The sequence below is a fragment of the Anguilla anguilla genome, chromosome 15 (genome assembly GCF_013347855.1).
Source record: "Anguilla anguilla isolate fAngAng1 chromosome 15, fAngAng1.pri, whole genome shotgun sequence".
Lineage (NCBI taxonomy): Eukaryota > Metazoa > Chordata > Actinopteri > Anguilliformes > Anguillidae > Anguilla > Anguilla anguilla.
In genome coordinates, this window is record NC_049215.1 from 18,452,897 (window position 1) to 18,524,985 (window position 72,089).

General features: G+C 38.9%; 2 protein-coding genes across 7 annotated transcripts; one reads left to right on the forward strand and one right to left on the reverse strand.

The window, feature by feature from the left end:
* The first annotated feature begins 2,183 nt into the window (after positions 1-2,183).
* Positions 2,184-13,096, forward strand: sts (steroid sulfatase (microsomal), isozyme S). 3 transcript variants are annotated; one of them, XM_035393908.1, is made up of 10 exons: positions 2,184-2,276; positions 3,109-3,260; positions 4,214-4,335; positions 5,178-5,300; positions 6,059-6,473; positions 6,884-7,020; positions 8,717-8,854; positions 9,297-9,456; positions 10,433-10,554; positions 10,811-13,096. In XM_035393908.1, the coding sequence occupies exons 2-10, from the start codon at positions 3,112-3,114 to the stop codon at positions 11,170-11,172; spliced, it is 1,728 nt and encodes a 575-aa protein (XP_035249799.1). In that variant the 5' UTR covers positions 2,184-2,276; positions 3,109-3,111; the 3' UTR covers positions 11,173-13,096. The 3 variants fall into 3 exon arrangements, with proteins under 3 accessions (XP_035249799.1, XP_035249801.1, XP_035249800.1); XM_035393910.1 differs by having other exon boundaries at positions 2,218-2,238; XM_035393909.1 differs by lacking the exon at positions 2,184-2,276 and adding an exon at positions 2,315-2,517.
* Positions 13,097-15,943: 2,847 nt separating this feature from the next.
* On the reverse strand, positions 15,944-28,961 carry pnpla4 (patatin-like phospholipase domain containing 4). 4 transcript variants are annotated; one of them, XM_035393913.1, is made up of 8 exons: positions 28,823-28,961; positions 28,340-28,374; positions 27,518-27,706; positions 27,028-27,122; positions 24,332-24,467; positions 22,202-22,267; positions 20,408-20,560; positions 15,944-19,935 (listed from the first exon to the last, which is right to left on the reverse strand). In XM_035393913.1, exons 3-8 carry the CDS (start codon positions 27,695-27,697, stop codon positions 19,804-19,806), a joined length of 762 nt encoding a protein of 253 aa, XP_035249804.1. In that variant the 5' UTR covers positions 27,698-27,706; positions 28,340-28,374; positions 28,823-28,961; the 3' UTR covers positions 15,944-19,803. The 4 variants fall into 4 exon arrangements, with proteins under 4 accessions (XP_035249804.1, XP_035249806.1, XP_035249805.1 ...); XM_035393915.1 differs by having other exon boundaries at positions 15,944-18,958; positions 19,840-19,935; positions 28,340-28,961; XM_035393914.1 differs by lacking the exon at positions 28,340-28,374.
* Positions 28,962-72,089: the final 43,128 nt, after the last annotated feature.

The window sequence follows — 72,089 nt, forward strand, 5'->3', positions numbered from 1 at the left end:
GAGACAATTACATCAAAGCAAATGTTCTTTCAACAGTTTTTTAATGTGGCATTTCACTGTGGATACATTTAACCATGTGCTACACATGGTAAAGGCACACATCATGGTCTTCAATCAAAACCTTGATAAGGAGAATCAGGTGTCTACGTGCAGGGCTAAAACGGCCTTTTTTAAAGATTGGACACCCCCTACATTAAAGTAACTGTCACAATCCCCCCCCTGTTTCAGTCATTGGTCAGGTTGTGAATCGGAAGGAATGATATAAAAAGAAGACTAACGAGAATTATAGAGGTCAGAGATAACGTAAAACAAATGAACACAATTGGAAAACAGCAGACTATCTATTTATTGTTTGCCAAAAAATGCGTTAATATCAAAACAAATGCTTCAGACGTAGATGTTTAATCACACTTCCTATTAGTCACAAATTTAGGCTTTCGTCTCATATCGTATCTAGGATGAAATATCTTAATTACCCGCCAGAGGGCACTCTTCCATCATTCACCGCTTTAATTTTGGAATGCGATGAAGTGGCTGTTCCCTTCCAGCGAAAATATTCATCAGCGCAGCCCTTAAAAATACCAGCAGCCTACATACGCGATATCTGAACGAAACTGTTATAATACACAAAATAATAAAATCTTTTTAGAAACACAAACATATGTCAGATTAAAATGCAATGATTAAACGCGGTATAATACACAGCAAATAAACAGTTTGTCAATTTCAAAGAAAAACGTTTCCCGTCTCCACTCCGAAATACATGTTTACCGGTCGACAGGTTATGTGCGTTATTTTGAGTCATAAATAGAAATATGCTCATCTCGTCGAGTGCAAAAGAGACATAGGAATTCTAATTTCAACTGCATTAACACGCGGAATCAATAGCAGGACAGCAAAGTAGGCTACTGCACACAAAACGAGGTAAATATTCTCGTTTCGCGAACCTGCGGTCCTTCAACTATCAGCATTCATTCAGAGAGCGCACTTCCACGGTAGCCTGTGCCCTCAATTTCAATGGCCCAATGCACTTTGACAGAGCGGTACAAGCGTTTCCTACAGAGGCGCAAAAAAAAAAAAAAAAAATACGTGGAACATTAAGTTTGCATGCACTGTGCTGTAAGCCTACTACCTACTACGTACATGCACAATGCGAAAATTCGCCTTCCAGCACCTTAATCTGAATCACGTTACATCATGAAACCTATGCACTTGTTGTACGTCGCTCTGGATAAGAGCGTCTGCTAAATGCCTATAATGTAATGTGTGAAAGAGCTCAATCATTCACATTACATTACATTACAACACCTTTTCAGTAACAAGATCAGGCCTAGTATCCAACTTAAAAGCCGTGAACCATCAACTACAGCGAGTACTGGCTTCAGATCAGAGAGTTCAGGGGTGCACACCAAGGGTCGATCCGTTTCAGAATTTTGTGCCAACTTCTCTTCTTAATTATTCAATTAGCTCAATCATATCTTGATCTGAAAATTGCATAAGCACCAGCTACAGCTGCACACAGCAAGCGTATCCTAAAGAGTTTACTGTGCTCAAGTCCAGGAATTAACCCGCCTAGTTTAGAGCTGTCAAAAAACTAAAACTAAGGTAATTGGCCAGAACACACTCAAACTCGGTTAACTGTAGGAACGCTTATTAGGTCAGTAAACTGAAGTAGAGCTCGGGTATCATATCCCGGAAAGTTTCAGATTCATTTCATTCTGATATTGACGTCTGTATCTTGCGTCATGCGGTGAAGGGTCGTTGCGTTGCTTTGAAGACATTCATTTACGCTACCGACAACTTCCCGTAGTCTAGCTCCTCTAAAAATGTTTTAAAAGCCCTCGCATCGGTCACATCAGTCCTGTGCATATCGAAGAAAAGGTACAATGTACGCTTATTGGCATCTCACAAATACACAACCAGTTATTTATTTTTTTGTATGGGATAATTCAATATTAATTTGTTCTCTTCTCCGCTGACAGTCCTAGTCGAATGGCCAAAGTAGAAAAACGTTACTGACACTAATTCACAAATTATGCAATATCCAGGAGTATTTGCAAATATTTGGTCGGGAATAAGTTACAAAGTAGGCTAATGATTACTTAATTTAATAACCGAGCCAATCTCGAACTGCAAGATATTTCTACCGCTGCGCTGTAACGCTATTGGACTGCTGCAGCCCAGTTGTGATCACATGGCATCTTCCATGAACATACTTCCTGGTTTCTCTAACTAGAGGTGAATAGTTCAGAAATGTTTCGAGTGTTATAGTACAGGTAAGTACAATTGTCTCCTGCTGTTTTTCAGCACTGCAATGGTGCTTATTGTCAGTCATTTCGTCTTTTAAACAAATTGTTAAGCGATATGCTGTAGCTGAGCTATAATCTACAAAGATGAGGCGTGGATGGAGTTATAGCAAAAGATTACTGTAAAATCCTTAACATATACGTTCTTTTTCTTTGGAATTTTAAATGGTCAGCTAATTTTTAATAGACAATGACAAACATTTGAGTCCAGGTGAGGTTGTGCATATGACTTTCCACTTGTAGCCTACGCAACTTCTTAGTTGCATTTAACGTTAGTGAAGTACACTATTGGCTAGCTTAAGTCGGCTATTCCAATGTCACTCAACTAATATACTACAAGAGATCAAATGGTTTACTTAGATGGATGTAAATACCTTTGGAATTTGTAGCCGTTGTGATGCTGGTTCGTTTTCTACTTCTATGAGGTGTCAACCATCTTTAGACATTTCGATCTGTGTTTCAAAGCCTGTTATTAGATCATACTCTGCAAAGACGTTTTCAATCTACAGGAACATTGCATCTTGTACATGCTATCAGTCTCATTGACACTTCTTTGCATGTGCACACAGGTGAGCTTAGTTTGGATAGTAGCCTCAGTGGGGGTTTAGAAAGAGAAGAGCTTGCGCTGTTTCCCTGTAATTACACCGAAATGACAATCATATAGCCTAAACCTTTGCAGACCGATTTTGGTTCATCTTTTGTCAGATATGATTATGACCCTAATTTAAGATCCAATAGTTTATTTAATTCATGCCTACTGGACTTCTCATAACTTGCCGGGCATCTCATTGTGTTTTTTCAGAAAATGAAGTGTGCATGGATCCTGCTGCTGGGTCAGATATTTGTGGGGGCTTGGAGTTTATCCAGAGAGGGAAAAGGGCCCAACTTTGTTCTCATGATGGTGGATGACCTGGGAATTGGAGACTTAGGATGCTATGGGAACACAACTCTAAAGTTTGTACTTAAGAGATCTTATCCTGACAGATCTGTGTAATCGGTGGCCATGGCAATGTTAGAGTCTTGCTTATACACAAGACCTTTGGTATTGGCATAGTTTGTGCTGAGGGAACTGGGAGAATATGAAGTAACCCATTCTCTATAGCTCTCTAACCTCTATAGAGGTTTTGAAAGTAGGGTCCTGAGACACTCAAGGGTTTAAGGAGCCACAGAATGTCCTCAGTGAAATGCAAATGCATTTTGCCACTAGATTTATAAAAGATTTCTATATTTGTCATTCTATATTTTAATTTAAGATGAAATAGACATTGATTGGTTTGGAAATCATGGGTAATGTGATTTTTTATTTTTATTTTTTTTTTTAAAACACACATTTTACCGAATAGCTACATGTATAATACATTTCCAAGATATAACTAATTCAAGACAAAAACAATGTCATAAGTTAAAAGCTGACCATGCTAAAAAACAAAACAAAAAAAAGCAGGGTATTTCAAATAATTTCATACCTAACTTTTATTTATGGACAATAACTTTATTCATATTATGAAAGGCATTTGGTGATACTGCCCTTAGAGTACTAAACAGATTTAGGCCAGACACCGCATTGTCAGTAACAGATGACATGCTGTTAGGAAGCAGCTGGAGGCCATTGTGCTCATTCATAAGTGTGATGGAACGTTGAAGTCAAAATCTTCATCAAAATACTGCAGAGCATGCACATATTTTAAGAAAATGCTGAAAATGTAATCGCATTTAACATACTGTAGAAGCCATGTGCAAGCACAGCATCATACTTTCGTGCAATGGTGTGCTAAATAGCCACTGCATTGCAGCTTGTGGTGGGTGTAACATAAGTGGTGTCAAACACTGAGGTAGTGGTACTCTGCCACAGGGTGGTAATGTAGGGAACACTTGGTGTAGGTAAGTGGGATTACGTGTGTCTGTAGGACACCTAACATTGACCGGTTGGCCCAGGAGGGGGTGAAGCTGACCCAGCACATCGCCGCTGCACCCCTGTGTACCCCGAGCAGAGCAGCCTTCCTTACCGGGCGCTATGCTATCAGATCAGGTACGATAACACAGAGCGACAAAATGTACTGCTTGTTTCTATTTGAAAAGCTACCATACATTACAGTACATTTATTTGGCAGACACTTTTATCCATACTGAAGGTCATCGGAACAATTACAAAACACAGGTTCGATAAGGTACAATACTCATTATGTAACAGTTATTCATAGCCATGAAAACAAAGTCTAGCTCACACAATACGCATAGCATACCGTATGTGATATTGGAATCTGAAGGCAGCCCAAGCTTGTTTATATGGATAACACACGCACACTTTAGGTTGCCTGTCAAATAGAATTGAATGCAATGAAAACAGAGCACTTTACAGTAGAACCCAGAGATACTGTCACACTGAGAATGGAGGTAGTTTTGAACTGAAATATTTATAGCTTTGAAAATGGTCAGAATGGACCACTACTTTGTTTTGGACTCATTACTTAACTTCATATTAATGGGCTAGTCTCATTTTGTAGTTGTAAACCTTAGTTTTAGTACCCTAATCAGCCAGTAATCAAACCAATCCCTGGTAGTGATAAGGGTCTCATCAGAACTTTCACTAGGCTATTATTTTTATTTATTTATTTATTTATTTATTCATTTATTTTTATTTAAATTTTTTATTTTTTTCTGAATGGTCTCATTTTACTCAGCTTTGACCAGTTGTCTTTTGCCTCTTGTGCAAATTGTAATTTTATTCTGGTCTTTCATTACAGCAAACACCATTGACTTTTCTGCATTGTTCTCTTTAATGGTTGTGCTAAGACATGCTTCATTGCCAGATTTTGATGGCACAGGTTTTTATTTTGGGAAGGTTTTTAAATCGTGACTGATTTCCTGCAGGCATGGCCAGCCATGGTACTGTGGGCGTGTACATCGTGTCGGCTGCATCCGGGGGTCTCCCGACGCAGGAAGTTACATTCGCTCAACTTGCGAACCAGCAAGGCTATGCCACATCCCTCATAGGTACATAACATTCTTTAAATTAGGTCTGTTAGTTCTGTCATTCAACTGATGCATGCACTGGCCTTCTTCATACTGTGTGGTCTGTTCTTGGTCTGTTTTCTTGCTGTTGCATGAGCACAACAGAAATTTATGGACTCTAGTGTAATGAATGGATCCAACTATGGTGTAGAGTATGGTGTGTACCTGACTAGTATTTTCTATGAGGCTGAGTAGGCGAGACCTCCATTTTTATTAATTCATGTGTAAAATTTGTCCTGAGACTTGTTTTTTGCTCTACAATATTCTGAAATTCAGTTTGCTGTGCTCTGCTAATCAACTACTGTACCAGTGCAGGTTTTGATCATTCTGTACATTATGAGGAGTGGAGGCTGAGCTCACAAAGTTAGGAAAAAAATAGCAAAAAAACAAAGTGGTAGTACAAGGTCGTAGGCTAACCTCTGATCAACGAAATAGGAAATATTGCTCCTGTCCGTAAGGACTTTTCATAATCAATAAGTCAGTAAGTACATAAAGCATCCTATACATTGGCAGTAGATGGTTTAGCTTTTGGTTTATCTGTTATTGCCATTGATTTCTCGATATGAGCAATATCCCTTTAGCAAGAGCCGTATTTACTTTGCGAGCATAGGATTATGTTTTAGTGGCAGTTAACACGGGCAAATAGTATTTTCTCCTGAGAGTGTTGAAGAGGTGAGAACATATTCAGTGTTTTTGAAATTCAGTGATAAATTTGAAGTCCAGTTTGCTCTCAACCGTAGGCAAGTGGCACCTGGGCCTGAACTGTGAACGAAGCGATGACTTCTGCCACCATCCCAACCACCATGGCTTTGACCACTTCTACGGCATCACCGTCACCAACCTGCGGGACTGCCAGCCCGGCCACGGCTCCGTCCTGTACCAGGTCTCCCAGCACATCCCCTATGGTAGCATTGCAGTCGCCGCGGCGACCGCAGCCATCCTGCATGCCCTGGGGGTCATTTCGGTGACTCGGAAGATGCTGCTGTACTTGCCCCTGCTTGCAGCTGTGTCCCTGGCTCTCTTTGCTGTTGTTGTTTTCATGTTCCCGTATGTAAACTGCTTCCTAATGAGGAACCAGGAGATTGTGGAGCAGCCCTTTTTATCTGAAAACCTAACCCAAAGGATGACTCGCGAAGCCGTACAGTTTTTGCAGAGGTTTGCTTTTTAAGTCTTTTTTTACAAGTGATCTAACACTGGAGCAGATAATCAGTGAAATAACATTACTGATATTCTTAGTCGATTTCAAGATTACTACGAAATCCACACACCATCTGTTTCAGAAAGTTGGTGTGTGGTCTGTCTTTTGTGGAACAGACTGACATTCTCTGTTATTTTAATACATGATTAATTATAATACGCTGCCACTTTCGTTATTTTTACCTTGAAATTCAGGTAAACTGAATGAAAATATCCAGCAGTCATTCTGCATTTGGCATATAAAATCTAATTTGAGGATCATTTTTAAACTTCCCATGAACTGTTTCGTTGCTTTGGTATTATTAGCCAAAGCTTTGGTTGGAATAAAACTCCTTTACTTATCAGATGAATGGAATTTAATTCCTCAGGAACTCGGAGAGACCATTCCTGCTGTTCTTCTCCTTCGTCCAAGTGCACACGGCACTCTTTGCATCTGCAGACTTCCGGGGCAGGAGCCGACATGGTCTCTATGGCGACGCGGTGGAGGAAGTGGACTGGAGTGTGGGTATGTGCTATGACCATGCGCACACTGACTGGCTCACCATTCAGCTTCATGTTTGCTCTGGTGCTAAGCTTGGACTTCACTCACATTTATAATAGCATTTTTCTCCTAGAAGATACAATGGGCCTCATTCACAAAACCTTTCTTAAGTTCTTCTTACTTTTGTTCTTAATAAAAGTTCCTATGAAAAACCAATATGAGATTCATGGAACATGCACGGACCTTCGATTTTGTGCGTATTCCAGGTGTATCAGTGGATGAATGCCAATATGTTTACATTCATCTGCAAATGTATCTGCGCACCGTGTATGTGCGGTCCCTAAAGACACTCTCTCTCTCCAAGGCATGATTAGCCAAAAGCAACAAATTCACCATTGGTAAGTGTTGGGTTTGGCTACGCATTTTTCGGTCTTTATATATCATAAGCGTCATAAATCACCTTTATCAATAAACAAAATTAATTACACATTCCCAATTTTATCTGTCGTTGTCCTCTACCTGCCGACTGTGGGCAGGATCCTGCAGGGTGATGGACAATCGCACCAGCTGCACTAAAGTGCACTCCTCAGATTCAATGGCTGGGCTGAGCTGGGGGACTAGTGGTGGCGGCTGGCAGAGTATGCTTCAGTGGAGAGTGTATACTCGGCTTTGCTGTCATGCATTGACCAAGGACAGTGCAGCAACAAGACTGGCTTACAAGTGCAGCTCGACTTTCCAAAATGGGGAAAAAAAAAGATCAGGGTAAAGAGTTGGTTAAAAGCGCTTCTTTTGAAGCACAAATATAGTTTGTCTGAGGCAGTGGTCCTCAGCTCGGTCCCTGGAGACTCATGTGTATGCTAGCTTTTGTTCCAACTACAATTGCTGTCCCAGAATTTTAACAAGCTTAATTTTTCAAAGTTATGCTTTTTATGTTTTGAGAGATTAATTTCCCTCTTATGCCACATTGTCACAAATTGAATAAAAGTCCCGTATTTACTTTGTGCTATTTTGCAGATGATTGCGTAAAGAGAGGTTTTTTTAAGAAAGCAATTCAATTAAAGACTGAGGTGAATCAATGGGTTCCTACTTGATGACAAGGCAGGCACATGGATACTAAAACCATTTGGTCGATCATTAAGAATTCAAAGACAGAGCAACTGACAATGAGCTAAGCCTGCATTGTTACGTTTTAAGATTTAAAAAATATTAAAGAATGAAACGTGTTCAATTGACTGGAACAAAAGCTGGCATGCACAGGGGTTCCCCGGGCCCAGTTTGAGAACCTCTGTTCTGAGGGGTCTGATCCCAGTATAACGTTAGGAAAAGTCATCACTTCTAAGTGATCATACTCTAAATTGTGATTTTTTTCTCACCCAATAAATGTATTTGACCACTGGAAACATGGGTGTGCTTTAATAGCCTCTTAGTCACATACTGGACATGAGCATCTCTTATTTTGTAAAGACCTATGCTAAATATTTTGTATCTACCCCTAACATGCTGGCATTTATTTATTTTGAAAAAAAAAAATTATTTCTATAAACAAGCTGCACATTGTGGTAGAGATTTTTACAGAGTCAGTGTTTCAGAACTGAGGAATTTTTATGATACAAGCTAATCCCCCTGCCTGTTATCATCTCCGAAAATGCTGTGTGGTCATATACTTGACTCTGTTGGTTTGGGTTTTTCGGCCTTCTCCACTTGGCTGCTCTGTCCTCAGGAAAGCTGATGGAGACCTTGGACTCTCTGGGCCTCAGTGAGAACACTGTGGTCTACCTAACCTCTGATCACGGAGCACACCTGGAGGAGATCTCCATCAAAGGGGAAGTGCACAGGGGCTGGAACGGCATCTACAGAGGTAGTCAGTGCACATTGCTACTTAATGTTTGAGTGAAAGTTCATCTGCCACCACTAGAAAAAAATACTCTAATTCTAATACTCTACATTTAATTTTCCCTTTGCCTGTTTTATGACGTCTGTAGTTAACACCGTGAGTTGTCATACCAGAATCTTGCACGTACAGTGAATTTTGGAAGGGTGTATGTTTGTGGGCCATCATGAGTACTGAATAGATTTTGGCAACCATACAGTGTATAGTTTATATATGGTTGCCAAAAATAGATAGGATATATGCTTTCTCAAGGAGGTTATGCAGTAGTCACCACTCTGAAATCTGAAGTTAAATGTTTGTTTCACTGTTTCTGTACACATTGGATTATTTGAAGACCACGTTTAGAGTGTAGAATAAACACATCACCCACATGGCAGCATTTTAAATCTTTAATCTTGTCTCTACACAGCAGGGAAATCCACCAACTGGGAGGGAGGGATTAGGGTTCCAGGAATCCTTCGATGGAGTGGTGTGTTACCTGGTAACAAGAGCATCGATGAACCCACTAGCAATATGGACATATTCCCTACTGTTGCAAAGTTGTCAGGAGCAGTAATACCTGAAGACAGGTGTGCTTTGTTACAGCAAATATGCTGGTCTGCTTTGTTTAAAATGATGCAATTAGAAGCCTAAAATTCAGACACATTGTCTGTTCTTTGCTTCTTGTGTTCTGCATCTGGGGGTGGGGGTGGGGTCGGGGTCGGTGGGGGGTTGTGCTAGCAGGTCCTCAGCAAGTCTCTCAGTCTAGCGTTATTGATCCCCTTCTATTGTAAAGCACAGTAAAAGAAGTCAGATTAATTCCTGCCTACTCTGATATCTTGGGGAAAGGCATGAAACGTTACTGCTGATATCAGAGCCTGCTGATAAGCCAGGCAGGACAGGGAGCATGTTGCATTTAAATTTGTCTATTTAAGTTTTATGGTATTGTTTTGAAAAGAGGCTACAGTTAGTCCCCTAGCCTGTTAGCTTAATTTATCTCTCTACACAACTATAAAACAGATTCTTGCTAGCTAACAAGCTATCCTAATCACAGCTATTCTCAGTGCTCTCTTTGAACATCTAATATGATGAGTACATTTCAATTACAAAGTCTGCTCACTTATCTTTGTATAATAAAAATACAGCAAGCACTTTAATGTAGAATAGTAATGTCAATTGGTCCAATGGTTTAAACTCATTTTCTATTTGGCAATATCCTGGTTTCCTCATTTTCTATTTGAAAAAAATATATAATGAATGTAACTTGAACTTTAAGGCCAAAAGGCAAGCAAGGTGCCTCCCTTGGGTTTACTCGACCATAAAGGACCACCGTCAGATGTGAAGCTTTAAACGGTCCGTAAACGTTATGATTATTTAGTAATGCAGAATGAGACTGCATTACTGAATAACCATACAGACCTGAAGTGGTCATACCTTTATGCAGCATCGCTTCAGTATATATCCTTCTGTATAAGTGGATGTAAATGCTATGTAAAAAGTTGTCGAAGTCGCACTGGATAAGAGTGTCTGCTAAATGCCTGTGATGTAATGTAATGTCATTTTTAGGGAGATTGACGGGCATGACCTCATGCCCCTCCTGCTGGGAGAAGTTGAGCGTTCTGAGCACGAGTTTCTCTTCCACTACTGCAACGCCTATCTGAACGCTGTGAGGTGGCGACCTCCAAACAGTGAGTCATTTATCCTTGCCTGCCATGCCAAAAAAAATAAATCAGTCTCTTAATCTCTATTTGTTTGGTGTGCACTTATTTAATGGTTATATACAAAGGGCAAAATTCTTTTAATTTGTTTGGAAAAATAATGAACAACATTTAAAAAAACTTTTAAAAATGACAGCAATAAAGCTTACACTGTGTATTTATCACTTTTCTTGAACATGAAAATTCCACTTCAGTATTCTAAAGTATTATGATCTCTTTTGCGTAGGTACTTCCATATGGAAGGCCTTTTTCTTCACTCCGGATTTTTCCCCGGAAAATTCAACGACCTGTTTCCGAACGCACGTGTGTTTTTGCACGGAGGAGTACGTGACGTACCACGACCCTCCCTTGCTGTTCGACCTGTCGAGAGACCCGTCGGAGGCCACGCCCGTGACTGCGCGGGATGAGCCGGACTTCCACGCCATCCTGGATGCCATGCGTGAGGCGGCGAGCCGCCACGCCCGCTCGCTGAGACCCGTGCCCGACCAGATGTCCCTGGGGAACATGCTGTGGAAGCCCTGGCTGCAGCCGTGCTGTTCCACCCTATCCCAGCTCTGCGCGTGCAACAGGGACGACTCCAACGGCTAGCCTGCCCCCACCTGCTCCAGAGCCACAGCCCTGCTTCAGCCAAAGGGGCTAATGCCATGCTGCAGCATCTCTCTTTGTATAGCTGCACTTCGCACGCTGATGATAGACATGTTGGGCCTCGTTCACGAAACATGTCTGCGATCACATTTCATCGTAAACTCTGCGTAAAATGGGTTTTTAATTTTTAATTATTTTTATTTATTTATTTTATTTTTTTGCATAGGTTTACAAATTAGTAGTTGCCTACTTTGGTCAGCTGGATGGAATAAGAGTAGTTTGGTAAAGCTCTGGCTATTAAATGAGTGAATAAAATCAAATGCTTTTTTGTGAAATAGGCTAATTTACAAAACAGTCTCACAGTTCTGTGGCATTCTGTGTCCATGTGTAAATTCAGCTTTTTCTCCAAGATTCCATGATTCGGTCTGTGATTTCCACAAAACTCAGTCCCAACTTGTGAAAGTTTGTAGTGCTGGATTAGTATGATTGACAGCTATGGGTGTGCAACATGTACTTAGGAGGACCTCCCTAGGGTTATTTGATTGATGGGCATCCAGCCTTTGGATTTTTGCATTATTCCACTTTCATATGCAAGCTAAATGCCTGTGCTGGGAATGTGCTATTAAGGCAATTCATTGAAACGTCAGTAATAAAGTGTCAAATGCATGTAGTGGCTTACATTTTGTTTGTTCTGTATTAACTCAGGAGTCATTTTCAAGTGCAAAATTCCTAAATGTATATTTTTATTAGATTAGAGACCAGTGCACCAAAAGAAATAATATAATGTACTTTTTGCAACTTTTTACTTTTTAATTTTTTAATTGGCTTAAAACAAAAATGCAGCTTTAAAGAAATTACCTCTGCTCTGGGGACCTCCAGTAGGCTTGATGAGGATAGTGTGTGTCTGTGTGAGAAAGTAGGGTGGCCTTATTAGCATTTTAATTGTAAGGTGGGATCGCCATTCCAGTTCCTGCGGCAATGGGGGCCATTGATAAACTGCATTAACAGGTTTGGGGGTGCCATCTCAGGACCCCTGAAACTGCACTGAGAAACCTGCGGACGTCTCGGCGAATCGGACTCGCTGTGTCTGAAGATCTGGCTGCCCCTCGCTTTTTTGTCAGAAGTGTCAGCTTGGCCTTGGTGACGTTATTTGATTACTGGAGACAGCAAAGGGGCCACCCAGATCCCTGGCAGGTTGACTAAGTTAGTCATTAACAGCTTGGCAGCAGCCATTTTGGCTCAGGCCAATCCTCGAGCCCCAGAGCATCTGCATTCAGGCACTTGGCAGCCAGTTTGACCGGCCCTGTGTAAGGGGCCGTTCAATAAGAGGTCCGTGATATTGGAAGAGGGCAGATCCTCTCAGAAGATTGCGCTTAACCTCTCAGCACTCTGTAATGAATCAATTTCTGCAGTCATGCCCCGTTGGCCATAGCTCGCTCAGTCTTGTGGCAGCCGTCACCACCACAGCCGCCGCCATTTCTGTCATCCCCGCAGAGCTCTTCACGCTAGCTTGAATGTGTCACACTTTTTCACTGGATCCCATTTCACTGGGCCAGCACCAGATAAGTTGGGCTTTCTTAATTTTTCCAATTTGTCATCAAAAGAGCTGAGAGTGCAAAAATGAGGTTTTTTTTTTTTTAGTGTTTTATTCTTTAACATTTTTTGTATGTTTTTCAAGGCTGGTTTTGAACTGGTTTCTCTGGAAGCTAGTTCCAGAAATCTGTGCGGTCATGGCCTGACAGTCTCAATGTGCTGATCGCCCTGTGGGTTCAGTTGTAGGTTTCAGCTGGGTTGAATGGTCCCTGTGCTGTGTTTTAGAGAGCAAGACCAATTGCTTATTATAAGCAACTTTGGCTGCTTTTTAGTGCTAAGTTGGGAAGATGAAGAGTCACAGTTGGTAGAGTTTTAGGCTTTAAAAAAAAAAAAATGTGGCTGCATGAGGCGAACCGAAGCACACTTAGGTGAAACTATAGCTTTTCACCATGACAACTAGACAATAAGATGATCACTCCCCTTTTTTCTCACCATCCTTTTGCGTTTATTTTTTTGTCTGCATTTGTTATCTGTAGTGTGGTGTGAGTAGGAGAAGCATGGGAATGTATTTAGGTTATATGTAGGCTGGTGTGGGCAGGATAAGGGTGGGGTGTGAGGTTGCTAGTGGATGCGGTCAGTGGTGTCATCTCAGCAAAACCTAAGGTATAGCAAAAGTGATATCACAAAATCTAATTCCTAAAGGATGTGAGAATTTATTACTATGCTACTGATGAAAAGTGCACATTTACTTCAATAACCGTTATGAAAAATGTTACATTGTCCACATCATCCTGCTACAGCACTCAAATTTTTGTAAAAATGCAAGTTAGATATTAATTGAGAGGTATCTGCATTGATTCCTAAAACGTGTGGATTAATTGTAATGTTCATCCGGGAGACTGCAGTACCTTACATAAACGGCATAAATACAAAAAGAGTTTGCTTTTTGATTTTGTCTGTGGGCACATAAACGGAACGAGCATACAGATCAGGTGAAATCTGGAGCACCGCGGGAAAGCTATTTTGGGATCTGATGCAAGCAACACCTTCACGAGTTGCAGAGCTCCGATCTCACGCAGCAGGCGTGAGACTCACACACAGAGGAGCGGGGCTGCGGAGACCATGCGTGGAATGACATTTCTTTTAGCCCCTTGTTACCAGTCCAAGACAAAGTATATGTAGAGGTATATTGATTGTGACATGCTCCGTGTATGTGACAGTCTTAACACCAGGGATGTCAGGCCTGCCTAGTCCAAGCATAGCATAACTTACCTGGTCATGTGCACCTTGGCTGTACTGGAAAAGTGATGCAATTGATCTTTTTACCCTTCTTGGGTGATCTTTGTAGCCTTTCTGTTGCAGTTTCCCTCTTTTCTGAGTTTGGCGGCAGAGAAAAAGAGCTTTGGAGGGACTGCCATACCTTGCTGTAGGCAAATGACAGCCCTGGTGGTATGGGTAGGTTGAGGGCTGGGATTTTGGGTCTTGTGGGATCTGGGTCTGGAGGGTCTGCAGGGGACGCAGTGGTAAACTCAGATGTCAATGTGGAATAAATAATATTATGATGTAGGCCCCAGGAAAGGGAGGTGGTGGCAGGCCCAATAAAAATTGATAGAGCTGATTATTGGGCCTGACTCACTGGCTTTGAGCTGAGAGAGATTAGGTCTGACCCTCAATCAATCAATCAATCAATCAGACTTTATTTGTATAGCACTTTTCATACAAGTTAAATGTAACACAAAGTGCTTCACACAATACAACAACCCCCCCCCCCCCGATTCCATACTCAAAGCGATAATGATTTTGTAAATTAATAAAACACTCAATAATAACAGCATTCAATAAAACAGGAACTGAGGAAACGCTGTCATAAAAAACAGATAAATGAATAAAACTCGATTAAAAGCCAGACTAAAAAATAAATATTTCTTTATTATAAACCCTCCCCTCTGTTCACTTCCTGTTTCTTGGCCTTTTTTCTATATGAGTAAAAGCTCCCATTCTGTTCACACTCACTAGGATGACTACCTACAAGTGGCTTAAGGGAAATTGCCTGGTTGCAGGGTTTTTTATTTTATTTTAATTGTAGTTAAATTAAGGCTATAAATAAAAAGTTGTACATAACTATGATTTTCTTTACTATATGACCATTTAAGGGGCGTATTCTGGAGGACAATTAAAATATAAAAAAAGCACCCCAGAGCTGTAAAGTCTCTTATAATAATAGCAGTGGCTAATATAATTTAAACAAGGGTTCCTTTGGAAACTTCAGGTCTATAAAACCACAGGCCAGGGAATCTCTGTGGCCCCTGACCATGAATAATGGACACTACAGCCAGTCAGAAAACTCTCTAGTCATTGCTGGCATGGCATGGGTCTCACTGCTATTTAAGAAAGCCCTCAGCTGCTAGCTATGTAATTCCCCATGTAAGCATACGAGTAGGTGCGGAAGAAGTGATGTAAGTGCGAATAAATAATGGATTTTTTTGCCAGAGCCTTGTGCTTCCACATAAAATGGGGAGGCGAAAGATGTTTATGTTTTGAAGCATGAAAACCTAATTGGTCTCATCAGGAAGGGATTTCTTATATTAAATCAGCAGGTGGTAACAGCTTGGAAGAGCTTTGGCCTACAATTTTAAGCTAAACACTTTCAGGTTGTTCATCAAGGATGCTCATTCCTGCCAAACATTCAATGTGTGTACTCAAGATTTATCCCACATCAGCTTACTTTCATCCACAAATGCATACAGTGGACATGTAGTGCTTGGAAAGATTCTGGGTGAAAAGCAATGCATGGTTTATTTAATATAAATGCATGTGTATGTGTGTCAGTTATATATGCCCACACGCCAGCCCACACAATTAATTTCATCCTTACTACCCTTTTTAATGCTTGAAATTATTATAGTATTCTGTGGTTGGAGCATCCAAAAAATGGATGTATATTTCTGAACCATGTACTGTATAAATCATTTTTTTATTGTTAGCAATATTCATGTTTTTACACACAGTGTAAATATGGCATATATTGCCCTCTTGATTCAGGCATAATAAGCAAAATAGAGTAAGAGTGGATTAAAACCTTTCCCGTTTTTGATTCAGTGGCAAAAGGTATTAATTTCTGTGTGCCATAATTATGGCCTTGTGAATCTATTCATTTGAATGTGTTTTGTATAGAGGCCAGTGTGTTAGAGGATACAGCATGCATGAGCTGAGAGGCCAGCAGTTTTCTATAGATGTTGAGAATTGTTCATATCTGTTTTTATTTCAAAATTTAAGTCCACATCTTTTTTAAACTATTTAAATGATCTATGCATTTTCATGTAAAGTTTTAAGTGTTTGTAATTCCACATTTAATTTAGAGTCAAGCATCCTTAAAAGTGCTTGCTCTTAGTGTGAAAAGCAGACCCGTTGCTGGGTGTTGATTATGAGTCACAAAACACGTGAACCTACGTTCACGCATAACTTGAGCCACCTTTGCTCGGCATGTACATGACAGAGATCGAATGGAAAGCAATAACAATGTGGCGTCTCAGTCTTTTCAGATGTCCTCAGCAAGATTGTGACCTTTGGTGTGACTTTCAAGTCCTTGTTCTTCTTACAGTCTATATCAGGTTCTGTTGAATACCAATATGGAGTGTAAGAGTCTCTAAAATAGTCAGAAACCGGAGAAGTCAGACTGAATTAAGCGCTCCCTCCTCAGGCTTGCAGGAAATGAGCAGATATGAAGAAAACCACTCTGAGAAGAGGGGATATTGTACACCACCTTACCGAGATGACAGCCGCTTGCTCATTTGAAAGAAACAGAATGTATAAATTCTGACTGAATTCAATTGAATGGAAAACCCCAATTAAGCCAATTTTAAAGTTGTCTACTTGGCGAAACATAACTGTGAGGTAAATACAATATTAAATATAACAATATAGGGACAATGTGATGTTTGTTAATGCATGACAATAGAGAAAAGGCTAAACTTTCAAGAAGAATATTCTGAAAACCTTTATCAAAATGACAAAAGCTGACACTGTTTCCCTGCTGAATTTCTGCAGATCTTACCAGACAGCACAGAGACTGTAAATATAGATGGTGGCATGTTGACCTCCAGGTATTATTACGCCTCTACCACATCAAACTGCCTGTCTCCTTGCATTATTTAAATGCCGTTTCAAGGCCACATCACTCATCTAAAACGAACCAAGTGAGCACAATATTTTTTTGTCTAGTATTCAAGAACATTTACTTCGTATCTATTTTTGAACAATATTTTTCCACTTTTGTCCAATTTTGAATGGCCAGTTTGCCTCTGGTTACTACTATGCCAAAGTGCACCCATGACTCAGGAGCACTGCAGTGTGTATCCTACAAGCAAAACTACAGGAGAGATTTAGCAGCAATGAGCTATTTTGCTGAGGGTAACTAATAACCTGTGGACACCAAGCATGAAGTTTGTATAAACTCATGAAGGAGTATCTTGAGTCAACTGAGACATGTCATAGATAGAAATTTCTGACAGAGGTCAAGGCTGGAATCTGTGACTTTAGGGTCCAGTCTGTACTTGTGGTAAAAGCCACCCAAGCCCCTCAGTAGCTTTGTTAGCACAGCCAAGACAAGCTCAGAGTAAAAGCTGCGCGCGGGCCCACAGTCGACTGAACATCTAACCGTCTTTGAGGCAGCATGTCGGAAGAGTGTATTAACAGTGGGAGGATTGAGCTAATCGACGTTTCAGTCCTCCGCAGCTCTGCAGAAACCCCTACAGTGACGTCCCCCTGAGACTGGGCGCACGCACTAGGGTAGCCCCACTTTCATTTGATCACTTTCAATTGCTGGAGGAAAAGAGAAATAATCCCACTAATGCGCGTGTCCAGTGGAAACGAAGAACAGACTTGCGCCTCAAAAACAGTCCTTCTGGAGGTGAGAAATTAATGGAGTTCAAGCATTCCTCCTTCCCACGGCGGCACTTCAAAGGACCGTCCTAGGTTGCCATTGGCGACGTACCGTCTCTGCCTTCTCCACGGTGAAGTGGTCCCGATTCTCCCCTCCACAGGCACCGGCTTGCAGAAATACAACTGTGCTGGGAGATTATGCTGAGCCAAGCTTGCAGCTGTTTAATTCCTTCACTTTCATTGAACATAAAAGATATGTGGGGGATGGAGGGAGAGGGGTTGGGAGGGTACAGATGTGCTGTTTGCGGTGCAGCTCCATGTAATGTGAGTGGGGGGATTGGGGGGGGGGGGTGGCCTGAAGATTATTACAGCTCCTTCATTGTGACACTGTTCACTATGCTGAGAAGGACGTGACTACAGATGGCTTTGATTATAACAACATTAAACTTTTGATGATCAGAACAGGACTCTCACCCCTCGAGGTCTGTCATTTAGCCTAATATCAGCATCAAGCACTGAGTAATGCATCACTCCATCAGTCCTGTCTTATACATCCCAAGGATCTCAAAGTCAATTGTTTCATCTTCTGGATTTTATAAAACATGCATTTTCACTATAAACAAGCAACCATTTCTGAGTCATTTAAAAAGGTAATATACACAAGATACTTGAAACTGATGCCGAAGATATCTTGATAGGAGACATAGTGACAATGAAACAGTCTTACAACATGCTCGTAGCACAGTCTTAGTAAAAACTGAAGGGGTTAAAGTATATCAACACAAAATCAGATGTAAAATGCAAACACAACAATTAGTGATGATTTGAGCTATTGATGCATAATGTGTCCAGTAAAACCCTTTTTTTAAAGGTGAAAAGGTTTCTTCAGATAACAGAACTGTTTGCTCATACATCACAATATATAGAAACCATCCCATTTTATGTGAACTGCATGACCACCTCTTTGAGGTAGTGAGCCTATTTTTGTGTAAATAGCTTGCCTCAGAGTCGTGGCCTCTGGACCACAGTGATGCAAGCGAAAGATCTATCTTTCAGGGAGAGCATGAATTATGACACAACATACATTTGATTATTAACTATTCAAAATTCTCTGTGCTCTATTTAAAATCCTAAATTTACTAATGCATTTCTTTGTCTGAACAAAAATAGTTTGTCAAATTTTAGTTTAATATAATGTAGTATCTGTCAACCCACAGATACTACCATTACAGTAGTGTCTGTGGGTTGATGCCTCCTCAAATATTTCATGCATTTTATTACTCTTATCTATGTAGTGCTCTGGCATTTCTTGTGGCTTAAATCACCTTTGTCATGGTGGACCGGCTGATCAAGTTCCCGTTCTGCATAATTTGTTCTGAAAATTGTAACAAAAACATGCAGATTTAGGTTCCCTTTGGAAACATATGCTGAAATTAAAACGGCACATGTAAAAATACAAATGTACTCTAACCCACTAATGTTTTGGGTAAAATTGTATACTGCATCACACCAATAAAATATATAAAAATGTTTGCAATTAAACTTGATAGGTAGTCATATCATTATGTGTGTATGCATGTGTGTGTGTTCCAGAAAATTAATTTTACAATGAACCTAAAGCACATGTGTATATTTTTAGTTCATACCTTGCAGTGTTATGGGGTTTCCATACAACTGAAAGCCAATTACCTTAAACCTGGCGCCATCACTTTTCTTAGTTGTATAAGCCTTGTACACCAGATCTCTCCCATAAGACTATTTCCTGTCAGATCAGCAGCCGTGGTTCTGATCACACTGACCTCTGACCTCTGTTCTAACCTCCTGCCCTTCGATTGGCCAGACAAGTGCCACAGTATCTGCACTTCAAAAGAACTTGCTGCCTACCATTTCCTGTCCTTGTCTACATGGCCTGGCAGGTGTGGCAGACCTCCTTGTCACCACTGGCTAGTTACAATCGGTATTTCCATGGCAACAACCCAAATCGCAGGATAGAGAACCAGTCCATTCCTTATTTACCTCGTGTCATGAAAGGCCCAAAATGTCACCCAACTATTATAATGGTGATGAGACATTTTCAGAGCCCTCAAACCTGGTCCCAACTGGGAACGTTCACCTATAATGCACTCCAAGAATTTTCTCATTTCTGCTCCAAAACACCGGCTTAAACATTGGATATAGATAAAATCATTTTTAAAAATGATAAAAATTAACAATAAAAAGCTAACTGAACCAGTTTTCTTTTCTCAAAAACCTCACTGCATCGTAGTATCCTTCTTGGCCAATAGTTTTCATTCTGTCCAGCGTTGGCGGAAACAAAGCTTGATTGAGCCTTTTAAAGTTGTCTGTAGAAAGCTTGAAACATTAAAAAACAAAACGAAAAAACATTAAAACCAATGAACAAAAGTGCATGACACAGAACTTTCAGATAACTGATGACTTTTTACATTAGTCCTGACTATGGAATGGAACTGCTTTGCTCAAAGTGTAGAAGAGCAATAACCCTCCGTCTTTCAGGATTTAGATTCAGTGTGTCATTTCAGAGGAGAAATAGAGCGGGGTGGGGGTGACCAAAAGTTGAAAAGACAAAAGAAAAGTTACAAATGAATGCCACTTCCCCTACTCAATCGGAGGTTAGAGACTGGTGTCACCCCTCCCACCCCCCCACCCCCAACTTAGACAGGCAAATCACAATTTAGGGAATTCCAGTTCCAAAGACTATTACCATACATATTAACCCAAAAAGCATTCAATCAGTGGGGGAAAGAGGAGACATCATATGACTTTCTGATGGCTGGGTTTGGCAAACACAATTTGGTTCACTCACGATCACGTCCATGTTGGCGAGTTTGAGGTGGAGGTTTGCCAGGCCAACGTGCTGGGGGCAGATGTCCTGGGGTCCACTGAACGGGGACACGGTGATGGTACGTCCCTCCGGCAGAATTGGCAGGCTGTCCGTCAGCCCACCATCAATCCAGCGCTTTTACCAAAACAAACAATATGGGGTTTAACACATACTATGTCCAAAATGGAGGGCTAAAATCCTGCATGACAGGCATTGCCTTCAAATAGAGGTGTTGAATATACTTTGGCTTTGATGACGTTAAAATTGGAGCCTTTAGCTTGCCTAATGACGACTTGTGTCATGACAGTGAACAAATCTGGGGCTTCTGATTGACTGAGGTGTCAGTTGCTGTACTGCGCCTCTTCAAATGTGTCTGGGTAAATACAAAACTACTAAGCTCCCAAACTCAAGACTGTTATAAATATGTAAACCAACATGTTCCTGCACAATATTTGTAGACTGATTCTGTGGATGCAAACAATTTAAAGTACAGCAACATTTCAAGTTGCAGAGATGGATAAAAAAACCAGACCAACACATAAGCAGTACTTTAAAAATGGCATATCATTATGTATACTCTATGCAGTATGTCTCAACATCTCATGCCTCTACAGCACATCAAAAATAAACAAAAGCAAAACAAGCCTTTGTTCACCTAAAAACACAAGCAAAACATTCAGTGCAAAATCAACTCCCACAGAGTACATATGTACATATTGTTCCTATGTGATGCACATAAACGAGAGCTGATTTGCCAATGGGAATCTGGCTGTGAAGCCTGCTCAGCCTGGCTAGTCACGTGAGCACGGCTAACAGATTGAGAGCTCCTTGCTCGTGTGTTTGTCCTTGCGCAGGTGAAACAGAAGCTGAGTGCGGGCTGTTTTTATTGGCGTCTGGTTTTTTTACAGCGCTGCCGGAGACAGGGCCTCAGGGTCTCGCATTAATCCGCCCGCAGCCGCGGAAGCGCCGTTCCGATACCATCTGAGCTGCTAGAGACATCAGGCTCTTATCAACACTGCTGCTGGAAAATAACTCAGCAGTCCCCTAGCACAATCCCGTCTGACAGGCCCAATGCTTTTTAAGTCCGAGCAGAAATCTCAACTTAATAAATTTGCCGGCGCTACAAAGCTCTGGGTCTTCCCTTTTATTACCTGACTGCAGAGAGGACTTTTACTTTGAAGCCCCATTGTTCCGAGTCTGCAGCTTTGTAATTCGTCATTAACTTTGACTTTGAAATTTAAGACTTACTTTTTATTATTGTATTGTTGCGCAACTGTACTGTAAAACTCATGTTGCGTAATAAAGAAAAAAAGGAACCAATTATTTTGTCAAATTTAAGCACCAACTCACAAGTTACCTCACCTAACTTCAACTAAATGAAAGATTCACAAAAATATTGAAAAGTTGCAAAAACAATGTAACGAATGTTTAATTGCTGCTTAAAGCTAAGGACAAACTTTGATTAAAACCATGTCTTTGTTATTAGATTAATACACTCTGAATTCAGGCATAAATAAATTTCCTCATTTTGGTTGGCAAAACATTGGAATAAGCACAGAAATTATGAGGAGACAAACCCCAGATGGTGAGCTATGTATCTTCAGAGATACAGCGGACAGCCATAATATTTCTTACTGAAAATAAAAATCTAAATCCAAACAACATAAGAATTCACCACAAAAACTTGCATAGACTAACAGATGAACTAAAGTGATTCTGTATTGGTAACACTTTAACTGAGGAGTTATTGATCCATAATTGAAACTGAGACTTTACCTGGCCTTGGTATTCCACAGCTTTGATTCCAGCATAAACAGGCACGAAGCTGCTGGCAAGCAGAACCTTCCAGAACAAATGAAAAGCAGGAGTTACCACCTTTGAAGAGTTTACCTAATAAGATGTTTTCAGAGCTGGGCTTTTGGAGCCAACTCAGGCTACCAAAGCCTGATGTAGGTGGAAGGAGCTGCTTTATTTATAGTGAAGCAGACTGGGTTAAGTTAGTTAGACTTGGTTCCCCTGTGTTTGATCACCCACAGGCCTGACTTTTGTTTGCTCATTTGGCTGAGAGTGACATTGCAAATGAGGGCTTAGTCAGTGGCTCCTGGTGCTTCCAGACTGGTAATTTGACAAGTTGTTAAAAAGAGTATGAAAGTGAAAAGAGGACAACAAAGGAAAATGTGAAGTTTGGAAAGAAGTTAGATAAGGTATAAGATACTTTATTTTAAGAGCTGTTTCCCACCCCCAATACCCCTATATCAGTGGACACCTTCGTGTCTTTTAGAATCCCTCTTTCAAGACTCAAATGACACCATTTTATTTTATTTTGCTAGTTCCCCATACAGCAATAAGAGCACTGTAAACACAATTTCACAGGACCCCAGGGAAAGTAAAAAAAAAATTTAAAAAAAAAAACTTATCTGTGCCTTTCCGAATAGCGTTTTCGGGTTAGGATACACCCATTTTTACTCAATATTCTTTGACTGTTCAGGCTGTTTTTGGCAGCAAATACAATGGCTCTTTAATGAAGACTGCCCAACAGATTAGGTAGGTTCTGCAATTACAAGATATAGGCAGTGAACGACAAATGGAAACGGAACCTGGAAATCGGTTAATAAGGAGCTGATCCACCACTTGTGGCCGGTACGGCCTTTACGCACCACGGCATGAAGCCTACTTAAAGCAGCAATCAACAAACCGGTCATTTCACACTCAGTGTTCAGGAGCAGAAAACATTCTCTCAGAATAGATCCCACAAATGGATAAATAAATAAATGCTACACTGAATTAAGATGTAATGACTAAGAAGGCCATGTGGATAATGTCAGTGTCACATTCCCTAAATGGCTGGCTACTTATGCTGAGTGGATGGGGTCATGGTCATCTTTAGAGACCCCTCTCTGTAGGAAAGAAATTTATTAACACAGGGTCAAGATGATCACTCAATACCATTATGTAGCAGTTGGAATTGTCATTGTCTTCTAAGTGCACCCCAAGGAACTGAACCTCAAAACATTACAAGAACTTGTTTCCAACTTGTTCACATCTACTTTTTAACCAATACTGATTCTTCTCATTTCTTCCTAGTTTGGCGTAGACAATCCCATACTGCAAGGTCCTTCCCATCATCACAATATCCTCCATCAGCTGTGAGAATGCAGACAAGCATTGGCTCTTCTACACAGCAGATACTCCACCAACCTCCATGAGGCAGACTGCAAGCACCTCATTAACTAGAGGACCTGCTGGTATGTGGTCAGACAAGAATATCCCACCATCTGAACCTTTCCTTCATACTATGGCCAACTGCATGCCAACCAAGTGGGGCTGCCACTCAAAATCAGCACCAGCATTAGTCAGGGTTCAATATCAGAATGTAGGCCCATTGTACATGGACACCCTGCATTTTAGCAGGATATTCCCTCCAGCAGTCAGAAAAAAATTGGCTCTAATAACTGAGCTCAGTTTTTGATTTTGGTCATGTTGGTTCCCTGCCTTCAAATCATATAACAATGACAGCTATATAACAGCCTATTAAAGTTCATATTCAATTCTGACCAATCCCTTACACACATATAAAAAAAAAACCCTTAGTTAAGATGAATTGGCATGTTATTTTGAGAATTTGAAAACACACAGAACTTGAGCAACTGGCAGTTCTGTCTCCATGCTTTACTGTTCTGCATCTATGCATGGCTAAATGTAAAATGTATCTACTTTTCATGTGAAAGAGCAGCCAATGCAGTCAAATAATCTGTCCCCTTTCAGTACAAATGAATGGTTTTGAATAGAATATAGAAGTGGAATGAGCAGGTACAGGACAAAGCTGTTATCCACAAGGTGCTTTGGATTCAGTGAGTATTTTTAACATCATATTTATCGCTGTGCCCTTGAGCGTGACCAGGATACCTTGATGAGATCCTCCCTGGAGGCGAAATGGGACACCATGCGGTTCCTCCTGGTTCTGGAGTTTGTGAGAGATATGTGCAGGCGGTCCCCGGCCATCTGGTGGGCATCGGGCGGCAGGATCTCTTCTATCCCTTCCCTGGGGAAGAGGACAAAGGATGGTCTTTGCTCGGGTTTGATCACCGACACCGCTCATTTGCACTACACAGTGAATAAGCTGAAGACAAAAAACTGAATGTGCCTCGCCTTTTTTTGTCATGTATGGTTGTACGTGCACAGAATCACATGACACATCACAGGTAGCCCGCATCTGCTTCAGTGTTGGCAAGGGAGAAATAACTATGAGGCAGCTATGCGAAATAACTCACTTTGTTTTGTCAGGTATGTTAACAACTCTTCACTTTCACCAAGAAACAAGGAGTGAGGAAAGTGAGAAAACAACCATAGCCACTGCCTCTCAGGTAACATATTCCAAATAAGGGTTTAACCTCTAATTTGGAACTGGCTTGGGTTCAAGTGATCTGACCTTTTGCCCATCAAGAGAGGAATTGCTGTGAAGAGCACACAACTTATGTGGCTCAAGCTCATTGCCCTCAGGGAAAAAAATGTAATGGACCAAGTCACTTTGCTGTCTGTGCTGTTCGCAAGCAGCATTCCAGATGAAGAGAAGTAAAATCATAGTACAAAGTTATGTTACTTTTCAGATAAGTAGCCTTGGAAACTGCTTCAAGTGTGGATACGAGCGCAGCCGTCCCACAGTACTCAACTATCAAAACTCAAACGCCATGAAGAAACACGTGGGATTTTCACTGCCGAGCAGGAGATCTACAGGCCCGTTTTGTTTTCATTTACTACCACTTCTTCTGTGGCCCCTCACACACGTGACATTTCTGTAGATATCAAATTATTATACAGTTGGTGGGAACTGACCTTTAATTATTTTTTACTATCAGTTCTATGTAAAAATAAATGTTGCCATTTAAAATTTGACTGGATGAGCACATTGTGGTCCCTGTCAGCAATGAGCGACTCATCACAGATAGGAAAATAATGAGATCTACAACACCATAATCATATTTATTTCCTCATTCACCTTCATTCTTATAGCACCATTGTATTTGTACGGGTCACTTTCACAAGAGTAATGGCCACCTTGTTCCATTGTGCTGAAATGACTTCTTTAATTAGTCATTGAGGGTATTTACTGTCTGAAAGTGTTTAAAACTGCAGCTATGCCACATTATAAGCCTCAGGATTGTAAAATGATTTTAGGAAAAAAAAAGGCTTGAATTACAAAGACAAAGAACTCTGAATGTCTTTGTCCAGGTTATCCTTTGTTTGCCACTGCCAGAGAACATCAGAGCTGCACATACAATATAATTTTTAAGTCCTTAAAAGCCCATCCTTTTAATTGTGCTTTTATGTCCTGTTCTTTTTGTAATTTCATGTAATTACCTATATTTATACTGTACTAACAAACCAATATTTTAGATTTTTTTTCAAATGCCTAATCACATTATCTATCATAATTTTTATTATTATTCTTTTGGACATCGGCCGACTCATTTCACTCTGTATTCTAGATTGACTAGATGTGTCTTTAATTTTGACTATCAATTTTTTCTCTTTAAGAACAGTCTGGTATTTACCCAAATTAACTTGTCAAAGTGATGCTGAAGAAAAAAGCTAAATTGTATTCATTTTTATGCCAAATTGAAGTAAAAATGTTGATTGAATGCATGCTGGTGTTCTTTCATAAGTGCTTTGAACATAATGAAAGAACTGCATTCTATGAATAAATGTAACACTATTGTGATGATTATTATTATTATAGCAATGAACAGAAATTCTTTACTCTGACAAGCTCCAAGCAGGAGCTCAGCTTCAACCACTACTCAAAAACCTACTTGTTTCACCTGATCATTGCTGCCACTGTGCTGCTTATTAAGCATTTCTCTCTATTCATATTCCCTTCATTCTGACTTCTTTGTATCACTCTAATCCTGTCTTTCCTAAGTATCTCAGTGATGGAGTATCCTACTCTCCAATGCCTGGGAAATGACTGACTTTCAGATGTCTTCTAAATGTGCATCTTAAAATTGAATTATCTTAAAAGTACATTCATCACCTGTTCATACCATACTATCAATTACATCTTTATTATTGTACTTCATCATTATTTAATTGTGTGCTTGCATTTGAGTCATATCTCTTTTTTACACCATGTCTCTTAAATATTGTAGTTCCCTGCTGTGCTGTCATTACCTTTCAGATATGACTGCTCTTTCATTAATTATGAGTTTCCTTCTTTAGCCTTTAAGTGCCATGCCAATCCAGCAAGCTGCTCTTAGGAAACAGGCAGTGTTCCCCAAATAAAGCTTGCTAGACACGCTTTAGAGGAGTTTCTTAAATTTATACGGCCTTTTGCGTATAAATACCTGTGGATGAATCTGACTACAGGCTGTGAAGAGATTTTGGTGTTGAAACTCAACACTGAACTTAATGTACCCTGTACAGTTATGAGCATCCATAACTTTAGCAATTCATATGCCTTTAAAAAATATAGTAAAATAACACATTTTTTCATCAGTAAGGCAACATCACCCTCCCATGCTCAGTCAGACATTTTCAGACCTGGTTTTTGGCTCTGACCCCGACAGAATGCATGCATTGTTTGCTGTTGGGAAGAGGAGGACTACCTCAGTGTGAGCATAAAATCATATCCTGGTGTCACAGCTCCCAGCTTCTGCCTCCGCACCTCACTGGCAAATCTGTACGTAAACTCCTTGCAGTGCTACAGGTCATACAGAAATAAGTTAATGAGAAGTAAAATGGCTAGTTGTTCTAACCAGAAAATGTGTATTCAATGGCATGGATTCAATTAAAGTTACAAAAGGTGCTTGCACTCAAACCATCATAAAAAAGAGACCACATTATACATAATATGTCAATAGTAAGTTCAATGGCAGACATGGCTGATACAAAGAGCAAAAAGGTGTAAAATCGAATAGTTTCATCATCTGTCTTTATCAGTGCTGCTACACAAAGAATGAAGAGCACACATTCGAAGAGGGCATCTGGCACCTTGTTGGGTTTGACCGTCTAGGTCTATGTTCTACAAACAAAGAAATGTACAGTATGGCAAACCAGGCATATAAGAGCTCGCAGAGCGTTAGCAGGTTTGTGTACCTCCAGCCTGTCTGGTGCAGTGACCAGCACGGTTGCAACAAGCGCCCCCGCAGACGCCCCAGCGCACGCCTGCACGGTCTGCAGCAGCCTCTCTCCGTGCCTCAGGAAAGCTCCCAGCACGCCCAGCTGGTAAATCCCCATAAACCCGCAGGCCGCAAATGACAGGTTCAGCACCGCCATCGGGTACCTCTGGAGACACAGCATCACACAGCAATGTTTTACCAGAGCAAAATGACCACCATTAAAAACATGGATCAAGCCTGTCTTCTGTTGCTCTTCAGACCCAGGTTAAAAAAAAGTAGCATTGAGCTCACATTGTTTAGTAACAGTCATAAGTAAATTAATGTGGAATCAACTGATTTGAGAACATGATATTGGATCCACATTGAATCACTGAGTGGGGCTTGTCACATGGTTGGAAAAACACCATAACACATTCATTTTGGATCGTTTGATCATCAGTTTTGGTTCAAAGCACTAAGTCAACATTGATTTATGCATATTTGTCAATTCAGTGTTTGGCCTAGGGGTGGGCAATATGGCCAAAATATCATAATATCACCATTCTATTAGGATATATTACAATTCTATTAGGATATACTACAATTATTATTATTATTATTATTATATGGATCCTGATTTTTTTCATGTTGCTTTTCTACGATTACTTTTCTGAACAGAACAACCAAACTGGTAACTATACAATACAGGCATGAACATGAACACATACAGACAATAATCACAATTCATTCAAAATTCTCACAGATGTCAGGAAAACATTTCCATTATAGTAATGCTGAATAGCCTAATTGTTGCTCTGACCTTGATTCAATGTTGACAGCTGGAAGAGATCAGGCCTGAATCATGAATTAGGATTATTTAGAGATGGATAAAACCTGGGACAGCTCTTTTTACTTCAGTCCATGTTCCAGATTTAAGAGGTTTATGGGTTTTACTCAGGGCAGTTATCCAGCCAACCAGCAATCCTGCTTCGTGATACAGGGCCCTGGACTGCTACCTGTTACTATTATCTCAAAACCTTTGGCATGGGTCATAATATGACAATGAATAACCACAGACATTAGCTAGACAAAGGCCGCATGATAATGTTGCACATTGGCATTCATTAACTAGCAGAATTATGTAGTGACGTTATTGCGTTTTGTAAGAACACGAATGTAGCAACATTAACTAAGGTTATGTATGATAGCTAAATGGAATTGTTTAGCCAGCCAGCTATAGCTAGCCTAGTAAAATTAAATGGGCTGCTTATGGTGATGAATGCTCGCATAAAAATGATCCTACCGTTTAAAATTACGCAAACGGCAGCATGGGTTTGTTTTATTGCCACAGTTAACTTTAGCACAGTGCTGGGAATACCGTGGAGCTTATTAACCAACAAGCTAGCATGCTGGTTAGTTTCAGAGTTGACAGCTCTGCGTGCCCATAATGACAGTTCGTAGGACATTGATTCTTTACTTCCGGTAATATGCACTAGCTGTTTTTCCAAAATAAAAGTCTGCAGAACGGTTTTGAAAACCGCAAAAAAGGAAATGATTCGGGTGTAAACCAGTTGCCTGCCAGTGGCAATGGCAACCTGCGTTGTACCACCATCCTTCAGGGCCATTTCCTGTTCAATAATATTTCTGGTGTTTACATTTTGCATTGTTCCAAATAATCAATAATTGCTATATCACTTACAATTTTAGTGATTTACTCACTGTTTTAATTATTCATTTTTCCATTTTTGTATTCAATAAATTGTTCATTACCATATTCAAGCCTTTCATGCGCAGGATTTTGAGAAATTTGGCTCGACTGACTGCTGGAATCACAGTTAGGTGAATCAATCTGATTTTGAAATAACCTGGACCAGACCTGACTACAGCACTAAAATGTTGATATTAGGAGCACATTGCCCCCCTCAAAATGTGCATTATACATGTACATTGTAAATGGACTTTGATATTTTAAATTACTGATCTTCCTCTCTCATTTTGGCCTGGAAACACCATTTTATGGTCTTCTTCTCTGGTAAAACAATGAAAGCTTAGCTATGGCTGTTTTTGTTTCAAGTGTTTGCACAGAGGTACACGACACCCCTTCTCACCCTTGCTTAGTGCCATTGCAGATGGCGGGGGTGAAAATGGCAATAACCCCAGTAGCCAAAAACCAGAAATTTCGGCACCCAAAAATTTCCTATTCTTGCATGTATGTGTTGACCGGGCCAGATGCATGAGGGCTTCAGCCTGTCCAAAATATCTCTTCCTTGACCCACAAATCTTACATTTGGCATAATTGAAAGCACCGAGGACAGAGACTAACAAAAATGACTGTCCTGCTCTGCCTCTGTTGTAGACACCCCACATCAGAGGTGGGAACCTACTGATACAAATGAAATAAATTAACAATAAGAAGACTCATGAAAGAGTCATCACAGGGAAGGAGTAGCTTTTGATCATTCAAACCTACTGATGGAAGTCTGTCTTTGTTAGCCAGCTTAGTTCAATTTTCACTGATTTTTACACTGCCATTAGGAATTGAAATGAAAAATTATAATATAATCGGTGAGCCTGAGAGCAGATCTGTGGACTTACATAAATATGGACTCCTACTGAATCAGAACTGGCTATAGTTCTTCTGGGAATAACCAGGTCTTCTCAGAGCCATACAGCTGCCCAAGAGTGTGCTGATGGAGAGCTGGGGCACCAGCATTGGAAAGATACATTGTCTTGTGACATACAATGCTGCCAACATCCTGGCGAGTGCTCAGCTTCTAAGAATGCACCACATTCACTGCTTTCCATATACCCTGAATCTGCTGGTAAAAAGCTCTGGATGGAGACCTGAGCATCCAGACTTTCGGATGAGGGGCAAGAATTTTGTCACACTGTTTAGGACAAGCTGCATTGCAAAGGAGAAGTTGTGTGTTTCAACAGATCATAGGCAGGTCAGTAATGAAACACAACTTCAAGAAGTGGAAACAAGATGGCACTGTACCTATGACATGCTACAACAGTTGTATGATCAGCATGAAGCTGTTTGTGCTGCCCTGGCCAACTTAAACAGGGATGTTTCCCCCTTCAGCAGCACTGATTATGAGAACATAATTCAGTGTTTTGGAGTTCAATGACTATATGTAACTACACCTGTGAGACTTACTGGACCGTTGGGACAGTGAGGCACAGAGGGTACTAAATGCCATAGTTGACGCAACTGCTGATGTGAAAAAGTAACTAAGTGATGTGAACTGAAGATCAAGAAACACACAACATATTTTTATTTCACTTTAATAATAATCTACTCAGCATTATGAAAATATGTTTACGGTGTACAACACATTTTATGAATAAAATGAGTTGGAGAGGGCTTTGAATACATGGCAATAGGGCCTTAAATTTTGTTTTGAAATTCACTTGAAGTCAGTTAGATCTCAGGAATTGACAGGGTCTCATGGTGCTGTGTTAAAACTGGGTGCTTTATCTTCATGGCACCAAATTTTGGAGCAAGCTTTTTAGCAAGCACTGACTCTGTAAGCTAATTGACCATGGACTAGTTTGTTACTGCAATAATATTCTGAGAAGATAAGACTGCTGTGCAGCTTGATACTTACTCCCCTTTTCATTTTGAATATGGAAGAAGAGATCTGGGCACTGGTTCTGGCCTGTCCAAGTCATTGATCAAAGAGAATGAGTAATTACCTTCGCAAAAAGACAACAGTGAAATTATGAACAGTGAACTATCATCTATTATCCATTATTCCATTCACTGCCTATATGGAACATTACTCACTGGCTGTTCAATTTTTCAGAACTGATCATGGCTCACTTAGGTGACTGAACAGCATTAATTAAGTCTAGGGAAATATTCCAAATAGTTTGAGCATTTAATGCAAGCATACATTGCCAAGGGCAGGTGTTCCCAAACTTCTTCATCTGAAGATCCCACATGTTTCCTCCCTGTGGCTGAGGGTACCCATATCACAAAAACTTTTTATGTTCAATACCTTTACTCAATGCCCACTGCAATGCAGTGTCTATTTAATACACTGAAATACACACCAAATAGATCATAATGGCATTTATTACAGATGGGTATGAGAAACATGACCAGAGTAAACATAAAACACATTTTAATAAATTATTTCATTCATTTAATAAGAAAGTAATAAAACACCCACTTCACCCATGTGAATAAGTAATTGCCCCCTTAAACTTAATAACTGATTGCATCACCTTTAGCAGTAATAACCACAACCAAACATCTCCTATAAACACCTTCTGTATCAGTCTTTCACATCACTGTGGAGAAATTTGCTAACTGTTCTTTGTAGAACTGCTGCATTTCTGAAAAATTGGAAGGTTTTCGAACATGAACTGCTTGTTTCAGATCCTGCCATGGTATCTCTGTTGGGTTCAAGCCAGGACTTTGACTAGGCCAGTTTTTGACTAATAACAAATCATTGATCATACAGGATTTTCTTTCAAAGAAGTAGTTTGATTTTGATAAAACTGAAAAGAAAAATAGCACATCCAGTATTTCAGGTACTTCATAAAACTGAAATGAGGCAAATTAGCCTGCAACATTAATAGGGCTCATTCGGTGGATGATCTAATGGTTCTGCTAAAATCAATAGCAATATGTATGAGCACTTTTTTGGTCAGGACAATATATTCATAGATGTAAAAATGCAGTCTAATACGAGACTGTGAAGCAAAGTGTGTGATATGCATACAATTACTGGAAAAATCCCTAGAGCCCAAGTCTATTCACTGCATCTTAGCCTTTAGAGAGAGAGAGTCATTAGATCTTGTGAGCTGATTGAAAGAAATCGGCGCAGTGATTTCAGACTATTTCATAATGACTTTAGGCAAACGGAATGTTCACTTCAGAAAATAAAGTAGTAGTCTCTATTACCAGCTTAAAGTGTGAAGGAATTCTTCCTGAGATAGGTGAAGACTTATTAATTTGGTCGAAGCCATTGATATAGTATTGTGCTCTGAAAGGGCTTGATGATTTATTCTCAAAATTGAAATTCAAAATATAAAATGAAAACAATATACAGATGTAAAAGGTAAGATAAGAAAGAATTTAGAAATTTAATTCAAGCCATATGATAAATCATGTTGGGATAACATTTCAGAGATACCCAAAGTTGTGCACAGAAACCCCCCTGCTCATCTGTGACAAAATAAATATTGTGACAGAATAATCAGGGGTAAATATAACTTCCAGTGAACTGTTGGACCCAACTGCACATGACAGCATAGCTCATAGGGTATTCCATCCAGCTGTGGAAATCAGTTGCAGTCTCAACATTAAAGCCTCTATTTGTGAGTCTCCTCTGAGACTTGTCTTGTGGTCATCAGTCATGGGATTGAAGGTCAGTGCTGTGGATTATGGAGATTCCCTGCAGTGCCCTGCTCTCTCACTGCCTGCAAACACTATGAATGGAGAGGCTCATGCTGGTCACAGGCAAGGTCCTGTTTGCTCACAGAGGTTGTAGCTCCCAGTCTGCAACTCTACAATTGTCATTTCCACCTCCTACCCAGCCCACGCTGTTTGTATTTTTTTTCTTTTTTATGCAGCCAAAAATGTAATGTGGGTATTTGTAACATGGGTGAGAATCACATTGGAAAAAATAGGGGTTTGTTTACATTCTTTTTATCCCCTTCTAAAGTACTTGATTTGAGCGTTCCTTGTTTTCCATTCGTTAGTGCTGTCCTAATGGCTTTGTTCAACTGGCTATTTCTCTCTATGTTTTATTATTTAGCTGCTGAGTGCACACTTTCATCCAGAAAGACCTGCAGAGTTAATATTTTATACATGAGCAAGAATTCAAACACTTTTTTTTTGCTTTCTTTAAAAGCTTGTATTTACTATATTTCATTACTGTTAGCTTTTGTCCTTAATTTATAATAAAATATAACTGAATTCAGGTGTTTTAGCATTTGCAACATTATGACCATTGTCGTACCTAACATATTCACATTGTAATAAATACAATTTCTTGTATAGATAATGTTAGGTCCCATTTTAGACATGTTTCCAAGCACTATTGTGCTACTGCATTGCAGTCTGTAGTGGGTGGTGGATACAGGTGCCAATAGTGAACCATTTTATTGAGGTTGGGGGTTCTCAGCCAAGGTGGTCATTTTAGAGGGCCTAGAGATGAAAAGTTTTGGGGGCTCCGGGTCTAACTGGTGTCCTGGCTGGGTTCCAGAATAATACAGCAGTATTTCCAGCTGAGCAGAAAAGGTCAAAGAGAAAATGTCTTCTCTCACCATCATCTCCCTTTCACTGGATTCCATGTGCTGTCTCCAAGAGACGAACCACATATCTGGGGCTGAAATAAAGCAGCACTAGGGATGCCTTGCAGCACATCCACGTCAATACCTAGCCAATTACTTCCAGGCTTTCTCATATAATTTCTTACTGTGTTTTCAGTAATATTTTAAGCTGTTGACTTTTTCCCCACAGAAATCTTTTCTAATGCAATCAAAGCATTTTATATTAAAGCTTATATATCTATAAATGTATATTTTTCCTGTTTTTCAAATATAGTCAAGGATTTCTAATCAGTCAAAATTGCCTTACCACACACGTATTTTCAAATATTGAATTGGACTGTATGTTATGAGCTTTTGTCTCCTGTGTTTACCTGGTCTCCAGAGTTCAATTACTTCAGTCAGCACTTTCTTGAAAATAGGAACAAAAATAATAAGAATTCTCTAGTTTAATACTGCTGAGCAATATGGCAGCATGAAGTTCCTCTTTCTTCCTTTGTTCATGACTTTGTATGCTGAGGATGAACATTTTTGTGAATGAATTTGGGGTAATAAACTGTTAAATTAATGTATTTGATGTGAAAAATGATTTTTTTCCCTCCCTTGTCATTAATAGTCTCTGACATTTACAATGCAAGGCTAAGGTAATGAACACTCACATACGAACACATTTAGAGACATACATAAAACCCATTGCACCAATTACATGTATAAAAAGTGCAGTAATTTCTACATGGTGAAAGCTACATGTAAAAATTATAAAAATCTGTACCTCAATCACATACCACCTGTGATTTAGATTACAAATCAAAAATTCTGGAGTACAGAGACAAAAAATGTCTTTGTTCCATTATGGAGCTCACTGTACACACATCCACCCACCTACCCACGCACACACACACATACACACACACATAATATTAGTCTGAGTTGCAAAAAAGTAACTAGGAAGTAGGAAAAGGAAAACTAGTGAAAATAGTATTCTTAAAGCACCTCTCAGCATGGGTAACACATTCACAAAACATGGAAAAAGGGTAAAATGACAAAAGAAACGAATGGGTAGTTGCAAGGGGAGTATAACTATCAGTGAGTAACTTATGTATGAGTATACACTGCCTTTATGTTTTTTGTGAATCTGAACTGTGGGCATAGTTTTAGCAGAAAATTGTTTTAGCAGTTTTAGCAGATCATTAGAACACTTAACAGGGCTCTTTCCAGTCATATTTCAAAAGCTTTCTGTTTAGGCTTTTACCCCTCTGAAAATATTTTGAAGAATGAAGCCTTAATAATTCTTCAGCTTCCTACTCTGGTGTTGAAGAGAAGGGGAGAGAGGATGCCAAACCACTGTTCCAAATGTAGAGAAACTGTAAAGATTATTACCTTTCCAATGGAGTTTATAACACACAATGGATTGTTTGAAGTAGAACTAACATAAAAAGCACAATGACATATGATTTAATAAAGTTCCGAAGCAGCAACAATGACATCAAATAAATGGACTTCCTAAAAAAATAAAAACAATATTAGAAATTGCACACTGTGCTCCCAAGAGCCTGAATACATATTTTGGATAGGACACTGGTTGGGGACACACAATAGCAGTGTTCTGAGTGAGCATATGAGCCATGGCTGTTTCAAAAGCCCCTTTATGTGCAGAAGTTAGACTAGTTTTGCAGCTCAAACTTCTGGACCAATCTCTTCTTGTAATGGAGATTTAACAAAAGTTTGTGAGGGTGTACAAATATGAATTGTACTTTTTGTAGAATGGTATTGCATATCCTTTTTTCTAAGACAAGCACTAATAGGAAGAGCTAATGTACAGTCATTAAAAATATGAAATGATACTGTAAACTGTCTGAAAGATCTCTTCTCTTTATGATATTCTAGGCTGGACAACTAACCCACTTACATAAAGGCTATATCCTTTAGTGAAATTCTTAAAATGTATGAAGGATCAGACTTTCTATAGGACATTATGTGGTCCAGATTAAGTGACAGAAGAAGCTGACAACCATAATGATGCAACTTCATTCTATGGTTGAATTGCTTGGAACTCCATTTTGAAAAATTTCTCCATTTATCACCTGAAAGCAGCAGGAGTGGTAACTCACAGGATTCATACCTCATAGTCGTCATCACCTTGTAATGCCCATGAAAGATTGAAAGGAAATGTGCTTTATTACAAAATTTAAACATTACACTTTTATAATTCTATGTGTCAGACCGCATTTGGAGTTGTGACATCCTGGGCACAGAGACAACTTGGTTCCATGAGTGAGATTTAAAAACAAGGAAAATTCCAAATGTTCAATTCTCGCAAGCTCCACAAAAGGAGATTAAGAGGGAATGTCAGGTTTTATATTTTTCAAAGGGATTAACAAAGAGGATTGCACTATATTTCAAGTTAAATTCTGTCAGCAGAACAAGGAGGCATAGATGGAAATTTGCTAGATAAACATTTGAACAGAAAAAAAACCTACTTATATTTGAACAATTTTAACAATTCAGTTTGCCTGTGACTAGTCATGTAACAGAAACAGAGACCCTGGTGGTGTCTAAAACCAGGCTATATTCTCTATCAACAGTAGGTTAAATGATGAAGCTTGATGGGCTGAATGACCTTTTATTGTCTTCAAACATTTTATAGTCTCATGTTCGAAAATGAGGCTTTTCAATCCACTGTGATGAGAATGTGTCTTGGTGAATGATATTGTTTACCTTGTGCTTGTACACACAAACTCTTAGTCTCATCCTTTCACTACACTCAGAGAACAGAGGTTGCCCAAGGGCAGGTAATTCCTTCTGGAAAGATCTTGTAGAAAGGCTAAAACAAGCTTTTATTAAGTTAGGAGGGATTTGTCAGTGGTGTTATCACACCGTGGAGCTCCACCAATGGGAGTCCTGTGACACACAGTGTTGCGGAAACTCATTTCATTGTGAAAAAAAATGCCGCTTCACAGAAGAAGCGCTGCAGCGTACTAATTGGCCTTTTTCAGGTATTGGATCAACCCCTATGAAGGTGAGTGTAATTGTTAGCTGGTTCTGGGTGCGCTGAAGAGATTTTGCTGAACATTGGCTTCTTCTAAAATTCAGCTTTGTGCAACATGAAAATTCAACCCAGAATTTGTTAGTGGAGAAAGTACATTGCCTTCTCTCCGGTGCGTTTTCTGTCAGATTAGTACCATGTTCTCTTCTGTGATTGCCCCTGCTGGATTTAGCATGCATTCCACAAATCCTTGGCCTGGATGGCCAACAGGTGTATCCAGAACACAGCCAATAAACAGGTCCACTCTTCAAATGTAAATGATTTCACACAAAACCTACTTCACTCTCATTAACAGGGCTTCCAGACCAGGGGAGCTGCCAGAACATTTTTACTCCCCTACATGGTTTCTATTCTAGATTGCCTCCCTAGCACCTCTTTACCTTGAAATTGGCTTGAAATTGAATTGACAGCATTAACAAATAACATTTGCAACTTGCAGAACAGGAAAGTATGGGCAAAATGATGATTAAATCCAGGCCATCGTCTTTTAGTATCGTGGTTAGTATGATGGTTCCCTAATCTTTGAACATCAACTAATATTCTTTCAGTTCACATGATGTAGTAAACAGAATATCTTAAGCACCATCTTGTAATAAGTCATTACACACCACCCAATTTTTCCTAACCAATTCCCACAATTCGTTTCAGCTGTGCTTCCCCCAGCTGGCTGTCCCTATCCCACAATACGCTGGGTTCATATATGTAATTTGTTACAAAATCATTCATTTATCCCATCAGCCAATTCAATGGGTAATTGTTTGATTAGAAGACACATCTTAAGGAACAGCTAACATAGCTGTAGCCACAACTGCCACACTGGTGCCTTGCTTAGAGACTGCAGCTGGGCCATGGAATGGAAGTCAGGATGCTGAATTTAATTTGTAATGGTATCATCTTTCAAACAATACCCTTGTATCTGTGTAGGCAGCACAAAAGGCTATCAGCCTTTTAGTTCTGTTTTTTTAAGGACACCTTGTAGGCTGACAGTAAAATGTATTATTTGACAGTCTCAGGGCACTTCTCTAAAACTAATGAAGCAAAAAACTGAGGTGGAGATGTTTCAGCACAAAGTTTCCCATTGTTGTTTATCTTCCCTGACCAAACTATGCACCGATTATGCTGTACTTCAGTTCTATAAGATGTATTCTACATTGCCGCTATTCTAAATTGCTTTTAGGTTAGATTCTCTTACTCCCAGTCCAATATCATATTTTTTCATCTGTGTATGTTTGAACTTCTGTATTCCCAGAGAAGACAGCAGATACAATAACAGTGACAGAACTGCCACAGCAATCTTATCATACATTATTTTATGGATCCGTCTTACAAATATCCACTGAAAATGTTCCCTGAAATCTGTTTGCACAACAGCAAGTAGTTGCAAGCAAGTAGATTCAAAAGTAAACATTTATGTTGGTAGCTGCACCACTCAAAGGTAGCTGCACCACTCACATTGTGAAGTGAAGGGTCTGAGTCGAAAATTAAATTCTTTCCTGAAGGTAACTGAAGAAATAGCACCACAGAGTACAATACCTGCAAAGCATCAAGAGACTAAGGGAGTTGTACAATATGATTTTTATTAGAAACAGGAGGAGCAAACATGAAATTCATTTACAATTGACTGTTTTCAAGGACGTAGAATAGCATTCAGAACTCTAAAGCTGCAGCCAGTTATTAAAGGATGAGAAAAGCTTTTTGCCAACATCTATCACAAGATTTCAATTCACATGTATCAACAGTAAACACTCATACTGGTGTTTTTTAATGTCTGCCAGAAATCCATTTTAAAGACACAAACTGAATCCTACAAGATGCAGGGTCTAACACCCAACATGTACCCTGGTGCTTTGGAATTTATTACAATACCACAAGAACTTCTGTCACCCACAGAAGAGGAACGGTGCCTGAAGCAGAAGCCTGTTTAATAAACATGTGTAGTGACACGTGTGTTTAAATGCAAACCACTGTACAATCTGAACTGGTGACCTTGTATTTTTAAGGTACACATCTTGCTTTCCAAAGACACACCTGATTTTGCATCCTAAGGTCATGAGTGTTCAGAAATTACTGTCCAAGTATTTAGTGTGTGGCAATGACATCTGATAACCTAATTAATTTGCCCTCTGTGTCTAATTTACTACAACTGTTTTGTTATATTTGTCTAGTTTTGTATTTTTAATGGTTAAATGTTGTGTTTATTTCCCCGGGGCCTGGTGGTTACTATTCCATTATAATAAATCATCCAAAGATGTTGATATAATTCCAGTCATCTCCCAGCCATTTGAGGAACCGCTGCATATTGCAGATTTACTTCTCTTCCTGTTCTATGGACCAAATGCATTGCAGGGATGGCGATAAGCACTTGGCTGTGTACAAGATTGTGGCAGTGAGCATTTAGAAAGTATTAGCCCTGGTAGTTCAGCATGTCTGCACAGAGTGCCCTGCTGGAGGGCTACTCAACCACCACCACAGCAGTGTAAACTTGTGTAGATAAAGTGATTATTGCAGAACACATCCTCTGGATGTATTGCTGTCTTTCACTTGGCTACAATCTTAAAGCTTTATACTTTGTGGCACCACACTTGACACATGCCATTCAACAGAAATGATGTATTTTCAACTGAAAAAGGTGTCGGGCAGTTCTTTTTCTCAATGCCGTGCACCTTTTTGTTATGTCACAGACAACATCATATTTTGTTGTACTGATCACATGATTGGACAGTCAGAGGGAGCACTGCAATGTGTTGTAATGGCTATGTTTTCTTTTTTTTTTTTTGTTGCTCCAGTCAATTATTTTGGTTTTGACTGGTGTTGATAAACATGGAGAAGGTATTTTTCCTCTATCATAAGAAATAATAAAGTATCGTCAAATGATTCTTCTTTGAAAGAATGGAGAAGCTCAAATGTTGGCTAACTCATGGCAAGAGATGCCAAAATTGAAACAAGGCATTAAAACCTGCAGTAAATCCTTCCTAAATCCCTAGACAGTAACTGTTGTAAACATGTGCAGGAGGTGCCTTTTTATGTAGGGTTGCTTTTGTGTTTTGTTGCACAAAAGTTTAGTTGTTGTTCCAGACTGTTAGAAATGTTATAAAACACTGTAAAAAAACTGTTAATAAATGAGAACTTGTAAAGCACACACATTTCAACATTAGAAATGCATAATTTCAGCATGCTAGACTCCCCAGTTTTCAGTTGGGAATGGGATAGCCTGTTGAAAATTAAAGATTATTACCTACATTCACTGTTATTAACTAAGATGATAACTTTCTAGCCAAACCGTATGGTTATTTCTAACAAAATATTCACATAAGTTAGTTTAAAATATAATAATTATAAAATGAAAACATGAATACATTTTTAGACAGCACACATTTAGTACAAAACAAGAATTTGTAAGCATATTTATATTTTTGATGTAACATTTATGTTATAGTTTTATTCTAGTCTATTAATGTTGCTGTTAGTGTGTATAATATATACATGTATAATGCTGCAGTGCATAATTCAGAAGATAATAACAGTAGAATGCCTTTTCTTACTTCTAGTTCTTATTATATCTCCTTGTAATCCCACTGTTGATCCATATACAGTTTCCCAAATTCTGTAATATTAAATTTTTCTCAGACATGCCTTTCCTAGTGGATTTAAGAGAAAATCCCTCGATCGGATCAAGTGACTCAGAACCTGTCAGCCTGTTTTTAAAGAGGAATTCTTCATGCACATAAGCATATGTATGCTGCCATAATGGCAGGTCTCTACACAATATTTTCAAGCTTTTTATGTGTACATATAATAGGTTTTCTAGAAATACAAAGATAAACAAAACATAATTGTTCATATCAAGTCCAGTATTATATATGGCTTTTTCTAAATAAAGTAAAACACAAATGCTGTCCATGGTGCTTTAGATAAGGCATATTATATTAAGGATTTTAAACAATCTTTCTGTTTATGGTAGGTAACTTCTCAGAATTTTTGTGGAGCCACTGATGCCTGCTCTTATAGAAAGTCATATTTTCATGTATTATAGAGGTGGCAAAAAATGTTCATTCAACATGACAAATATGAAATGAAAAGGTATCTGCAATTCCTTTTGAGCTGCAACAAGGCCACATAAACCGTGTAATGTTGAACCATTAACTATTACTAACTTGCACACACTTTGTAACAAAATCCTGGAATGAATGGGTTAAGATCTTTCACAAAGTGGGTGCAGGTTACAGACTGCAAGGTGTTTTTCGCTGTTAGACATCCCCCTGTCTGTTCTGCATTCTCCGTACAGAGTCGCTTCTTCTTAAGCTTCACCTTGACTTGATTTGTTTGATTCAGAACTCTTTTCTCTGACCCCCACTGCCCTTTTCCACTTTGAGAGAGGCAAGCTTCCTGCAATTTAGTACATTCTGTCAGTTTCCTCTTCTGGTTTGATTTTTTGTAAAGACTTTTCATTGCTTCTGTCTTAATGAAGCTACTGACATGCAGTAAAAAAATAAAATAAAAAAGATTTGACATTCCACTGTAGATACGTCACTCTAAATCTGCTTTCACACCTCTTTTTGCATATGCCCATTAAAATAATTATGTTTTTCCTTATTTTAAGGTATTTAGAAGTCAAAAGTGCCAAAAAATAAATACAATTATGCATCTTAAATTACCACACAAGTTATTGCTATTATACTGAGGCAATGAGTGTAACTTGCATTTTGGTACAGCAACAGAAAACTTGTATTTCATCACCACTTAATTATCTGTATTTGTTTGTTGTGATTAATTCAGCTCAAAAAGATTGCCAAGCAAACTTCCGGCTGGACTATTATCAAGACACAATAGTGCACCTGGTAAGATGACAATGTGACAGGTGCTAAGCACTGACTACTATCAAAGACAATAGTAAGTAAAAGTAACCGAGAAGAAGAAGCCACTGATATTCTCAGACTATACAGTATATAAGCAATATATACTGTACGGTATATATGCAGTATATATTGCAAATGTTTTGACTATTGGAATGTACGGTCCACACACATCACGTATGTACTCAATGTTAGATGTAATGATATTGGTGTTTCTTCCAAATATCAATATCTGAATAACAATTTCATAGACTGAATTGAATCATTTATTAATGTATTTGGTCATGTAATTATATTGTCAACTCAGGGCCACCTTTTAAAAGGAAATGCGTAATGTTGATGGGTTTTTTTCTGTTCATAAATTGTGTTCATATTTTGATATTACTCACTGCTTTGTCAAGGCTATTCATAGATATGCCCGCTGTGTAATTCTGTGCCCAGCTTGCCCCCCTTTTAAAATTGGTCTGACACGCCACTGCTTGGAAAAAGGATTACAATGTTTTAGACAAATGTCATGCTAAATGTCTAAATAAATTGTATTGCATTTTATTTTTTTAGACTTGTCGATGCTAAATTTTAAAGCATTTTCCATGACCCTTGACCGGGTAATTATTAACCCTAAAGAGAATGTTTGAACCTGTTTAGCTAAATCCTGTTCAGCAGGGTCAGCTCTATGCTGTAAATATTACACTGGTTATGTTTAAATTTGAATAATTATTTCCAAAAAAGTAGATTCAATTATTTTACACAGAGCATCATACACTAAAAAGTGTTCAGCATTTCAATAGTATCTTGTGGGTTAAAAAGCATTAGCAATTCTTCTTTAAACAAATTGCAACTCATACATTATTTGATAACCTGAAATTATTTTTATTTGTTTTGTAAAATATTGTTCATGACCCAGGGAACACAATATAATCAGATTAAAAGCTTTTTCCTGCAGTTTCATTAATAAAATTGTCAAGGCACATCTGTGATTCGCTTTGATGTGCAGCAGCATCCCATTGGAGGCTGGGCGAATCTCACTGAGGTACTTTGAACTGGAAGGACTGGCAACATTAACACCTGTCAACCCCCTTTGGTCCCTTGTTCCCATCCAGCTCAGTCAGAACATTCATCAATAAGCCAGCATGTGTATGTTGTTTTTGTGATACATATTCAGTGTTTCCTTCGTTTCTGTTTTTTTTGAATGTATACCAAAATGTACTTCCTTTCGCATATTAAAGTTTCCTACCTTTGTGTTATCTTCAGTAATTTCTTTCTAGCAAATAGATTCTTGGTTGCTTCAGATTTAAGCTAGTCAATTTAAGGGTGAATACAATTAAATTTAGCAATGCAAAATGTTGTTATCAGAAAATGCAACTGTAGTAAATATTAAATAATCCAAGAGTCCTTCGATATGTATACAAAACAGGAGGGCATTAAAATAAAATATTTGTGTCACATAGTTTAAAACTGGAAGTTAAGAACTTGTGGAGGTGAGATATGTGGAACACTCTAATAAAGGTCCTCACATGCATTACATAACACAATCAGAAGCACTACAGGTGTTCATGAATGGTTATGTCTCTAACCACAAGTAGCCATACAGTGTGTGTCACTTGTTGTATAATGGTTATGTTACTTTTAGAATCAGTGATCACATTATAAACCATAATCCTATTTGTAGTTATTGACTACAAGTTTATGAATTTCCCATTGTTAGATATGCCTGTTTAATAATTCTATGCTTGCCTTATAAACTGAGTGATGTTATAGACTTTCCATGAGCATGTCAGTTTGTATACACGTTACTCCTGCGTACGTGCTAAGGTTGCTGATATTGGTCAATGGTGTTTCTCTTTATGAATTAGCCTGCTAATGCTAACTGCATGGAAGTGGCTTAGTTATCATTAACTGTTAGCCTACTTCATTCATTTCTGGCTTTGTGTGTGTTGACAACTGGAGAAAACATTTATTACCTGATATGGAATGGGATGAGAACTACAAATGATACCACAAGTCCAGTCTGTTATTTTAATGGCTTGCTGCCAGGAATGTCAATGCCTGGCTTCAAAGGGGGTACTTGACAATAGTATTCCATAAAAATGAAGGCCCCTATTTTTTGCTATTTCTCCTTTGACAGACAACAGCACAAAAGATATTGTTTGTGTTTCATGGACTTAGCCATCTCTTTCTGTATCTGTTAGATTTTTTTCTGTCACTGCAATGCGTGCACAACCATTGTGATGTAAATGTAACATCGTTCCAAAGTGGTCTATGCATTAGCTCAAACAAAGTCTTATGGACAAATGAGATGAACATTAGCCTGTACCAAAGTGATGGGAAGAGGAAGGTGGGGAGAAAGAAAGTAACTGCTCATAATCTAAAGCATACCATCTCATCTGAGAAGCACAGTGGAGGTAGTGTTATGGCTTGGGCATGTATAGCTGCCGCTGGAACTGGCTCACTTGTCTTTATTGATGATGTGACTGCCTATGGCAGCTGCAGGATGAATTCTGAGCTGTACAGAAACATCTTATCTGCTCTGATCCAACCAAATGCCTCAAAACACATTAGATGGCACTGCATTGCATGACATTACATTGCAGGCATTTAGCAGGCGCTCTTATCCAGAGTGACTTATACAACTTTTTTTTTTACATTGGCTTGGTGGGGAGGCATTCCCCATATTTGTGACAAAAAAGGAAACTTTAGCAGGCGTCACCAGTCAATATTGTAATGGCTTAATTCTACAGAATGTACTGGTATGTCCTTTCCACTGTGTACCTTATTTGTAATTGTGTCAGAGATCAGGTCATGCTGAAAAATTCTGAATGCAAGCAAGAGGAGATGATTCTTACCTAAACTCCTCTTGATAATGATTTTGTGTGTGAACAGTGGAAAAATGGAGTACCAAACTTGATGTAATCAAGTAAATAAGGAACTAGCTGATTGGTGTGACTTATTTTCTCTGGCAAGACTGCTAATCGAGTGAGTAAAACTAAGACAAGGGAATTATAGAATTAAAACAAAGTTCTCTGCTTTCTCTTTGATAGCCAGTGCTTTGGATATGTATGTGTGTGTGTGTTTGTGTGTCTGTGTTTGTTTGTGAAGAGAGAGTGGGAGAGTGAGAACAAGGGAGAGACAGAGATAGATAATATATTATTTTCTTATATTTCTTCTTCTGTAAGCAGATTTCAAATTGAGAGTTGTGCTTAACTGTTTAAACACTCAGTACAGGGATACTATTTTGCTCCATAAAAAAACACAGGCATTTGGTGCATTACAGAACAGATTTTAAAAGCCTTTTCCAAACACTTCACATCTTTCCTCAGATTTTACAACTCCTGCAGGTCTCGATGCAAGCCCACAGTTCTGTTCCTGCTCTTTGTATTCCTAATTATAGCTATGAAAAGAGCATTAGAATACAAGATCACATGAATACCTAACAAGGTTGAACCATTCGGCCACCTAAGCACATCATTTATGTACGGTCTAGAGCAGTGCTATACACCCCTGGAAGAGTGGTGGGTGAATGTGGCCTGCCACCATTAAGAAGGAAAAATATTGCTCTTATGTTCAGTTCTGTCTGTACAGTCCAGTGCCGGTTGGTGAGCTGAAAACATACGGGAGAGAATTTCTCTTTAAACTGTTCATTGGTCTGAGCCTGTTTTTATTCATTTAATCTTGATTAACATGTCTGCTAATGATCTGAATAATGAATTACCAGCTTCGGTTTAACATTTAACAGTTTAAGGAAATTAAATGTGATAAATTCAGTTTACAAAAATAAGTTTTAATCATTACGTATACACATAAAAAAGAAAACCTACAGCACTCTGTTAACTACTGCATTGGCTTTAAGCACAACCTGCAATAAAGACTCTCACAAAACCTTCACTTCAAGATCGTTTGACTTACAAAGTATGTGCACTGTAGATCTCTGCCATGAATAACCTGTCCTACAAGTATATCCGTAATTGCAAATGGCTAATGGTGATAAAATCTGTACAATTTTGTGATAAGAAATTGCTAGCCTAAATAGACTAATTGAGGAGAACTGCCGATATATGATAGTATTGAGTATTTTGTGAATGAATTGTTGTATTGTTAATCAGAATGATTTAAAAACAGGTCAAGACGACTGATTAGTTTCAAGGGAAGTTATTCGCCCTGCCTATTTTCAGCTCACCAAATTGATGTTGAATCACATTGTACAACTGAACATACCTGGGAAAATTGCCAGCTTATCTTGACAATAACAAAGCAGAGGTATGGATACCTGTTTTATAATTTGTGTGAGAATTTGTTTTTTTGCATGTAGCAAACATATAATCACAATTCCAAACAGTGCTTGTGTGAACACTGGTCAAGGCCAGTTTAGGATGTTGTCTAATTCCTGCGCTGATTTGGCTTCAATATTGTATAGGATAGGGCCTATCATTATCATAGTCTGATCTTTAGCCAGAGCAAGGTTTTGGTGGCTCTCAACAAGAATGCTGTGGCGGCCTCAAAGTGTTTTTCTTTATTTAAAAAAAAAAGCTTGAATTGTGTGGCCTAGGGATGACTGGCCCTAAACAACTGCACAGCATTTAGGCTGGCTCAGCTAAGAACTATCGCCAAACCCTTCTATTGAAAATATTTTATCAAAAAGGTAATGTTTCAATGTACTGGGATAAGTAAGCTCAAAATTTGCGGATGTAGTCTGTACGAAGGAATTAACCATACAAAATGTGCCACCTGTGAGAGGTGGAACAAAGATATTATCTATTATAATGCAGTGTAATGCATAAGAGAATGTGGGGGCAGCACTCTAACCAGATGGCCAACAAATAAAAATCATTGGGTATAGCTACTTTAACCCAGCGTGGTACACAGCGTGGGTGACTGATGTGTTTTTCAGCCAGCTGTGAAGATGGAGTATTTGTACATAGTACATCTGTTTTGCACACTACTTGCATTTAAAAAGTCATCTGTGACTATGAAGTTGCAGGGTGGCTTGTTTTTTGTCAGGAGCTGCTCTTTGGACCGTACAGTGAGAATGAGAGCCAAACTGAGATCTGCAGTACTAGAACACTGCAGATTAATGCAGTCAAACTGCATCCCGGGTATGTTTTGCTAAAGCCCACATTTATCCACGTCCAATGCTGCTACAGCCATGGCAAAAACAAGTCTTCATAAATGAGCTTTAATTCTAAAATGTATTCATCATTGCTAAACGTTGCTCTGCTGAAAATGTTCATTAAAAAAGCCACTGTAATCCACTACATCATTAAATGGATGCTTCAAAACGGCACGTCAGATAGACCATTTTTGCTTTCAGAATTGCTAAGTGATCCTGTTTTAGTGATGTTTGATTTATTGACAAGAGAGAGAGACCATGAAGGAACCACTCCATTATCACCCCTTGCTTTGCATAATAGCAACGCTGAGGAAAGGATGAATGCTGTGTATGATCTGAGCACCGCTGTACCAGATCAGAGGGTTTCAAGGCAGCAGTGGCAATGATTGCTTTCATTGCCAGGAATGACCCAGCTCTTAAACGTTAAACCTTTTTTCCACAGATTCTTATTTCTATCACACATGCCATGCTTTTTTTAATTAGTGAAACATCACACAGCGGAAAGACGCATCTTAAATTATGAAAATATCTGCAGTTGGCAGGAAAAGCAAATCCATTCAGCTAAACGGTTTTCACTCTAAGTCAATGAACATCTTTCTGAGACATTAAGTTATTTTTGTGCTTCCAGGTTAAGACATAATTAAAATGGATTTCAAAGATAACCATCAAAGTACACCCATTATAAATGGATGAGGTGGGAATGATGGTGTTAAAATGTGCCATCACTACTGTAATTTCTCCAGGCACTTGTGAGTGCCAAAGGGAGGTAGTCATTCAGACTGATGGTAGCTAAAAACTTGGGAATCAGAGGGTTTGAGGTTAGTCTTTGTGGGTTTTTAATTATCACTTTTGACAAAATGGCAAGCATAGGTCAGTTGAATGGCCTGTTTTTGTTATTGTGTCATTTATTGCCACTATTATTTCATTAATTTATCCTTTATTCCAGCTAACCAGAAAGCCCTCACTGAGATTGACAACTCTTCTTGAGTAATCTGACAAATCAAAAAAGACAAATGAAAAGCCAATGACACAAGTCCTAGTGCTGTATAATGTGTCCTGCCCTGTGGGGCGGCTGGCCACAGTTCACACTGGTACCATCATGAGTGCACAGGACTATTTGAGAATTTCTATTTAAGATATACATGTATAAAATAAAATATAAATGTAACCCAATATTGCATGAAATAAAATAAAAAATGAAATTTACAATAAACAGGGGTTTGGAGGTAAGCCTGTGTATTCTGTTAAAGCAGGTACTTCTCTTATTAGGCAGGTGGAGTTATACTGGCTGCCCAAACTTGCAGATACAGTGACATGAGAAAAAGTATTTCCCCCCTGATTGATTCCTGATTGATGTTTCTCATGGTTAGCAATGGATTCCATCTTGCTACTTTCCCATGAAGCCCATTTTTTCCTGGTCTCTTTCTTATTGTTACTTAGTTTCCCTGTCTAATATTAAATGTTATCTAAAGATCTGAAACATGCAAACATTCAGTGTGACAAAATGCAATAATATAGTAAATCAGTAAGGAGACAAATATTATTTTCTTGCACTGTACCTATGTTCTTTTTGTTTGTTTTGGCTATTTATGAACCTCTAAAAGACACAGAAAAGTTCTCTGAAAGTGAGTAGTATCAAGCCATCCTTAGATGGCATTAGCTCAGGAGGTAGAGCTAGAACTGGAGAGTTGTTGGTTTTGTCCCTGGCCTTTTGTGTGCATCGAAGTGTCCTTGTGCGAGACTCCTGATGAGTTGGTTGGCGCATTGTGTTGCTGTCTTTCGCCGTTGGTGTGTAAGTTTGCACATGAATTGGTGAATGAGAAACATTCATTGTAAAGCGCTTTATGCAATAATTGCTCAAAAAAGTACTATATAAATCCAGTCTCTTTGCCATTTTAATCAATGCTTGAAATTAAGTTTAAAAAAAGGAAATAAAAAATAACTTTTTTTCATTTTTAACATTTCAAATCAGTTCATAAATACATTTTTGCATTGGAAAATTGGTATTGACAATCATATATGATCATGAGTAATGATCATTTTCACATCTAAAACAAGTAAGATTCACTTACTGAGTTCACTAACCTGAGTTTGGAACAAAGAAAGAAACATCAAACACATTGAATCAGTTAAATGATGTCGCATGACATCAAAGTGAATGCCAGCATCTGCAATTTCAAACCAGAGACAAAAACAAAAAAGCCATTTTCAAATAAACATTCTCTTATCTTCTTGAGCGCTGTAATGGGCTGTCCTTCACTTCGATGCCTCAGATCCTCCCGTGGTTCACTGCGTGAGAGAATTGACTACACTGATGTGAACTGGCGAACGTGAATCAGTTACATTCCCAGCAAAATGAGGATGGCTGTCCAGTGTGGATGTCAAAACAGACAAATGGATTCCATAATGTGACTCCAGTGCATGCTAGTACTGCTTCTGTGGGTGAGTTTTGAAAGCATGTTTATTAATGTGAGGAGGCATTTTATCTGTAATCTTAGAGCAAAGTCATATCTGTTCAGGCTTTTGACTCTACCTTTGTGCAGAGTGACCTTGCAATACAATTGCAGAAGAGAAGGCTCAGAAAAGCAATGTCTCGGGGAAAAACTATGAGCTCAGACTTTACCCTACCTGATGTTTCATAAAGAGCCATTGCACACAACTAATGGTGCTGTAGGAAAACGTCCAATCCAATGTTAAGTTACATTAGTTTATGTTTAAATGCATGTTGATTTCTTTAAAACACACACACACACACTACCAAAAATGAATTTATAATTGACTACAGTAATCTGGAAAAAAAAACAATCATAGTTTAAGTGCATTTTGAACAAAGAGATTGAGAGGGGTCTGATGATATCTCAGCCAAAACGTGAAAACTAATCACACACGATATGTTACAGTGTTGTGCTGGGGTCAGATTTCAATATGCTATAAGGGGTTCTTATCACAGGTTGTTCAAATAAAAACAGTCTTTTCTCTGCACACAACTGCCTACCTCTCAATTACTGCTTACAAACTGAGTTGCATTAAATACTGTATGTGCCACACAGTATAACCTCATTATTAGGTTGTTCAGCAATCTGCATTGTTCAGTGTCACTGTCATATCCCACAGTTTAAAGCTTGTAGAGAGCGTGTAGGATTGTGCTCCTTTTTGAATATGACCCTATGACAATCTGGTTACCACTGCAGTTCCTGTTTGCAACCTATATGAAGGATGCCCCAGCTCAGAGCTTGATACAATTATTATACTTCGGTTGAGCACTGCTTTATCAAATGCCAATAAAAGGCTTCATGTAGTCAGTATATAGGACACTAGTACATAGAAACATGTCTGAAAGTAGATATGATATACTGAATGTATGTATCAGGCATGCATTTACAGTAGTAATATATAAATATTATTTTATGAACTACAATGATACTATTTAATGTCATGTAATCATGTAACCAAACCTTTTCATAAAACTTCTACTTAAACGTCTACTTAAAATTGTAATGTGTAATATTTCCCTCTGGAATTCCTCAGTCAACCCCAGGTTTGGGTACCCCTTGTCTATGCCAGCACCACAGCACTGTGCAAGCCTCGGGTCTTCTGTGCATCCTGGGTGTCCAAATCGAGTCTCAAGCAGAAGAACAGGGGTTGTGTACACAAACCCTACCAAACCAGGAAGTTGGCTGGCTTGGAAGTCTGTTGTCCGATGTCTTTATGTGCTTTTTCCCTGTTGCCGCGGCAATGTGATACTCTTGTGTTCAGAACAATGTGGTAGCTGGTTGAGATGGGCAGCTTTTTGAGAGTTTGGGTGAAGGGAATTAATTAATCTATAAATAAATAAATAAATAAGGAGGACTTAGATAATGGCACCTTTACATAGAACTGTCCTTCTCTCTAATTCCCCATTCTAAAAATATATTTGCAAGGCTTAGAATGCAGTGTCTAGCATTAGACTCCTGTCAGTTTATCCTTTCCTTTACTGATGCTGAAATGGGACCTTACATATTGATGCATAGTTGCCATATAATCAATATATGGCAATTTGTATTGGTTTGAAGCTATTTGGTTAAATCCCACTACACCCACATTATGAATAGGTCTATGCCAAACCAGTAAACCTCAGATGCCTGCAAATTGGTTCTGCATCCCTGAATTACATTTTCACTTGGAGTTAAATTTAAACCTGCAGGAAACCTCATTTGAACAATGTTAACTTTTAATTAAATGTGTCCCATTACTACCTTGCTATTTGTGCCATGTGTTGCATCTCCAAAGACAATTAAAACATAGTGCCTTTGAGCGAGACGCGTGGCACAGTACATAGGGCAGCTGGGTCTTGGCCATTTGTGATTTCCCCTCAGGGGTTCAATCCCTGTCATGGGACCTTCTCGGCTGTAGTCCTGTCTGTTATCCTCTATGATTTCCACCCGTCTGGATAAAGCAAATAGGAGGGCTTTAGAAAGGAAGCTGAGCTGCCTTTGTTTCTCTATTCACATATGGCACCAGTTTACATATGGCACTCATGGTGTCATGAAGTGCTAGGGTAGATGCTTGTGTTCGCTGGTTGATTAATGGTGCTGTGCCATCTACTTATAACTGTCAGCTTCTTCAGACAAGGGAAACCTATGGGATTATTCACAATGCATTGCTCTTAAACACACACACACACACATGCTGTGTACTATTGAACATGCTGTGATCTGCAGTCCTGCCTAGCAGAGGTAGGGACACAGGGCTCTGGAGCTGTTTGCAGAGTCCAGCCCCACGCCACTGGGCTGAAAATAGCCAGTGCCAGCAGAAGACTTTCATGTTCCAGGATCATCCGAGGGATACAGCATCAAAGGTGTTAGTGAGAAATAATTTTTTTTTTTAAACATGGAAGAAAACAGTAATGTAGGTCACTATATCCTCTTTAGTCTCCAGCGTTCTATCAATGAGCAACAAAAAACAATAGCATTATTTTTCACACATTCATCCAAGAAACCTACATTATACTGCATGAATACATAATCTTTTATTAAAAATTAGGAAATTAATCTATTATGGTTTTCATTTAATTTAAAGGCACTTTTCTAACGTCAGTACATACTTATTGAAATTAGTACATGCAAGGACTGAGTGATGCTTCTGCCATTAAAGGGGGTCTGCAGGCTTCCTGAGAGGGGTCCTCCTGCATATGGGGGTTTACCGCTTTAAAGCTCCCAAACGAGAGCGTGTGTTTTCCTTCAGCCGCTTTTCCGCTCAAGGTCATATTCAGCGGCCATATTAATGAGGCTATTATCTGTGTCTCATCAACAGTGGCGATGTTGGAGCCCAGGCAGAGTGCAGAGTGGAGTAGAGGAAAATAACCGTCTTTCAGGGAATCTGGGCTTTCCTGCGAACTCTGCCCACGTTCATTTCAGTCAAAGGGGATCAAAAAAATAGACCTGTTTGAAAGATAAAACAAATATAAAATATTTTGAAAAATCGAAAGCCGTTGAAGGTAGACTTTACTGATTTGTGTTTTTGGCTTTTAATCTGCAGGCCCTCTTAACAGCAATTCATATTTCGGCTTTTCATATTTCAAAGGAAGCGGTGGGGTCTCGTCTCTGAAATATGTCCCTGCGAAACAGCACCTTGTAGAATTACGCTTTTACCTTGTGAAAGGAGAGATGTTTTTTGGGACTGAGAACAGAAGGTAAGAATGCTGATGAGGAGGGGTATCTCAAGTGGCCAGATGAGGGCACTGTGGTTCCACTTGTCTGTTTGTGCAATTAAAAAAATCACTCCCCTTGCTATAAATAACACAGAGACCCTATGATGCTTCTGAAATAGATATATTTCATGTCACATAACTGGTGTAGCATATTCACTCATGAGCAGTGCCGTTGATGTCTTATTGCAATCTTAAAAGGATTTTTGCTGCAAACACTAAGCGTTGCACAATGCCGACTTAACTAGCACATCAAGCCCTGCAGAAAAAATGATGTAAAGCTCAGCATTGTGGGGTAAGTCACTTGATCGGGAACAGTCTACAAAATGATGCACCGAAGATGTGATCTTGCATCTGGGGACTGAGAGATCACTGAGGTTTGTATATGTGTACGGGCATCTGGAATATCACATCCATTCCGCGCTTTCTTCCACTATTGTCTCTGTTGCATAAATACAAGCAAAATGCATTGTTTGCTGAAGTGTCTCATGGACCAAGTTGAATCTCATCTTGACAAACAAACCTTCGGTTTTTTTTCTGAGGCGACGCTGTGTGTAACCCCTCAGTCAGGGGTGGCTTAACACAGAGAATCGGTAAGGCAGGGAAGGCAGGGCTTGTTAGCGACACTCTGTTGCTACTGGAACACCCACCATAAAGTTAATAACCCCTGAAACTGACAAGGAAACATCTTCTCCAGTGGAACTCGGGGAAATGCGAGGACAAAAATCCACTCCAGCATGCCATAAAACTCTTACATGTAGTAGAACTACAACACCTCATCTGAACTCTTAGGATGCAGGAGAGTATGCAATATGCTGTCTCTCACCATCTGGGCAGGTGAATGTGCAGATAATAATCCTCCTGGGATATTCCTGTAGGGTCGGTCTGGACTGCACACAAGGCCTTGGTGTTATTCATGCAAAAACACTTCTGTAGCCTGAGCTCTGAACTCAAGAGTCAGCAATGTTTTCTTTGTACAGTCGTTAAAAATTCTAAGCCATTTCAGCAGATGATCCTTGTTAATTGTTTACTTTGGTTCATTGCCAAAGATTGCCAAACAGTGAGTGAATCTATGTGAGTGTGTGTGTGTGTGCGCGCGTGCACGTCTGTGTGTGTGTGTGTGTTGTGAGTGGATAAATGAGTAAGTGACTGAATGAGTCAGAGAACAACTGCATGTGCCCCCAGGCCTCATGCTTGGGAAGTGTACCAAGTTGGATGGCAATATATGCGGATATATGAAAACTCTTCTTTTATGGCGCCTTTGCCACCAAGTTTGTTGGTAAACTGTGGCCATGTTGTTTACTGCACAGCTATTTTTCAACAACTCTTAAAAAACATGGTCCATAGATTAATACCATGATCCACGGTATTACCCAAAATTACAGCTGGATTCGGAGATGGCTCCAGGAGGAAATGTCTAAATGGGCTTTTGACAAAAATCAAAAATTGCTAAAAAATAATATGGCAGATGCTAAGGGAATGTGATTTTCCAGTTATGATCATTTACTGCCATGTTCTACAGAAAGTTTGGTTGAAATATCTGCCTTTGTATGCATAGTAGTCATTATAAACATTTCTTTCCTTTTATAGCACACTAATTTCATGAAACTTGCTGTATACCCCTTAGGCCCCCATGAAGAAGGGCTCCAAGTTTGGCATCAATACAACAAAGCATTTCAGAAATATGTCTCACTTACTGTTTGGTGCCTACACCTTCAAATTAGTTTGTTTACAGTGGCTATATTGTTTGACCTAGAAACCATCTTTTAATAAATATTGGTCAAAGTACTCTCAAGAGGATGCCTGCCAAATTTCATAGTGATCCAGATGGTCTAGGGGGAGATGTCTTTTAAGTGTTTTTCCAAAAATTAGCAATGGCAGAAAACCCAAAATGGTGCACATTATGACTCAAAATAATTTGGGTTGTCCAGGATGAGAAACATAGTGTGAGGCAGGACTTAAGTCTCTAGCTCAAAAGGGGCAGGAATATGTTGGAAATTTAACTGACAGTTGTAATACCACCATGTGGCCAGTCAGTGCCAAGATCATTCAGTGGTCATACCCTCTATGAAAGTTTCACAGGTCACTCATATGGTTATGTCAAAACTGGGAACAAAGAAAACTTCTAATAGCATTTTCAAAATAGTGGTGATCCAAAATGACGGTGACACGTAAGGTACAAATATATATTCCAGATGAGGAAATTTATGAATGCAGCATGTTATAAATGCCTAAAAGGGAACCTGTCCTCCATAAACGTGCAAAACATTCACAAACATTCTCCCAGCAGTTCTATGGGCTGCCATTGACACCCATGGCAGCATCTATAATAAAAGTGACAAATTCGAACAATTACAATAGGTGCCTTTGCACCGTTGGTGCTTGGTGCCTAATAATACTTGAAGCAAATGTGTGAGGGAAGAATTGAGTGAGAACAAATTTGAAAAAAATGAGCTTAACTTAACTAATAATTTATCATGCCAAGAAATTGGCCTTTTCCCATGCATTTATGCTTAATTATTGTTGTTAGCATATGAGGCATGTACAGCCTGGTCCATAAAATGGGAGAAGTGGATGTTTCGTTACTCATGGCACTAAGACTAAAGTCAAGCATTAAATGGCACAACGCAACTGTAAGTACATTTAGCTTTTTATAGAACCCTGCAGTTCCCTCCCCTGCACTATAGGTTAATTAAACAATCATCCCATTACATAACATTAAATGTTTCAATTAGTCATCTAATTATTACAAGTGAAGCTTTTAAGCATATAGATTGACTTTGATGTAACTATAACGCAATTACTGTTCTATTTAAACATAGAGACAGACAATTTACAAAGTTAAAACTGAGAGTCAAATGACAGAATATTTTGGGTGAAATGTTTTTACTACTTTGTGAAATTCATGAGATTATTATGGTTACAGAACATAATGTGTTTTAGCAGCATCCTCTCTAATGTGTGTGTGTGTGAGTTCATACATGCATGCGTGCATATGTGCGTGTGTGTGTGTGCAAGCACATGTATACATGTGAGAAAGTATATTTATATGCATGTATATGTTGCATGTATGCAAGAGTGTATAAGCAATTAGGATCTACATAGACATAAGAGAGCTGGCAATATGCCCCTAGATGATCACAGTTAATTTAGCCAAGCTAAAAAATAAGGCACAGACAACATTATTTTAAACTATTTATAAGCCATATTCTTTAAATATCTCAAAAAGCAATAGCATCCTTTGGAGAGAGGTCAGAAAAGTGTAAATTCAGCATCAGTGCACAGGGAGAGGGAGGTGGTGTTGGGGTTGGATTATTGTACTCTGATAACTTGGTGCCTCTCTAAAGAAAATAAAATTCTCCTAAGAGTGTAGATCATATACACTGGATTCGTCCTGCTGATGCCAGCTTTATCTGAAATAAATTTTGCAGTGCACTCACACAAAGGCAAACACACATTTTCAAAGAAAACCATCATGTACAAATGCACAGGATTATCAGGTCGTGAGAGACTCAACTCACTCAAATGTGAATCTCAAGCATGACACTAAACCCACAACTTTGTTCCTTCAAAAGAACTTCAAGATCATTGCAAAAGACAGGTTTCTTTTCAGTCATGCAGAGTACCTAGTGTACATCAAAATATCATCAATAGAAAAAATTAATTTGCCAGTACTGAGTTTCCGGGCAAAATGTAAATCTTGTCAAAACCGAACCTCATTTGGCAAGTCAATGTACAGCCTGGTTTGAAACAAGCTTTTGCACCGGTAAAAACAAAATAAAACTCTGATCTTAAGCATCCCATCCTTATAATACAGGTCTACAAGCACCACAAGAGGCCTTCCAGAGAACTCACACATTAACATCTGGGCACAAATGGAGCTGTATATGAATATCTTGTTTAAATATCCATGCAGAGGTTAGCATGAAATCCAAATAGAATTTTGGTCCTCCTTTCCATCTACTGATACATAGTATCACACACACAAACCGAGCCGCTTTCCCTGTCTTCCTTGGAATTGTGTACCACTTGACTTGTGCCTTTTCACAAGCTGAAAACAGCATGCCTGAGAAAACCATGCCGCATGAGACACATTTTCCTTCTGACCACCCCCCATCTTTTATATCAACAATTAACACAAGACCCGGGGAGCAGCGGGGCACATTAGCAGCTATACATGATAAAAAATAAAAGTGTTTAAGATTGCTATCTTACTGGAAATGGCTTGGACCAAAAGAATGGCCCTATTGCAGAGATCAGAGATTAAATAAGGGTTTCCGTTCAGGCTGCTGTGGAGTTTTAATTCAAAGGGAGCTTGGTTTGTGCATTTACTTATTTCCTCCGCTCAAAATATGGGCAGATCATAATATGTAAGTCAGTAAAATGTAAGTAAAATGTCATTTTTAGTGACATTCAGTCCTAAAAATGTAGCACTGGTTCAATCTGTCCCATATTTTAAGCCATTTCTAGTTTTGCTCTTTGTAAAATTGCTGTAGTCAGCTATACTTCCTATTAGAACATCTTCGGGCTTCTATTAATGGGTTAATCATCTGCAATGCAGTGCAATGTCTCAACACATTGGTTTGGAACTATGTAATTGCATTACGACCTGATGTAAAAAATAGTTTGGTTGCATGTCTGCTAATGCTGCAGCATAAATAATTAAAAGTAACATATAGACACATACTCAAGGTTTGCTGTAAAATATATCTAAGCATTGTAAAGAAAAAAGTTATTTTTGGGGTAGGTGGGGTGGGTGTTAGGGTTATTATGGTTCATATATTTACAGCCCTGTCACAGTTGCCTGTTGGATATTGTTTATAAAGGTTCAAAAGTGTCCTGAGTGATCACAAGAAAGAAGATGTAGGGGTATTTGCATTTTTCGTCCTTTGCCAAATGGAACAAAAAAAACAAAACAAACAAAAAAAACACCTACCCTCTAAATGATCTAATACTTTAATTAAAGACTTGGATTTACAGAGCGCACACTATTTACATGCAGAGATAGTGAGATAGATATAGATTTAGTAGCTGAAGGTGAGAGCTGCATGCTAATTAGGGGAGACAGATTTGAGATAATTGTCTGCTTCTAGGAGCACGTGCTCTGTTAGTATAAATTGATGTTTTGTAATCATTTTGGTGCCGGGGTCTGATTTAGTGCTTGTCAAAAATGCTGCCAAGTGCTTTACTGAGCGGGTATCTTGTGAACAATTAATGTCAGCAAATGAAAATTTTCAACTCACATTATTAAGTCTAGGCTTGTCAACAAGCTTGTTGTGTGACATCCTCAAAGTTTATGAGAACAACTTTCAATATGTAATAATGTGTTTGCATTAGCATATTAAGGACACACTTTGTTATTCAGTGTATTTAATATATCTTCCACAATGATATTCACGGTCTTTGGATTAAGATTCCATCAACTGAGAGTATTGCGACTCAAGCAGACAATGAAAGTTGAAATCCAACTGTACAAACACAGGTAAGTGTCACAGACAAGCCAAATGGATGGTGGATTTCATGAACAGTATTCTAACCTGAAACATAAGCTTGACATTGCCAAAGAGATGGTGCTCAGGGATGCCAAAGCAAGAGACTGTGTGAAAACATGCCACTCAATCATTGAATTATCAATCAATATTCAATAAAAATTATAAAGGTAAAATAAAATTGGATCTTTGATATGGTACAGTAATGACTCACCACATGAATATGTTCACCGAAATAACTAACATCTCTACCATCTCTGAGTCTGTATGGACTGCACAGAAGTGGGAGGTTTTGTTATAGTAACTCTAAACTCTCTGGCAGTTTGAAGCACTCTGTTTTCATATTTGTGTGTGCAAGCTTCGAAACAGGTGCCATATTAATGAGAGGGAAACGCCCTCAGCAATCTCTCCAGCTGTCATCTGTATAGGAATTTAGAAGAGCTGGACCTTGAGGTTTTTTATTTCCTAATTCCTACTTCTCAAATTTTCCTTGCAACTTCAGAAAAAGTTCTGCACTTTCAGAGAGAATACATATGAAACAGAAGGAAACATGGTAATGTAATAAACAGAGTCCAGCCGATATATCAGACCGATATTTGCATTTCTGAACAGTATCAGTAACCAAGGATGAAACACTGACACACGGGAGCTCCTAGAACTCCATCAAGTGATCCTCGTTACCCACAACATCACGTCTCATGCGAGCTGGACAGTTTGCTATTGATCTCTGCCTCATGTTATTTTATTTCAGTCAGAGAGCAGAGATGGAAGAAGACTGTCAGAGCTAACTGAAACTGACAAGCAAGAATGAGGTATATTTCACTTGCTAGCTATTTGAATGTTGTCGTAAAGAATGTGTATTGATGTGTTTTAATGTTAGTCATTCATTGATGTCTCTTAACAATTGTCTATAAACTGCAAAGGAACATTAGCCAATGATAACACTGCTAGCTAGCAAACACCAGTCAGCTAATCAGACAGTAACAGAGAAATAAAGATACACAATTGTATTTATGCAGGCTACATAAGCCATAGACATGTCCACATTTACCAAGTTAGATAGCGATCCGTATAATGAAACACTACTGGCTATGCATAACTGTTAGCACTATTTTGGAGTTAGATAATTAAATTAACATTAAATGACATTAAATTAATCCTGTTCCAGTAGCACTGGATAAGACTACACGCATTTCTTCACCACTCAGATAGTTCCGCCGTTTGTTCCTTACAGTTGGTGAGCTCGATGTGACAAGTTTTGGTTTCTTGCTGTTGGTGACGTTGATGCATTGTTTGGTGTATCTGAGGGGTTTCTTACAATTAGCTAATGTTATCATTCGTGAAAGTGCTAATGCAGATGTAAAATATATATTTAGGACAGTGTCATTTGGGCTTCCGGATGGCTTATTTGTGGTGCATGGAAGAGCCCCATGGCTTTGATTTTAATGGCTATGGCCTCCGAACCGCACCAGTGCCAGCTGCATCCGGTAGCTCCATTGGGTGACATGCAATTGGCGGTTGCGTCTCTCAGGGCCTGTGGATTGCATGTGAAAGCCACCGCATGTGGCAGTGAGGTTCGCAGCATGAAAGCAGCTATTCCAAAATGGGGTGGGAATTGGAGATTTTCAGCCCCACACTGGACACAAAGTTTATAATTAAAAAAAAAATTGTAAAAAATGCCACCAGTATTATTTAGTTAATGGAATTTAGTTAACAGTATTTAGTTAACAGAAGTCACAAGCAGTCCACTGGAGGCGAAGTTAGCATGCCTGCTAGCAGAAACAGCCAGTGGTTCACAGTGATTTTTGCTGATTGGTTTTCCAGTGACCTGCTGACAGATTCAGAGCATTTTCAGCTTGCTCATTTGCCACTTGTCTATGACAGATTATAATCAGCAGACAACTGCTGGACCTCTGCTCACTTTCTCTTTTTTATAGTTATTTATTTTTATTTGTTTTGTAATATTATTTTTATTAAACCGATTCTGGTTTTGCTGTTTTGCTATCTTTTTTTTGCTATTTTCTGTAAAACACTTCTGTAAACTTTGTTTTAAAAAATGTGCTATACAAATAAAGTTTATTATTATTATTATTACTATTATTATAATAGTCTAAAGAAAATGTCTTTCTAAACACAGAAACAGATACAAATTGCTACTTTGTGTGAAAAAGGTGAATTTTGAAAGTAATGGTTATTTACACACATCGTCATCATGATAGACTAATCACAGCAGATCAATCATTGTTTACAAAAACTGTACTGATCCCATTCTCACAGGCAAGACAAGAGTAGCTCCCAGGCAGGTGCAAATGCAGAGAAGCTATGCTTCTTGTTTTACAATGTGCCACTAATTGACTGGTGATATTGATGCTGACTGATGTACAGCACACTGATGTTTACTTAGGTCATGGTGTTTCATGTACAATAGGTTGGAATTATGTCCTTGCCGATATGTGTTGTTGAAGGCTAAGGGTAAGGGCATGTTGTACTGTAGGTGCACTGAAATGGTTGCTTAGCTTTACAAAAATCTGAAACAGAAGTCTGAGTCATTCATTACCACTAACTATGCGCAGCATGTAAGGGCATAGTCTGTGTGTTTGGAGAAGCACCGATCCCATGGACCTTGAATTGATCCATAAGGGGCAAAGACAGTTGAGTTGATGAATAAAATAAAATAAGGTCAAGCAGAGGGCTACTTGTTGACTGAAATAACAAAACCCCCCTTTTCAATGGAACTGGCCCTGAGAGAAACTGAATGACATTCTTGGTGAGGTTTAATAATATACTGTTTCTTTATTTGTAGAATGCATGTTTTTAAAAAAAATAGAAATACCTGTCAGATTTGTTTTTTTTATAATGCTATGAAAGTTGCTGGTTCACCATTTAATCTACCTGCAAGATGTAGGGGATCCTGAAAACCCTGGGTTGTTACTTCTGTCTGATATATATAACAAAATACACATTGTGGGGAACCATACGGAGGGACTGTATGTCTGCCTAGCAGCAGCGTGTAGAGTGTGAGATCGCTGAAACAGCAGAGATGTTTAGCCTTAGGTGAGAGAAGCATTGCCAAGACATTAAAGTGATCGGGACGTCTCCATGGCATAACTTCAGCTGAAACCCCCATTTACCTCTTTTTTGTTTTATAGAGGTCAACCAATGTAAGTTTTATGTTATGAACATTTCTGAATGAGGTATTGAGTAATAAAGAGCACACCAGTAAATGGCTTTTTGATTACTGCAAAAAAGTAAAAATAAAACGGTTTCACCCAGTCAGCATTTTGCACTTATATATACATATTTTACCTTAAAAGAAACTTCTGTGCACTGTACTTTCCAGCTGAAGCTGACATATGTTGTTGTTATTATGAATTGTTATGAATTTCTGGCTCTTGCAGCCCACAGTCCGCAGGCCAGTTCTAGTCTTTGGGGGGCCCTAGGCAGGATTTTATTGGGGGCCCCCAACCCACTCATCTCCTAAGTAATATACATGTTTTAGAATAATTATTAATTTTATATCATTTTAAGGACTGAGATTTGATAACTCCTGTGTTAAGGACAACATGGTTTATGGCTATATTGAGTGAAATCTCTGTCTGAAAGTGTCCTATTCCAGTTTCTGTCTTGGTCAGTGATGGCGAACCTACTCATTTTCTACATTCCCTGCACTGAGGGCAGGGAACTCACAGACAGGAAAGGGAACAAGAGGCAACTTGCAGACACTAACAGCCCCACCTGCTACTGAAAGTCAGAATTTGCAAAATGGAGCTCTTTCTCAAGACAGAACACCAAATTGCCCATCAGCCAGTGTTATTATTATTAGTGCAGTTTTGGCAATTACACATTTCATCATTAATATGGGCCTTGTTACAATAATTCACAATTTCTCTTCGAATAAATGCATTTCTCAGAGCTGGCTGCATCAAGTCAAATCAATGTAGATGGTGAATTGGCAGCAGAGCCAATTTCCTGATAACCCCATCACTCACTGAGCAAGTTACACAGAGTAGGAAGACCGTGCAGTAGTATCTTAGCAACAGCTGTGATGGCAAAGGCAAGAATCCCATTGGCTCTCTAATATCTGTGGCCTTCTTTGTCTTGTTGAACCCTGTTACTTATTGTCCTATGGAGTCAGTGAATTGCAGAAGAAACCTGGGCACATTTTTAAAAGCCCCATCAGGGTTTTACACAACAAAAGTGCTTTGAATAAGAACTGTCCAGTAAATCATAGTTTATATGAAATAAAATATTTTTGGAAATATTTCAATTCTTACCATTTTCTTTGTTAACTTGTTCTTCTTTTAAGTGGTTTGATATGGTGATTTGTGTGACTTTGTACTTATGTTCATAATAATTCTTATACTGTTTATTGCACAAGCTTCCTTTATAACAATTTCCCTTCATCATCCCTCTTACAATACATAATAAATTAGTTAAATTATTTGATTTTATGTCCTATTGTAGAGTAATTAAAAATTATGTACTGTCTTTTTTAAAATCTGATCTGCAGCAATTACATTAAGCATAATTTAAACAAAATTATATTTATACAATGTCATTACCTATGCACTTAAATGTTAATGTTAAATGTTTGATGTTAAATAAGTTTGTGCTGTGCTGCTAATCTTAATTACACTGTAAGTGTGTAAAACTGCTGCGCACCAACAGAATACTAAATAACTTGTTTGCTAAATGGTCATTTTCATCTCTAGGTAAATCTGAAAAAAATTATTGAGGATTTATTTTAGTCTATTTGAATCTTTGTTTTATAATGAATTAAATTTAGAAAATGGTAAATTGATAATAATTATCATTTGGTGCCTATTTATACATAATAATAATAATAATAATAATAATAATAATAATCATAATCATAATCATACTAATCATAATATTATTATTATTATCTGCCAATTATTATTATTATTATTATTATCTGCCATTTTAAAAGGCTGAGGCCTTTGTTTAAGAGTACAATTGATCAACGCATGATTGCCGGCTCTGACTTCAGAGACTCCCTTTTCTAGAGAACAGTTGACTGTTCTCAATATCCCAGTATTTCAATTCATCTGCCTTGGTTATCAATCAAATAAAACTCAAAGTAAACATTATTAAATTAATTGAGACCCCAATGATTCAAATATTGTTTAGTTTTTATCTGCCGTTTCCTACATTAAATGGTAAAAAATAAAGAAAAAACACTAGCTGGCCCTTTTCAGACAGCAACTAGTCTATGGTCAGAAATGTGTATAGTTCACATCTTTTTAGTATTTACTGTGTTAACCTTCAGCCTGAACTCTAATGACTAAGGCAAAGGTGGGGATTAATTCTGTCTAACATAAAGAAAATGCAACTGAGGATTGAGAATTTTCAGGAAATGGGTTTCCATTCACTGATCCAGCCTGCTGTATTGACATGCTGACATCCTGTTTCCTGCCCGATTGGCTCACTCACACATCATTGATAGCACTGCCACTGAAATGCTTCTATCGACTCCTGGCTTGTGCCATCACCGCAGAAACCAGCTCAGCCGGGATCGAGGCGGCAGACCCCTGTGTGGTTTAAGTTGGACAGGCAGGGTGTCGGGGGAGAGACGAGGGAGATCGATAAACTCTTTTTCCCAGGATGGAACTGACGCTCACTGCTGTTACCAGGGGCTCAGCTCAGAACCAACTTGACGTTCAATTTTAGTGGCACTTTACAAAAGAACTTTCATGTACGCCTCAGCTTGGGAGCCACAGATGTCAGGCTCCCTTTATTGGGCTGGCAGGAGATGATGTCCAAGGCCTTCTGCAGTTTGTAAATGACACATCAGGACATTCTCCCCCACCACACCTCCCCTGAGGGCAGGGAGAAGTGAGATAGAAGGTAGGTGAGGAAAGAGAATTAATTTCTCCACGCTATTGATCTAAACTCTAAACTGACCTGGGAACTGGAATTGGCTTGCCTTTCATTGAAGAGCCCTTTTCACTTTTTTTCTGACACACTCTCCCCCAACCTTAAATGATTCACAAATTAGTTTTACCTCCTCTTCCCCCTCTGGAACAATTTTCCACAGTGCAGCTATTGCTCCTGGCCCAATTTCCCCCCATTGGCCTATTTTTCGATTGTGGAGCAGAGTTTAGCCGATGAGCCAGTTCGGCCAACACTTCATTACTTTTCCCCATTTGTCTTTTTTAAAAACCGTTGACAGGAGTATTGGTTCATAAAAAAAGATACTTGTGTTCATAAATACAAGTATTTGTTTCACTTTTAATCACTCATCACAGCCCTGTTGACCGACCGTTGAGAAACCTTAAAAAGGTTGCTGCTAGAGTGCTTGAACACTTTTTCTCTGCAATGAAGGTAAATTAGTTCTGAGGTGAAATAAGTGCAATTCATTTGGCTATTTAATAGCAATTAACATGAAATAGACTCAATTACACCTCTCTCTGTGTCTCAGAGAGAATGTCTTGAATGGGTTCACACATAGTGTAGTATGGTATTAGACCTGGCAATGTTTTCACCTTTTAAAGAGGTGTGGCCTTATCAGGCAGTATGCATATGGAGTATTTTGCCAAATATGGGTAATAAAGACAATTAGGTTCTTTTACATTATCTCCCTCAAAGGTAAGATTGATGGCTTCTGCTAAGGGCCTCCAGTTGAGGGATTGTCTGTCAACAATTAACTCACATCTGCTTTGTTAGAATCCAAAGATGAGCGAAACTAAACTAAAGTCCACCCTTTGTATAGATGTGTTTAATGTGATGCTGGTATGAATTTGATCTTTTAATACCAGCTATTCTAAAAGCCCGGGCCATAATCTGCTCAAAGCTTATTTATCCAGTTGATTCCCCATTACCTCTCTATTTCCATTTAGCTTTAACTTCTGACACCAGACTGGCCAGTGAGAGAATGGGCTCTTCCTAAATCCTCCCACTGGGGAGTTTGCTGCTCAATTAACCCTTGAGCAATGCAACTGGGGTCATGTGGGCCCATGCAAATATTGTGTTTTTTCTTATACCATTAAGCTGTTGTGGAATAAATGAGCCTGCTAAATGTACTCCACCAATACTTGCATTTTCATTTAACACATAGAGTTGTAAGGACTGGGCGCCATTTTGGTTCAATGACCGATGTCGATGCCTATCTGTAAAGGAACACACAGAGAGACGCACCGGCTCTCTCAGGCTATAGCCATTGCCAGCGGTCTATAACTCAATGTAAACATGTTAGCTATACTGCAAGTAAACTGAAGAAACTGATCCATCAAAAGATCAATTTGTTTACTAACTTTACACTTCTAATCATTTTACGACATAGCAACACTCGTTCATGATGGAAGAAGTGGTCCTGATCTATGCCCGAGCCCCATGTATGTGAAATTTTACTGTAGTATTTTTGAATAATCCCTCTTAAAACCTTTTACGTAATCCAATGCAAGCCAATTGAAAAAAGTGCATTTTTTGACTGGAATTTCTCCCCAAAACTTACGACACCCAAGGTCTCTAACTTCTGATTGCATGACTGTATGCTTGATTTTATGCGCCTGATAGCAATGGGTATGGCTGAAATAGCTGAAATCACTCATTAGAAGGGATGTTCGCATATTTTTGGAAATGTAGTATATATATACTACACTCACTCAGTGGCCACTAGTTTCATTACTTACCCATAGTGCACCTCTTTAGATAAATGTTTCGGGTAAAGATTATTACCCTCCAGGCCTCTGAACCTCAGTTAATATAGGCAATTCACAAACTTTGCTGCTGATATATCTTCTAATGTTCTAACAAAGTTAAGAATCACTTTTCATGTTCTTCATTTAAAAAAATAAAACCGCAATACTCACTGAAGAATACGTCTATCCACTATCACATTAAATCACCCCAGTCAATGAACTGTGATCTTAATTTTGCATGAGAGAGGTTTCAGGGAATTGATTGGGAACATTTAGTCCAGTTTGGGCATGTGCTGCTTCGGAATCCTCCACAGCCTGCGTGCAAAAGCATCACTAAACTTTCTGAGTGAATGTGAGATACAGAAAGCTATTGTAAATGAAAACACAGAGTGCTCCACAGTTTAATGTAATAATAGTTTACCCTAAAAAACAGAGCAGAACTCCACTTTAATAGCATACATGTACACCACAAAGTGTGTCAGCTCTGGGTGACCAACAGCCATGCATCTGTGCACACCCCCAGAGGTTAACTGCACTTCATAGAGTTCCTTGGAGCCCTTTGCTACAGAAAGGGAGCGGAACAGTGATCAATACTGCAGAGGGGAATGATATTAGTCTTCCGTGACTGTTTTGATGTGACTGGAAACAAGAATGATCGTATTCTCATTTTTTTTTTTTCTGTCAAGAAAGCACCTGATTCAAGGTAGTTGGATCTCGAGAAAGCTCCACAATTAAGAGTCAATGATGACAGTGAACCAAGGCTCAGAAAGAAAAGAGCTGCTAATTGATGTGGTGACAGAAAGGCACAGTCTGCTCTTGAGTCCTCCCTGCAAACTCATTAACTCATTTGCGCTTACACATATTGCCTAAAGCAAAGATAAAGAATTAAGACACTTACTGAGTAGAATGAATGAATGTACACTTCTTATTTGAAGAGGAACATCTGGACAGGATTAATTTAGGATTAAATCTCAAACACGGGCTGGAATACATGTCAGCAGCAATGGCTATACTGCTTACATGACATACAATTAATGTATTGTGTAGTATTTGGACAGGGACACAATTTTTGTTCTTTTGATTCAATACTACAGCACATAGGATTTGCAAAGAAACCATAAATATGAGGTTAATGTGCAGGCTGTTTTGGCTATGTCTCTCTGATTTATTCTGACCTTTCAGCCTAATGATGGCCTTCTGTACTGGCATTGACACTTATTTGGTCCTCATGTTGTGCGACAACAACAATGTAAATCTCACACACAGAATCAGCTCTAAATGTTTTTCTAGCTTTCTTGTGCATGAACTAATGTTGCAGAGACACACAGTTGGCCAAGAAACAGCTGAGCAGCCTACTGTCCTATTACCTTTGCTCCCCTAAAATGGTGGGACATGGACAATGCATAAATAGGGCTGTGATTCCTACATGGATCACCCAATGTGGACGTACCCACAAATTAAAGTTGACAGTCCGCACTTCAACTCATATTCATTGTTCCATTTCAAACCCAATGTGCTGGAGTACACAGCCACAACAACAAAAAGTGTCACAGTACAGGTATTGCCATTTGCTTTGCCAATGAACTCAACCAGAACTTTCCACAAATGGTTTGGTTTCATGTGCCTACACAGCAGTTAGGACCCTGCTGATTGTAAATGTCAGTCTATTATTGAATCCAAGAAAAAACTCTTTATATAGAAATAATTTGTTATATAGCACATTTCAGAAAAAAATTTGATAAAGTAAGTTAGTAAAACATGTTCATTTCCTCCCAAGACATGCAGATGGGCTAATTGGAGACTCTAAATTGCCCATTGCTATGAGTGGGTGAGTGAATAGTGTGTGTGCCCTATGACATATTGGTGACCTCTCCAGGGTGTATTCCTGCCTCTCGCCCAGTGCACGCTGGGATAGGCTCTAGCACCCCCGCGACCCTGATCAGTAAAAAGCGGGTATAAATAAAAGATGGATAGATGGATTGATAGCTATATAATGCAGCTTACTGAAGTCTAAATCATCCTTCAATAGGAGGGAAAAAAAACTAATTAAGCACAACTAAATTTTATACAATTCAGAAATTGCAATTGTAGTTGGGCAAAAAACAAACAAACAGAAGGAAATGGTATACAAAATCAACCCCTGGGACTGAGTTTGGGAACCACATAATTAACAATTTTAGGGCCACGATTTGAGGAAAACAGATGTACTCTCTTTGGAATTCAAACCTTTGTTATTTTTGTTATGATACAGTGTCTGGAGAGACTTTTCAAACATGCACTGTAGTCCCATAGTCCCAAAAATGTTCTTTTTGAGGCAGGCTCTTAAAAAAATGAAAATGATAACATCACTACATGATTGGCAGGGATAGCACCCAAGACAAAGAAATCAAAGGCTGAAATCAAGCATTTTCCAGATAAGAAAACCAAGGAACCTCACTGGCCAACAGATCTACTGATGCTGATGGCTTAAACGCCAACACAGAGGATTTAGTGATTGTCCTGTCCTCTTATTAATCTGAAACTGACTGCTCAGGATTTAATGAGCAAGGGCTTTGCAGATCTTAAAACTAATCTTGCAGTTAATCAAAGGCAAAGTGATGATTTGCACAATGAACATATTCTGGCATTGCAGAGGGGGAATCCCTCGAAGTGGAGAAAACCATTCACAAATTCTTATCCAACAGAATCCCCCAAAATAAGGTCAATGAAATAACATTCAGGCATGTACAAAGAAGGGGTCACAAAACCCAGAAAACTAACGTTAAATAGTTGCTTGGTTTGAAACTCCTCATTCAAAGTGAAGAAAAAGAACTTAAGGGCACCAAATACAGCTTAACAACCAGTTCAAAGAAAGGAGGAAGATTCTATACTTCCATCCATCCATTATCTATACCCGCTTATCCTAGGCAGGGTCGGGGGGTGATTGAGCCTATCCCAGCATGCATTGAGATTCTATACACAAAATTTTTAAAATCCTATTTAATTCTATGTGCATGCATGTGGAAACCCATACCTTCATAAAATTGCAGCCTCTTGTTGATCCCTAACTATACTTAATCTCTTTTTATATTTTTGTTTTGCCTAATTTGTTTGTGTCTTTTATCGGTTAAGTTTTACTGGGGGAAATATGTTACCACAGACCATGCCACCATGTTTACTATCCCCAAAGAAATTGTCCCCAACCTTGATGATGTGCAAATATATTAGGGTTCCTGCTACATACACAGGCAGGTTTCCCAAATAACCCAAATTAGTATGCAAATGGTAATCACCACCAAACATGTAATGCACATGTGCCGACCACAGCAGAAGCCAAACTACTGGATCTCATTTCAATGATGGTACATTGGACCAGCACAAAACAAATCAATACATTTTCAGTGGCTTGGCTGCCACAATCTGAAAAGCGGTGAACAGGTGGCAGAGCTTCCTGTTTTCCTTAAAGGCATGCAAAATGGGCTGTCAGCTAGTTTGACAGTACAGTTACAACACATACAAAGGCAAACTATTAAAGGCAAAGTTACAGAAGCGGTAATGGTTTGATAAATATGCTGCAAAACAGCAGCTGGCAGATCTCTTGGCAAGCTTCAAAGATTCCTATATTGGCCAAGGGCTGAACAAATTACTTCAATCTCACACTGCAATCAGAGAGACTTGTCAATGCCTGAAAGTCAAAGAAACAGTGAAACATGGCTCCCACACCCACATCTGTAGGACAACTGGTATATTGTTAGGTTGCTTGATTGGTAAACATCATTATTTTACTACCTCTATGATATGAAACTAGGAAATAAGACTGTGGAGGTTCTTCATCACAATCATATGACAAGGTACAAAACCAGAAAGTTTGAGCATGTGTGTGTTCCTTATCACAAATAAAAAATTACAGCTACAAATAATTAAACACTTTGAACATAATTAATTAAAGTCAAATGTTCCTAATGGGCTATGAAAACACTAATATTTCCTCCCATTGAGATAATGATGTGCCTGATACTTATTTTCATTCTGTGTGAGAGCTCTGACCAATTGCTGGTTTCAGGAGTACTGTCACCCATAAACGTGGTCAGGTGCTTGGCCATAGCAGTCCACCTTTCCCATCTTTGTGTCTAATACGGGACCTGTCTGCCCATGACATTCATGATAAACTCATCTCTCATTTTCATCTCTGCAGGTTTTCTAGTTGTACTTTTTGCTTAGTAATTTCAGTTTACAATAATGTTTCTTTCTCAGATTTCTCACACTTAATTTCAGTTTATAATAATGATCTTCCTGGCAACGCGTATAATTTCATTTATTGATAAAAGGGATTGATGATTATTGTTAATGATATATAAAGTCTCACAAGTGTGCAGCCAATCACATCATTTAACAATGGCGTATTTGTTGCTTTTGGGTTACTTGGCTAACCATGCCTTGGGGAGAGAGTGCGTCTTTAGGGACCAGGCAGATACGTTCTCGGAGGCCGATGAATGGCTGATGTTTGCACATGACCCTGAAGGAAGAATCGCTTGTATGGGATTGCTAGGGTGTTTCCTTATGCAAATCAACATGAACAGGCATGTGCATTCAATTGAAAAACAATTGGCATTCCTACTCAGATTCAAGAAGGATATGCACAAAATTGATGGTCTGTGCATGTTTCAGGACTCCCACATTGGTTTCATAGGAACCTTTATTAAGAACAAACGTAAGAGGATTTTAAGATTTTCTGAATGAGGCTCCTTGATACTAAAACTATGCTAATCTAACCAGTGTTGTAAGTATGTAAATCCCCTTCCTTTTGTTTTGTGTACTTCTATATCTATGTGTCTCTTCTTTTTGCTCCTTTATCTTCTGTTGGGCTTCAGTGTTCGTTTTTGTGATGAGGTTGTGGGTAAAGGTATGTAGCTGAAGTCAGGGCTGGGATGAGGCTAGGAGTAAATTTGTGGGTGGGGTTACAAAGGGAAAACGTTTTGGATCAAAACAAAGACATTTCGGGAAGCCCTTCAGGGTACATCTGAGTACGTGTTCACTTTTTGCCTCATCCCTCTGAATAACTCTTTCTGTGATGTACTTCACTGTACACAAATGTTTATGCATCACTCTCATAAAATCTTCTTTTAAAAATTCCTCACCATAATTAAACCTACAGGGTTCTCCTGTGGCATACTTGAGCAAAAATTGCAGACTGAATTATCCTTCTGCGTTGTTATAAATAAGGAATCTAAACCTCCCCCAAGGGTTTGTGAGTAGAGGAAAGTATGCTCTTTCACGCTTAGGATTATGCAGGATAGCACATTTGCACAAGGACACCATTTTATTAGCCAGCAAAATCCTGTTTTCTTTAATGCATGAGCACACACAAGGTGTTGCAAACAAAAAAGAGAGTTCTTGTCATACAAGTCTAGCACTTCTACAGTATGTTATTTTAAAAAAGAATAGCTTGCCATTTTACCATTTCAGCACTAAATATGTACTGATCAACTAACAAAGGTACTGATCAACAATCATCATACAGTCTTTAAATCACAATCTGGTTCTATTTGGATTTTTTCAATAATTTAATAAAGATTTTTTTTCTTATTGATTTGTGTAAAATATGTTTTCCCTTCTTGTGACATTTCAATTACCTTAAAGTTTCACCAAAGTTTAATCAAATAATGAGGCATATGTTTTGTCCAGGTCACTGTACAGTCCTGTAATGAGAGCCAAAACTGAAACAGGAGGACACGACATCTGTCACATAGAAAGGTGGTTCATGTGAAAATCCTACAAAGTCTTAGTGACTCCTTCCCGTCTGCTGTTACTTACAGCGCTTTCATTCCATGGAGTTACAATGTCATACATGTAATGAGGCAAGTTTTAAAATATCTGTGCCTGCCGATCATTGACTGTACAAACACTCTTCTATATTCATTTTATTATCTTTTTTATACTGATGGCCTGCTGGCAGGTCTCACAGCGACATGCCTCAGGCTTGCTATCATCATTTCTGTGTTAGTTAATTGAAACACTATTCCACGCTAGCAATGAATATTGCTGAATGTGATCTACATGCATGTTTGTGTCTACTGAGGATATTATCAGCCGCTATATTATACAGTATAATATAGTGTATCTGTTCCCCAGACAAGGTAAATCTTTTGCAATAACATTAAGAAATTTCATGACTGCGTGAATTTAAAGTGTGTGTTTATTAGATTTTTCTTTTGCAATTTCAAACAAACTGGTATGGGTCTTAAATTCCATTTCATGTCATAGTATGTCCCCCTGGGAAAACTTCTCCTACAGTCATTTTGTTGAGTAGATTCTTCTTCCAGACGCCTTACGCAGGACAGTCATGTCTTAAGCAGATGTCACTGCAGTTACATATAAGTGTAGGCATTCAGAAGCTGCTTTTATCCAGAGCGACTTACATAAGCGCATATTGTACAGGTTTAGCCAATGAATGATGCTAATGCGAA

Excerpts from the sequence above, each read along its gene's own strand:
- pnpla4 (XM_035393914.1), bottom strand. The coding sequence starts at position 27,697 with ATGGCGGTGCTGAACCTGTCATTTGCGGCCTGCGGGTTTATGGGGATT. Across the intron at positions 22,268-24,331 it reads CCAGGGAGGATCTCATCAAG|GTTCTGCTTGCCAGCAGCTT; the intron begins GTATCCTGGTCA and ends TTGTTCTGGAAG. Across the intron at positions 20,561-22,201 it reads CTGTGGAATACCAAGGCCAG|CGCTGGATTGATGGTGGGCT; the intron begins GTAAAGTCTCAG and ends TTTTGGTAAAAG.
- sts (XM_035393908.1), top strand. The coding sequence starts at position 3,112 with ATGAAGTGTGCATGGATCCTGCTGCTGGGTCAGATATTTGTGGGGGCT. Across the intron at positions 6,474-6,883 it reads GCCGTACAGTTTTTGCAGAG|GAACTCGGAGAGACCATTCC; the intron begins GTTTGCTTTTTA and ends TTAATTCCTCAG. Across the intron at positions 7,021-8,716 it reads GGAAGTGGACTGGAGTGTGG|GAAAGCTGATGGAGACCTTG; the intron begins GTATGTGCTATG and ends CTCTGTCCTCAG.